Consider the following 72,089-nt stretch of genomic DNA (forward strand, 5'->3'; position numbering starts at 1 on the left):
TATATGAACTATGAAAATCCATTAAACAAAAATTATGGCAAAGGAGGTAACTGAAAAAAAATGTACCAAAAATGCACCCACTAATATTCAGCAACTAATACTTACTCTTTCTCTGATAAAGAAGCAATAATCATCATGTAACTTGGACCCTCAACTTGCACTGGCTCACTAGGTCCCCAGAATTTTATTGCTATAATTCCTTCAGAGATCTGTAGCTAACCTACAGGAGAGTAGAGTGCCTTTCTAATAAGCCCTAGTGCTAAAAATTAAATGAGAATTAGTTTTTAGGAAGGGGTATTTGCAAGTAAGAACAATAAAACATCCCATCCCAGTCTATGATACTCTGTCCCACAAGGACATGCAGAATTAGGGAAATGTTAAGCATGTACGATCAGGAAAAACTGAACTCACATCTAGGATACATGTAGTATGAAGGTAGTCACAGTCTCTGCATTTGGAAATTAGTTTTTCCTCTTCATGGGATACTTTTGAAATACTCTGAATGCACCAAGCAGGAATTAGGCTTATCTTCTTGTAGGATCTTGAAATTTCCTTTCCTCAATATGCTTGCAATGCAAATACTGCCTCTGGTTAGTGCTGATCTGGGGACATAGTTAGGACACTGATTAAAAAAATTCTAATCAAAGAAAGAGGAGAAGATGGAGGCCTAGGCCAAGGCTGAGGCTGAAAGTCGAGTTCTCTTTCCCATTCCTAAAGTGATTCCTTGATTTTCAGTTGTTCAGACTGATTGTTTCTGCTTTTGTTTTTTGCAAGGCAATGGGATTAAGTGGCTTGCTCAATGTCACAAAGCTATAAAATACCTTAGTCTGTATTTGAACTCAGATCCCCTTGACTCAAGGGCTAGTCTCTATCCACCACACCATCAAGCTTCCCCAGAGTGATTATTTTTAATACTACATTTGCTCTTTAACTAGGTTCACTCCCTTGTGTTTTATTTCTTCATAATCCACCAAGGCATCTAAATTGATGAAGTCTTCTTCTTCATTCAGTCTTTGCATAACTCCTCAGCTCAAATACCTTCCTCACCACCAGCAGATTTAAATTCATATCCTTAAGTCTGATCTTTTAGACTTATCAGGGCAGCCATACATATGTCCTATCAGTTGGAAAGGATGATGGAATGAGAGTACTGCTTTCTGTAAGTATAAATAGCTAAAAAGATTGGGTGATTCAATGATGATATAGGAGTATAGAATATTGGAGGAAGAATATAATGCTGACCTATATCATTGGGACAAAACACCCCAATATGAGAAATTCACATGCTAAAATCCTAGCACATGTCATCTTAGTTGCCGCTCATGTTTAGTTTTATACTGCCTCTTTATTAGACCTCTCTCCCACTAATATCTTCTGCATCCACATTACCCAAGAGACTATACTCCTTTTGTTGTCTTCCTCGTCCACATTTTTTATGATATTGCTTGTTTCAAAAATCGTCACTGGCTCCTCTCCTTTGTTGTTGTCCATTTGTTTTTTAATTTTATCTGACTCCACAATATCATTGTGATTTTATTGGCAAAGATACTGGAGTGTTTTGCTATGTCCTTCTCCAGGTCATTTTGCAGATGAGAAAACTGAGGCAAACAGGATTAAGTGATATGGCCAGGGTCACATAACTAGTAAGGGTCTGAGGTCAGATTTGAACTCAGTTTTCCTGACTCTAGGTGCTCCGTGCACTTTGCTACCTAGCTACTTCTGACTCCTCCAAATCTAGACATTAAGTTCAAACACTTTTATCTTACAATAATTTTATTTCCTGAGCTAAACCTTCCTCTTTTCAATCTAATTCTTACTTTCCTCTGCTTTCTAACACAAACTACACTCCGAAACAAGAATGCATTCTTCATTCCCCAAATAAACTTGTGACCCCCCCCTTTTACTTACTTTCCCCTTTATATCTTCACAAAATCTGATCCATCAAAGGCCCTGCAAAATGCCATTACCCATATTACAATTTTAAAAGAATTTTATTTTTGCAATCCTTTTCATCTCTCTTGTCCATTGCTCCCATTGAACAATAAAAGTAAATCTGTGCAATTATGAGCCATTGTCTAGCAAAACAAATTCTTTCATTGTCCATGTCCAAAAGTTATTCACTTGAAATCCATCATCTCTGTCACAGAAGTTAATAGTTTGTTTCATCTTTAATCCTTTGGACTTGCAGTTGATCATTGTCTTCATTGGAATTGTAAAGTCATTGTTTGTTTTTTTCGATTATACATAAAGACAATTTTCAACATTGATTTTTGTAGTATTCTTCCTCCATTCCTTTCCTCCCCTCACCGAAACAAGTTATGGCCAATGGATGTGGAATGAGAAAGCTTTGATCTGCTTTTCAGATTCCATAGTCCTTTCTCTAGATGAAGATGGCATTTTCCATTGAATGTCTGATGATTGTATTGATGAGAAGTCAATTACATCCCACAATGTGCCTGTTAAGGTGGACAATATTCTGGTTCTGCTTACTTCACTTTGCATCAGTTCATGTTTTTCTTTTTCTAAAATCATCTTTTCTTATAACAATAATATTTTATTATCAAATTTCACAAATTGATCAATCCCCAAATGATGAGCTAGGAATGTTTTTGTACACATGGATGTTTTTCCTTTTTTGTGTCTTCTTTGGGATACAGACCACTTAAGAGTAGCACTGCCAGATCAAAGAGTATGCACAGTTTTATACCTCTTTAGGCATAGTTCCAAATGACTCCCTAGAATGGTTGGATCAGTTCACAACTCTACCAACAGTAAATTGATGTGCCAAATACTGCAACTGTATGGTAGCTAGGTGACACAATAGATAGAGTACAGGACCTGGAATCAAGTAGACTCATCTTTGTGAGTTCAAAGCTGAACTCAGACATTTACTAGTTGTGGGACCCAGGGCAAGCCATTTAATTTTATTTCCCTCAGCTTCTTCATCTTTTAAATGAGCTGGTGAAGGAAATGGTAAACCACTCTTTGCTAAGAAAACTTCAAATGGTATCATGAAGAGTCAGAAATCACTGGACACCAATTAAAAACATTTGTGATTTTCCTCTTTTTGTTATCTTTATTCAAATATTTATTGACTGTTCACCATATGAAGCAATTACTCAAGTGTATCTGAGCCTTGTTTGAAGAATAACATTCTTTCTGTGCTACCCATCTACTTCTGTGCTATTACCCTACATCACTTGTGTGTGGACATATCAAGGAGATGCTACTACTGGTAATGAAGAAACTAAAGCTTCCTCCCCATGTTTAGTCTTTTCCTTCATTCCATACAACACAGATTGTAGTTGGAATCTGTGTTGATTGAATGCAAATTACACTGAAGAAAAGCAGGCAAACCATGGTCACAGAATTTGTTCCTCTTTTGCATCTTCTAGCTGAAATGCTTTGAATTGTGAGCCTCCAGTGTCTACCCTTGTGTAATTAGTGACCCTGGAACTTGTGGATGTTAGTACATCCCCCAAAGAATGAGTAGAAGCATTCCAGGATCAGATTAACTCCCTTAATACCACAAAAGTTCATAGATGGAGGGATTTCAAGGTTTTCATTTAATCCATATACCATGCTCCCCCAAAGAATTCCATTTCAACCTACCTAACAGATAGGTTGTCTTTCCAATATCTACGGGGAGACAGCCAAGCAGTCAGCACTCACCTCCTCTCCAAGTAGCCCCTGTCATATTCTTAGGGCTCTTTCCCCAACATTAATTCAGTATTGGTTTCCTTTGCATCCTCCCACCATGGCCCTCACTAATTTTGTCTTTTCCCTGTTGTTTGCTCCCTTTGATAGTCACCTCACTGAAAAAGAAAAGTCTCATGCCTTCTTTGATCCTCCTTTTCCTGTCAATATAGATTAAAAAAAATTGGGGCAACTAGGTGGCACAGTGAATAGAGCACTGGCTCTGGAATCAGGAGGACCTGAGTTCAAATCCATCCTCAGACAATAATCACCTAGCTGTATGAACTTAGCAAGTCACTTAACCCCTTTGCCTTGCAAAAAAACCTAATATATATATATATATATATATATATATATATATATATATATAGAGAGAGAGAGAGAGAGAGAGAGAGAGAGAGAGAGAGAGAGAGATTACAAAAAATGAACAAACAAACAAACCTTGTTGCTATCCTAAACTTTAGTTAGCAACCTCTGCTTATTCCACAGAGGGTTTTTGAAAGAACTGGATCATAATCATATTGTCTCTGCTATCTGGACTTGTTTCTGTATCCTCAGCATTTATCTTAAAATTTTCAATAAATAAGCAAATATTTATTAAATATCTTTAGGGATCCAGGGACTGTGATAAGTATTGGGGATGGCAAAAGATAGTCCCTGCCTTCAAACAGCTTACAATCTAATGGGGGAGACAATAGGCAAATCAAAATAGATGAAATAATTCAGAATAAAAAGAAAATTATTAAGAGGAGGAAGGTACTGAAAGTTACAAGACTTGGGAAGGCTTCCTGTAGAAAAATGAGATTTTAGATGATGGGATTAAAGAAATCAAGGGAGGTTAGTCATAAGAGTGGAGGAATGAAAGTGTTCAAAACTTAGGGGACAAGCAGAGAAAATTCCCAAAGGAGAGGGATGGACAAGTCTGATTCATGATAAAACCAGTTGGCCAGTATCACTGGACTGAAAATTATTTTTTGAAGAATAAATTGTAAGACTACTAAAGTAGGAGGGGACTGGGTTGTGAAAGGACTTTGAAACAGTAGAATATTCCATGCATCTACATCATTCTTTTCAAATAAATGCCATCTTTCTCCTTTCTGAAACTATTTCCCTTTTTTTCTTCACAATTTCATTCCTGGGCATTACCCAACCCTGCAGGACTAACTTCCCCTGAAGTATTTTAGTTCATGGGACCTATTTATCTTTCCAATGAACCCTTTGAAATCTCCCCTCCAAATATCTAGAGACCAAATAAAAAGTCTTAAGTCTTCTGTATCATACATTCTGTGATGATTATTTCTCCACTCAGTTCTCATCATTTCTACTCCAGAAGCCAATTCCTCTTTTTTAAGGGAGAATTTGATCCAGGATAGAACATCATTTTAAAGATTGAAATGAGCAGAAAGAGACCTCCAGACAATGTTTGAATAATTGAAATTGCTGTTCTTTCAAACTTATGATTTCTATCCCAATTGTTTCTCTATCTTTTCCAACCTGTCCGTTTCTTTCTAATGCATTTAGCAGGGCTTTTTTTGGGGGGGGGGGGTGTTGGCAAGAATATTAGAGCTTTTTTTTCTTTGCCTTCTCCAATCCATTTTATAGATGAGGAAATTGAGACAAACAGGACTAAGTAACCTGACCAGGGTCACATAGATAGTAAGTATCTGAGATCATATCTGTACTCAGGTTTTCCTGACTTCAGGTCTAGTATTCTAATTGCTGCACCACCTAGATGTCTCCCAAACTGGTGGATCCCAAACCCTTCATGGATTTAATATTTCTATCTCTTCTCTTTAACCTGTAGCTGATTATTGTCTGACTCCCTCTAGGGATTCTGGATTTCTGAATTTAACTCACGATTCCTTTTGAGTTCCTGAATATTAGATTATGGCCCTCTCTGGAATCTCAGGACAGAATCCCAGGAACTTTTGTGTCTTTGTCTGAGTGTTACCCAAGGTCAAGGTCATACTGGTGTCTCAAACACTGGAAGAGAAAGAGAGAATGTTTCAAGAGATGATGTATCTTTTATCTTCCATGGCTCTTTTTTTTTAGCTTTTTTTGTAAGGCAATGGAGTTAAGTGGCTCGCCCAAGGCCACATAGCTAGGTCATTATTAAGTGTCTGAGGTCAGATTTGAACTGAGGTACTCCTGATTCCAGGGCTGGTGCTCTAACTACTGCACCACCTAGTCTCTCCATCTTCCATGGTTCTTAAATATACAAGAGAACAGTGGAAAAAATATCTCTTGTTCTTTGTGTGGTCCACATAGTAAAATAATAGTGACTTGTAGGTTGAATACACTTTAAGACCTGAAAAATGATTGACATCTTGAAGTATTACAATATGCTTGACAAGTTTACATAATTGGGATCTTTAGAATCATCTGAGGAGAAACTCCTGCATTAAATTTATGTAGGACCACTGGTGCCTTACTGATTCCACCCAAGGAACTAAAGATGATAGACTGAGATTTGAGGGGATAAACTTCCATTAGGGAGCTCTACCATTACTGTTTCCATATTATAAAAAAAAGTGAATTTTGATAATTACTCATGTTTTTATTTCTCTCTACCGCTTCAGAATTTCTACTTCCTCAACTCTTTTCTCCAGTGTCACAAGGATGTGAAGAAGAAACAATACACATTATCCCCCCCAAAAAACTTGATGGTGTCTTGCATCAGAAGCCCATATTAAAGGCAGGCATGACTTCCCAAGTTTTCAGAGCCAAGATCATGGGTCATGTTCATGAACCCAAATTCTTGAAATGAGCAGTGGAGATTTAGAATTTGATTTCACTGGAATCCAACCTTCTTAGGGAAATTTCCTGAATAGCATCAACTTCAAAGATGTCTTGAATGTATTAATGAATGGAAAAATGAATGTCAAAGAATTTATTAAGAAAATTATGTAAAAAAACAGTAATATACAGATATATAGCTCTGAAATATTTGGGATTCTGAGCAACAAAATTCCAACCACAGTCCCTAAAGATGTAATGAATATGCTGCCTACTATTTAATAAAGAGGTGAAGGGTTTTGGACTTATAATAGTAATGTTATTTTTCTTCCTTTCTTAATTGAGTATATGGTGAGGTGGGAGGAAGACAAAGTCAATCTAAAAATAAATTAAATTTTAAAATGGAAAAAGTACTACACATCAGGAACTCTGCAAAACATCAGTTAAACCAACATTGAAATCAACACTCCAAGAGGACTGTAATGGAGGAGAAAATGTTATAGAGGAGTGCCATCAGGGAAGTTTTTTTTTTTCAGGAAGTCATAGGTATGTCCATTGGCATCATAGCATAATTAATTGTTATTTCTTTCCAGGAATGCCAGAGTGGCAATGTTGATTAGATCACTGTTTCCCAAGTAAAGGAGGAGAGTGGGCAAGAAGGAGAGAGGAGCATGGACATAAGTATACCATGATGATGACTAGGGAACATCAGCAGTGAGTCTGCTAGGATTGATTTGAGTTAGACCTGATCTTCACTCATTCACCCATCAGCATCCCAGAGTCTGGAACAATTATCTTAGATTTCCATTGAGATGATTGCTATTGTTATATTTATTATTGTATTATTGTCACTATTCCTTGTAGGAGAATTCTAAGGTTCCCAGAGATCAAGAAAGCTGTTCTGTAGTCATACAGCTAGTAAGTGAAAAAATTGGGTATTGTACCAAGGTTTTTCTTCTCTCTAAATTCATGTATTTGATCAGAGGTCAGGGGTCTTGATTCTATAAAGAGTGAAAGAATTTGATAAAGTTTGTTAAGGACTCCGTGCTGACCTCTTTCCTCCTAAAAATGCCAGACTATCTTGAGAGGCACCCAAACAACTTATAAATATCTTTCTCTCTGGCAGCACCTCATCAGCCATGACATCCTCAGGGCTACCTTTCTCAACTTGCTGTTCCACAGAATCAGGACCAGTGAATGGCCAAAGGGGTAGAGAAGCATGGTTGACATACTCAACATGGAAGGTAGCTTATTCTTTATAACTGAGTAACTCCAGTAATTGAAAAATAAACTTGTATAGTACAATAAAAAGAGGATGAGGAAGGAAGACACAGCTTTCATGGCTCGAACATGGGCTTCTGTGCTAGGGTCTCTGGACCCTGTGACCTTGATTTGCATCTGTTGCTTATGCCTCCACAGGGAGAGAATAAATAGGGAGAGTGAGACTGTAGACAAAATGAAAGGAATAAGACCCAGAAAACTAATAATAATCTCTATCATGATGAAGAAACTTTTAGACACTTGGTCCTCCTGGGACACATTTCTCTCCTTTCCTCTATTAAATAAGATGCTATAGTAATGTTGAATTTTCTCCATTAATGGAAATAAAATGGAAACGGTGATAATCAAGGGGCCCCCAAGAAGCAAGAAAACCATCCTGTCAATTCTCCATTTCATCCAGAGGAAGAGGGGATGAGAGAAGTTGGTGATCTTCAGTAAGTAGAAGATGCTGAGGGTAGTAGCAGACCAAATATTTGTATTGTGAGTCAGTAGGAAGAGGATATCAATTAATCCTAGTTTTGCTGTAAAGCGCACATCAATATGGATCACAACTAAATTACTATTCCATATTATTGCACAAGCCAGTCCAATTCTGGAGATGGCCAAGCTGACCAGGATGACATCACTTGAAGACAATTTCTTGCTCTTGATCCAGTCAATGAAATTCACCAATGCTATGAATCCATTTATCAGAATGGTCAATAAAAATTCACCAGTTACCAGAACCATAAAGATTGTGTCCCCACCACTTAGCATGTCAGCAGAATGGAGATCACTAAGGACGTTACTGATATTACAATACTTTGATGGTATTGCTACTGAATTAATTTTCAGGCAAAATGAGTATAAAATGATATGAACTTCTGATACTTTTCTTCTCTATCCTTAATAAAGTTTCTACCTTAGGCAAGAAGATGTTTTTTCCCTGTTAGAACATCTTCATCAAGATGTCTGTGCCTTCCCAACAGCTCAGTTAAATATGCTCAGTCAAGATTCTCTCTCTCTCTCTCTCTCTCTTCCTCATTTGTATTTCCTCTTGAAAGGTGATCATGGAACAGACTAGAATTCTATGTTACAATGCAAATAGGGGAAGATCTTCTTTCAATATTTTCTTCTTAGTTTCTCAGTTTATGTGAACTGTCTATGATGGACCTCATTCAGTGATGGGGAATGGAGCAAAACCCTAAATGGAAAGATTATGCTTCATCTTCATCATTTTCCACTGTACTGAATATTGATGTTATCACCGGTTGTTTAGGAAATCAAACCCAGGCTGAGTATTTCTGGCAATTCACTTCTAGTTTTGAAAATTATAAATTATAAATGAATTTTACCTAACCTGGGTAGTTCACAGTCATAAGAAATCACTTTCAGTTTTCAGGATGACTCAAAAAAGCAGTATACATCAAGCTATTTCAAATATAAAGACACGACTTTCCCATTCCTCCATCCCTCAATTGTCCCAAGGAGTCTTAATTTTTAATTCTACCCTTTCAGTGTAAGATTCATTTCTCTTTACCCATTCTTTAGTGGAAGCCCCTCTAAAGTAAGACCTCCAACCCCCATGACCTCCCCACCAATTTTCAATTTTTTCCCTACTCCTCATTATTTCCTTGTAGCTTCTTCTTTTTCTGAGATGTCACATTTTATTCATTGCTAGATCATAATTATTTGTCTTTTTTGATTTTTCTACTTTTTATTTTATTTTTTCCAATTACATGCAAATTATCTTTCAGCATTCATATTTTTATAAGCTGTTGAGTTCTACAATTTTTCTATCACCATCCCTTTCCTCCCACCTCCATATGGTGGTGAGTAATCTTACATAGGTGATACATGTACAATTGTGTCTAACATATGTTCATATTGGGCAGAATATGTAAGAGAAATTATAACTTAGGAAGGGGGAATGTGGGAAAGAAAGAAAAAGCATAAAAGAAATTTTAAATATTAATATAGTATGTCTCATTCAGTTTTCAGACTCCATGATTTTTTCTTTGGATGTGAATGGTATTTTTTACTAAAAGTCTTTTAGGATAGCTCTTGATCACAGAACTACTGAAAGAAGCTGAATTCATCATGGTTGATCATCTCAATGTTGCTGTCAATGTGTATAGTGCTTTCTGGTTCTGCTCACTCCAATCTGCTTCAGTTCATGCAAGTCTTTCCAAACTTTGTAGAAGTCCAGTAACTCATGATTTCTTACAGTATAATAATCCTCCATTACACTCATATACCAATTTATTCAGACTTTTCTCAACTGATAGGCATTACCACAGTTTCCAAGTCTTTGCCACTACAAAATTAACTGCTGTAAATATTTTTCTATATTTGGATGTTTTCTCCTTTTTTAATGATCTCTTTGGGATACAAACCTAGTAATGGTATTATCACTGGATCAAATGCACAGTTTTATTGTCCTTTGGGTATACTTCCAAATTGCTCTCCAGAATGGTTGGATCAGTTCACAACTCCCATCAATAATGCATTAGTATGCCAGGTTTCCCATATCCTCTTCAACAATGATCCTTTTCTTTTATTGTCATTTCAATCAGTTAGAAAGGTGTATAGTGATATCTGAGTTGTTTCAATTGAATTTCTCTAAACAATAATGATTTAGAACATTTTTCATATGAACATAGATATTGTTAATTTCTTAATCTGAAAAATGCCTGTTCATATTCTTTTATTTATCAATTAGAGAATGACTTGTATTCTAATCATTTTGAATCAGCTTTCCATATATGTGAAAATTGTTTCAGAGCTTTCTGCATTCCTTCTAATCTTGTTTCATTGATTTTGTTTGTGCAAAACCTTTTTTTAATTTAATGTAATCAAAATTATACATTTAATCAAAATTATACATTTAACAATTTATAATGTTCTTTCTCTCCTGTTTGGTCAAGAACTTCTCCCCCTCCCCTCCCAGATCTGACATATAAATTATTAATTCCTTGTTCTCCTGTGTATCATGGTATTGCACTTTATGTCTAAACCCTATAACCATTTTGACCTTATCTTGGGATAGGCTATGAGATGTTGGTCTAGGCCTAGCTTTTGTCATACTATTTCCAGATTTCCCAGCAGGTTTGTCAAACAGTGAGTTCTTATCGCAGAAGTTAATGTCATTGGTTTATCAAACAAAACCGTCATTTACTACTGTTTCTTTTCTAATCTATGCCACTTATCCACGGCCATATTTCTTAGCCTGTACCAGATTATTTTCATGACTGCCACTTGATAATATAGTTTTAAATATGGTATGGCTGTTCCCCCTTCCCTTTTTTCCCATTAATTCCCTTGATATTCTTAATTTTTTGATCCTTCAGATAAATTTTGTTATTTTTTAACTTTGCATAATATTTTTTGCTAGTTTGATTAATGTGACACTGAATAAGTAATAGGGGAAATTGTCATTTTTATGAGATTAACTCAGACTGTCCATATTCAATTGACATTTTTCCAATTGTTTAGAGCTGACATTCTTTGTTTGAAAAGTGTTTTGTATTTATGTTCATATACTTCTGGGGTTGTCTTGGAAGGTAGATTACCAAGTATTTTCTATTGTCCACAAATACACCAAAAGGAATTCCTTTCTCTCTCTCTCTCTCTCTTGTTGTTAGCTTTTAGAATCATGTCTCATCATTGTCATTATCTCATAAAATTGTTGATTATTTCTAAGATTTGTCGTTTGATCCATCCATTCTTTAAAATTAAGGAATTAAGTTTCCAATTAACTTTTAGTTTACCTTTCCACGGCTCCTATTATATGTAATTTTTATTACCTCATGATCCGGAAAGGGTGCATTTAATATTTGTGCCTTTCTGCATTTGAGTGCAAGGTTTTTATGTACTAATGCATGGTCAATTTTTGTGCCAGAGATGAATGTAGATTCCTTTCTAAGCTCATTCAATTTTCTCCAAGGGTCCATCATCTCTAATTTCAAAGATTCAATTCATCTTCTTAAACTTTCTTGTTTATTTTGTCTTAAGATATATCTGATTCTTAGAGTGGTAGGTTGAGGTACTCCACTAACATAGTTTCACTGTCTCTCTTCCCATAACTTATTTAGTTTCTCCTCTAAGAATACATATGCTTTATTACTGTGTGTATATATGTTTAATATTGATATTATTTCATTACAACCTTTGACAAAGATGTGATTTCCTTCCTTATCCCTTTTAATGAGATCCATTTTTTGTTTGGCACTTCACCAGTTTGAAGCCATAATAGTTCTGGGTTTCAGCCCCCAGCAGTCAAGTTAACTGTTGAGACCTCAAAAATTTTCTTCAGCCTGGAGCCAGTATCTAACAGGGCACTATGAAGGGGAAAAGACTAATGTGCCAGGGTTATTCTGATTTAAGTCTCTGTCTTGTCTTTAGTCTGCTAGCATCTTTGCTGCCGGTAGCATTGGAGGTAGGGCAGAAATGCATGAATCCAAATTAGTCTGAGGAAGAAAAGGCAAACTATGGAAAGATAAGCTGCTTCTTATATGCACCTCCTGGTTCTAGTGTCTTCAACTGTGAGACTCTGGTCTCTAGTTTTGTTAGAGTAGAGGCCCTTGGAATATGGGCACCTGTGGGGCAATTAAATGTCACAGTGGATAGAACACTGGCCCTGGAGTCAGGAGGACCTGAGTTTAAGTCCGACCTCAGATATTTAATAATTCCCTAGCTGTGTGACCTTGGGCAAGTCATTTAACTCAATTGCCTTAAATAAAATTATATATATGGGCATCTGTGAATTCTGTAAAAGGCAGAAAGCCTCTCAATCCAATTGAACTTTCTCATTGATTAAAGTTCTATGGAATTTCAAAGATGGAAGCAGTTAGCTTATCACCTCCTTTGAAAAGGAGAAAAAAAATTAGTATTCCATACCTATAAGCAAACTGTGTGACCCTGGACAAGACTCTGTTAGAGTTTTCTCAGATGTAACAATGAGAATAATAAGAGTTTCCCAGTGTGGTTGTGCTGTTCTTTCTTTTCCTGTTCTGTTCTTTTCTTAGAAAAAGCAATTTGATGGGGAAGCAATTTTGGACAAAAGCAATCTTGTATGGGAGAAATTATTCTCGTTCATGTCTCTTATTAAATGTGCCAATCCTATGAGTTTCCCTTCCAAATAGAATTCTGTCATATCTCTGGCTCTATGGCTCCTATGGCATCACAATTCTGGTTTCCTCATTCCTCCAGGAACTGACACATTTGCTTTTGTCCTGAGATAGAACATTGCTCTTGGAGGCACAGAACTTTCCCAGAGAAAGTGACTTGCCAATTTGCAGATTCCCTTCATCCCAGACTCAACCTATCATAAGAGTTCAATCTCTGATTGGAGGTTCTTACCTCTTCCTTCATTTGAGAGACCTTCAGTAGAATTTCATTCAGCAGCTGTTTTTCCTATGATAAGACCAGTGATGTTCTGGTAACTCTTTTAACAATCTGCTTTCCATGAAATGCACACACACACATTATAAAGTTTAATTTGCAATAACACTTTCTCCAACACCTTAAGTCTAGACAAACAAAATAACAAAGCCATGCTTTGTAAAGTTTGCCAATTTGAAAAAAATAAAGGCTCATATTGACAATTTAACAATTAGCTCTCCCAAACTGGTAAGAGTTGATGCCAGCAATTCCTTCATGAGTCCTCCAATTTTTTAGTGCTCCCATAGACTTCCTATCCACCAGGTCCTAAACTTAGAAATTTTATGAATAAGCATCCCTTAGCTATTCCAATAGGAAATTGCTTGGAGGGCATTATCCATTCCACTTTATACCCCACTAACCCTCTCCCCAGTTATGCTATATCTGTTCTACAACACCATCCCACAAAAGATGTTAATTTACTTATAGATGAATCGGGGAGTTTCATTTATGATCTGTCGATTAAGATCTTCAAACTTTGCTTCTCTTGATTTTTAAAGTTGAGATGAAATTCAAGTTTCTTTGTATTCTTTTCTTATTACATAATTCTCTCTCTCTCTCTTCATTCCTCCTTCTCTCCCTCAGTTTCTTCCTTCCTCTTTCCCACCCTTCTTTCCTTCCTTCCTTTCCTCATTCCTTTTCTGTTTTATTCTTTTTGCCTTACATCTTTTCTTCCTTCCTTATATCTCTCTCTTTCTCAATTTTTAAAGTAAATTTATTGTCCTTTAAATCATAAAATTTCATTATCTTTTTAGTGATAAGAATTTCCTTAAGTATTCATCTTCCAATGCAGAACAATCCTAAATAATAAAGGATGCTTTTTTAAAAGAAAAAAATAAAGAGGAAAAGGGGGGGGAAGTAGCAAACTCAATTAAATACATCAAAAAGTGAAAATATGGCAATATACCACATTCATGAACTTTCCACCTGTGCAAATGAATGGATTGAGCCATCTTCTTGTTTCAGCATGTTTGTTCTTTTTAATCTTGCACCATTCACCTTTGATTATTTTGTGCTTATCTTTGCATTAATTTGTTGAAGTCATTGTGTGGGACTGCTTGCTACTACAGTGACTAGAAGTCAAGATGATTTGAGTTTAAATCCAGACTCAGACATTTAGAAGCTTATGTGACCATGGGCAAGTCTCGTGGAAATGGGAATCCAATATTTTGCCAATAGAACCCCAAGGACAAGTTCATTGAGTCACAAAGTGTTGGACACATCAAAGTCATTATGTAGATTGTTTCACTGACTCAGCTTTTCTCATTTTTTTATCAGATCATAGAAATCTGTTTTCATCATATTTATCACTATTTCATCATATTTCTCACTGTTAATCAGATCATAGAAAGTCTAGACAAACAAATCATATTTGTTACTTATTTTAGCATAGTAATTCTAACTTACATTCATGTACCATAATTTATTTTTCCCTTATCCAATTAATTCCCAATTAATGAGAATCTACTTTGTTTCCAGTTCTTTGCTACCACAAAAGAAGCCACTAAAAATGATGTGGTATATATGGGGACTTTTTTCTTATTAAATATCTTAGTGTAATAGTAATAGTGGTAGTAGTAGGAGTAGTAGTAGTAGTAGTAGTAGTAGTAGTAGTAGTAGTAGTAGTAGTAGTTGTAGCAGAATCTCTAGGTAGAAGTATAGATATTTGGGTCACTTGATTTTTAAAAACCCAAAATTGTTTTCCAAATTTAACATTGATTCACAATGCACCGTCCGTGTTCTAGCGTGCCTGTCGATGCACAAACATTGTCGATATCCTTTGCTATCTTTTGCAGTTTGCTAGGTATGAAATGAATCATCAGAGTTGTTTTTAGTTAAATTTGTCAGGTTATTAGTTATTTGGAGCATTCTGTCTTATAGTTAATAGCTGTTTCCAACTCTTTGAGTATGGTTTGTTCTAACCCATTGACTGATTTTGTATTAGTGATTAATGAGGAAAAATCTTTCTATCATATATCTTAGATAAGGGAATGATAGCCAATGTAATATAGAAATTAACTGAATTATATTACATTGGCTATCATTCCCTTATCTAAGATATCTAAGATACTAAAATCTATTTCCCAATAGATAAGTAATCAAAAGATATGCACAGTTGTCCAAACATTTTTACCCTATTGAAAATATTGGAAAAATGCTTCAAATCATTAACAATAAAATAAAGACGCATCAAAATATCTCTGATTTTTCTCTCATTTTATCGTCCTATAAGTTATGATGTCTGTAATGAATACAGAGAAGTATTGAAAGATTTATATGAATCAATGCAAAGTGAACCAAATAGAAGGAAGCAAACTTTATACAAAAGAATGACAGCAGTAGATATGGTGTGTTATTAAAGCCAAGTATCACAAAATTAGAATGATTAAACTTGAATCCAAAGAAGACAGTTTCCCTTCACTTAGAAGATTAGGGAGAACAATGGTTCTGAAATGCATCATGTATCATCAGACTTCTCTCACATGTTAATTTTGCTGAAATTTTCTCCCTATTTTCTTTTATTATAAGATATGGTTCTCTGAGAGGAGAAGGAGATGTAGATGATAAAATAATGAAGATAATTAAAATCAGGCATTTTGAGAATAATTTTTTCCTCTTTGTTGGTTCTATTGTTCCTGATTTTATTTTCTAGGGACAATTCAAACAGATCCTATCCCTGTTCCATCTAATAATCCTTCACTTTTTTTTTGAGGGAAGTTAGTAAGTCCCATCCTCAGTCTTTACCTCTCCAGAACAAATGTCTACACCGTTTCCATTACACAATATTCATAAAGCATGAACTTGAATCCTTTCATCATCTTGACTGTCCTCCTTTGGCCACCCTCTGGCTTACTGATACTCTCAAAAGGTAATGCCCAGAACTGAACACACTATTCCAAATGTAGTCTCCTCAAGATCAGGTACCCCAGGTCTAACACTTCCCTATTCATGTTGACATGTTTTAACCTAATGTCTTTTCTTTAACAATCAAGAAATGCAGGTGAAGATGATTTCTAATTTAAAAGGCAACTTTGGAAAGATGGCAACTTGTCATGATGAGATGATGACCCATATAGCAATTGGGAGGATTCAAGCTCCATTTGGGATTGGCCATAGACATTTCTTGTATAAAGGAACCAGTCATGTCTCCTTGTTCTCCTAGAAACATGAACCCAGAGAACAGGTGATAACTTCCAATGGCATCCACATCATTCTGGAAGATTCTTTTCTAAAGCCTTGCCATCTGATGAATTTCCCATCTTTTTTTTTAGGTTTTTTTTCAAGGCAAATGGGGTTAAGTGGCTTGCCCAAGGCCACACAGCTAGATAATTATTAAGTGTCTGAGACCAGATTTGAACCCAGGTACTCCTGACTCCAAGGCCAATGCTTTATCCACTATGCCACCTTAGGTGCCCCTATTTCCCATCTTTCTAATAGGAATATAACATTCATTCTGCTTTATGTTATTTGTACTACCATGTATTCCTTCTTCCTACTAGAATGGAAATTTTCTGAGAGTAAGAACTCTTTACATTTTGCAGGATTGACTGCCACCACCCACTCAGAACAACTGACTTTTGTTTGCTCTTCTCCACACCAAACTAAAAGTGCCAACTGAGGAACAGGATTTGTCTAAGCTGATACTCAGCATTAACATGAACTTCATCTTTTTTTTATTTTTTGTAAGTCAGTGGGGTTAAGTGGCTTGCCCAAGGCCACACAGCTAGGTAATTATTAAGTATCTGAGGCCAGATTTGAACTCAGGTCCTCCTGACTCCAGGGCAGGTGCCCTATCCACTGTGCCACCTAGCCACCCCTATGAGCTTCATCTTTAGCAAAATAACTTTTTATTTATATTTTATTTTTCAAATTATATGTTATAAAAGATTTTCAACAATCATCCACATGCATATTTTCTTCCACCCTCCATTCCCACCACCTTCCCTTCCCACTCCCCTCCCTTCAGTATTGAATAGTCTAGTGAAATTGTATGTGTACATTTTGGTTTAAAATATTTACATTATTAGTCATTTTTATGAAGAATTAGAACTAAAGGGAAAAGAGGAAACCATGGAATAAGGAAGGAAAAAATAAGAAAAATTTTAAAAAGTGAACATAGTGTTCATTCAGATTCTGAACTTTGTTGTTGCTTTGGTTTTTTATTTTTTAGCAAAATAACTTGTCCTAAACCCTCAGCTAAATCTAAAAACATTAGGTTGGCAAAATTTGTTATTAGATCAGTGGACCAGAGTCCCATGGGCTACTAAAGAGTCTAAAAAGAGAGACAAGATCTGGGGATTTAAAAGGGAGGTGGAAGAGCACTGAGCAGGATGGGCAATGAAAAGTGCACAAGATTTGGACTCGGGGTGGCTAGGTAGTATAGTGGATGGAGCACCGGCCTTGGAGTCAGGAGTACCTGGGTTCAAATCCAGTCTCAGACACTTAATAATTACCTAGCTGTGTGGCCTTGGGCAAGCCACTTAAACCCATTTGCCTTGCAAAAGCCTAAAAAAAAATATTTGGACTCAAAAACCTTGAGGTCAAATCCTATCACCAACACTAATGTATGGACAAGACTCCCAACCTTTCTTATCCTTCAGTTTCTTTTTTGTAATGTGAGAGTTAGGAACTAGATAGCCATTTCAGCTCCATATATCTGATCCTATGACCTCTCAGGGTCCTCAGTTTCCTCATCTTTAAACTGAGGGTGTTGGACTAATGACCTCTGATATCCCTTATGACTGCTCTTAGGATGCTCTGCCCCACAATGTCATCCTGTAAAAATGAGCAATTTAAACTTTGTCCAAAGCGTCCCAGGGCTGCTCAATATGTCCAGAATAAACATTAAATTCCTGTAATTTTCCAATAAATGGAGAAAAAGTTTCCATGTTGACTTGTTTGTTCATAGAAAGTACCAAGCTTCCTAAAGTTGATCAAACTAAGGTTTTCCTCCTCGGAGGAAGAACAGGGCTTGATGCCACACCCAAAGAGATGCCTGCTTCAGCTTGCTGTTTCCCAGAATCAGGATGACAGAGTGGCCTGAGGGATAGGAACCTGCTATGGCAAATCCCAGCAACCCTGTCAGCCTTTGCTCTAGAATAGAGGAGGTCGACTCAGTTATGAAAATGCCCACATAGTAGAGAATGATGAGGAAAAGGCAGGAGACCAGCCATCCCATGACTCTTATATGGGCCTCCGTTCTAGGATCTCTGAAGCCCATGGCATTGAACTGCATCTGTCGGGCATGTTTCCATAGGAACAAGATCAAGAGGAAACAGGTGATTGGAGATATAACCAAGATGATGAGACGCCCAACAGAAAGGAGAATTTGTGCAACTATGACTTGAAGGCTCCCTGTTTGGAAAGATTTAGTGTGGTTTTGCTCTATCTTTCTTTCCATGCTCCCAATGTTGTCATCCATGAATTTCACCATCATAGGAGGAGTCAGGAACAGAAATATTATCAAGAATCCCAGCAAGATCATGAGGACCACCCTGTTAATTCTCCACTTAAACCAGAGAAAGAGAGGATGGGAGAAGTGGGCAATCTTCAGGAAGTAGAATACATTGAGGCAGGTGACAAGGGAGTCACTGGAATCATTGGCCATAATGTACAAGCACAAAAGAATCAGCGTGGTTTCTTTGTTAACAAGAGTGTCACTGTAAAAAGCCCTCATAACTCCAGTGATTAGCATGATCCAAAGTAGAAATATTCTGGAGAAGGCCAGACTCATGAGGATGGAATTCACCAAAGAGAATTTCCTGCTCTTCACCCAGTCTATGCAGTTCACCAGGAAAATGAATATATTGATCCAAATCCCCATTATGGTTTCCCCAACTCCTATGATCAGACATATATTCTCTGCTACACTAAGCATTCTTGCAGAGTCAGCTGGGCACAGTGTCCAAACAATGAACCCTAGAATTGGAGAACCTGTGTTCAAATTCCTCCGTTAAAAGTTAATAACTCTAGGGGTGGCTAGGTGGCGCAGTGGATAAAGCACTGGCCCTGGAGTTGGGAGTACCTGGGTTCAAATCCAGTCTCAGACACTTAATAATGACCTAGCTGTGTGGCCTTGGCCAAGCCACTTAACCCCGTTTGCCTTGCAAAAACCTAAAAAAAAAAGTTAATAACTCTGAGACTTTAAGCAAGTCATTTCTGTCTCTTAAGTTTTAGTTCTCATTTGTAAAATGGTACTCTGTATATATGGCTTTTGATGAATAGTTTCATTTTAGAAAGCCTAGGGGGTTAACTTTTCTAATTTAGGTTTGGTTCTAACTGGTCCACGAGTTCATTTTTTCTTGCCCCTGATGTGGACTGGGGCTTCTGCATGCTACTTACCCTAACTTCTTCCAAACTTTTTGGTTTCTAGTTTTCAGCTTAGGGACTCTCCACTTTAGTCTGAGATGATGGGCAAATGGTGTGATTTCCCTACTGTTAAGATGGCGAAGAGTCTGAGCTACTGTTTGCAGAGATGCAAATTGGGTAGATTGTCTTTCAGTGTTTGGCATTATTTTCTTCAGCCTAAGGATCCTATTCTAGTCTGTTGTGACATTTTGGGAATACACAAACAAACTTTCTAAGGGCCTTAGTTTCCTCACCTATAAAGTCCCTGATGTACCTACTTCATAGGATTTTAGGAAGGAGCCACACCTTCATTTAAGGACAATGATTTGAAAAATCAATAAATATCAATAGCTAATGTTGTTCCACCATATAGCATTTTGTCTTTCTTTTGTAGCTTTCTATCATTTGTAACAAGGCAAATCTTGGCCTCCATCTAAGTCACTGACAGAAATATAGACCAAAGCAGACCAGAGAGCAAATCTCATGCCAAAGTTTACTGACAATAATTTATTAATAAAATTCTTTGAGTTGAGTTGTTTCACTATGACTTCTCTCCCCACTTCACTCTATCCTCCACTTAGCTGCCAAAGTGATGATGTCACTTTTGTACTCAGTAAACCCTGATGACTCCCTTGATGGGGGGGGGGGGGCAATTAATGAACTACTTCCCAAATTTCAGATCTGCTCTGAGTGTCTTTTCTAGGTCCTTGCAAAATTAGGAATTCTAGCTATGACTTAATAATTGACTCTGAAGTCCCAACCTCTGCTTTTGCACAAGCCTTTTTTGTCTTCTGGCTGAGTGTTATAAGTGCGCAATGCATGAGGTCATCCCTGCCCTTTTACCTCACTTTTGGCATGCCATCACAATGCCCAATAAAATGACTACTTGCCTGGGAGAGAGCCCACATCTCGTGAATTCTTTCTCAGACATCCTCCACTGAACCCCAGTACTTTCAGGTGCAAACCCCAATATCCCTATTACCGCTAGGATTAAATCCGAAGTGCTAGGTTTGTCCTTTATGGCCCTTCATTCCTGGCTCCTTCCTACTTTTCACTCTTTTACTTCACTCCTTTCCACTTTTCTACAATCCAGCAACTTAGATCTCCTTGACGTTCTTTGCGCAGAGTCCTTGGTCTGGGCTACAAATATTGTACATTGACCTCTGCTCTGTTCCTGGAATTTTTTCTGGAGTTGTTGGATGTCAAACACTACATAGACTGCTCCTCTACCCTTTCTGAAATCACAATGGCTCTCAGGGAAGTGACCATCTTCTAAGGAAGATTACCCTATTGAGGACTCTGGCAAGAATCCTACCAGCAATGACTAAAAGAGAAATACATCTGTGATTGTTACAGGATAATCTATTCCCTTTACCTTAACCTTAACCTACAGTTAGTTTCCGACAATTTCTCATAAGGTTAAAAAGCACAATTATAAATCTTTCTCTTTATATAACAGATCTTTCTTTTTATATTTAGATGTTTGGAATATGCCATTTTTGGTAAGATTTCTGGATCAATAGAGTTAATTTAAGCATTTTCTCTCATATCAAATTGAATTCCAGAATTACTGGAGCATTCATATTTCTACCAACAATATGTTTTGCATCTTTTTTTCCTGTATATTCTTCCACACTGACTATTTCCAGTTTGTTATTTTAATCAGATTGCTGAGAATAAGGCAATATTTATTTAGAGAGGTTTAATTTGCATCCAACTTCCATAAAGACAGGTTAAGATATATTAGGTTGTCATATCCTGTCAGCAAATATCATTTCCTGGTGCTTGTCCAAGTTTGGTAGTGAATCATAGTGCCTTGCTGATATGGGCATATGGACGACTAGTTCAAAGATGGAAGGTCTGAGAGGAAAGACTGGACTAATGATTAGTCCTCAAAGACACAGGTTAGGACTATTGGGTGCCACATTCTGTCACCAGATAGCACATGCTGCTGTTTGCCTTGCCGGCCTCAGAAGCCAGATCACCTCGAATTTCTTATCAATTAGATCATAGGGTGGAATGATTGTAAAGGCATGTGAGAAGGATGCCTTGCACAGCATACCCCTCACTATAATAAAAATAATTGTGCAACGTACACCACCAGTCACTTGGTTTGCCGGTGTGATTCTCTTCAACACCAAACAACTAGTAACTGTAGTGGATTGAGTCAAATTTTCACAGGATTTTAATTTTATCATTGTTTTTGAGAACTTGCCTTCCCCTTTTGGACCTTCTTTTTCAGAGAATGACTCATAGACATATATTTATGATAATTCCCTCCATATTTAGGCTTTTTGCTTTTATTAGAGATGTCAGATGAAGAATTTTTCCCAAGCAATAATATCTTATGATTTTATCTAATCCATATTTGGGCACGAATTCTCTTGCTAGTCGTATTTAGGAAAGGTACTTCCCCTCACTTTATTTCATTTTGAAAGTGACCTTATCTATTTAAGTTGATGCTGCATTTGGAACATTTTTCAATGTGTGATATAAGATACTGATCTTTGGTTTTGCTAGTCATTGTTTTAATGAGATCTATTATTTTTTAATTTTGCTCATCTAGTCATTGCTGCTTCTCTGCCTCACTTTAGAGACAAGTGGATTAAGGCATAGAGAAGCAAAATGGCTTGTGGATTTTACTTCTCACTGATATTAATCAATGTCTATATTTTCTATCCAGAATTCACTTCTGTAATTTCTATCCAATACTAAGTAAAAAAGGGGCAGCTAGGTGGTCAGCTGGATATATTGATTCTAGAATCAATAAGATTCATCCTCATAAATTCAAATATAGCCTCAGATGGATGACCCTGGGCAAATTATTTCACCATGTTTTCCTCAGTTTTCCTCTTCTGTAAGATGAGCTGAAGAAAGAAATGGCAAACCACTCCAGTATTTTGTCAAAAAAACAAAAACAAAGCAGAAAAACAAAGCAAAGCCCAAATGGGGTCACAAAGAGTTGGATTAACTGAACAACCAAATGGACAGTAAAATGGAAAAGGAAGAAAACAAGTATCTATTTCCTTTGCTGATGGTCCTTTTACTGTTAGGAGAAAATGAGGAGGGTCTTCAGAACTTTGGACAGATCTCCTGAGGTGAACTAATGAAAAGACATACACAGGAATACTAGTACAAATAGCAATGGTTGGGTTAAGATCAATATTATGAGAGTTCTTATATCAGTATGATCATAGTTCCATTTTAGTTTTAATGTGAATATTATCTTTTGTCAAAAGCATTTTATTCATTTGATAACATAATTCTATGATTTGTTTTTTCACATGAAATCTCTAGCCTTTGTGCTTTGTCATTGAAAAGCAAATGAACCAGTTGATGAGTAAGCAGATCATTGGGCTCTTGAAGGGACTCCTGTTAATTCTCTACCTCAACCAGAAAGTTGGCAATATTCAGAAAAACAAAAGAAGATGTTGAGGCAAGCAGCAAACCAAGTGCTTGAAAGACTGGGCAGTGCCCAGTCTGCTTTGAGATACAGCAGTTAGCCATAAGTGCATAGACAATAAAAAAAATTGCTATCTATATAACAATCTATATATAATAATTGTTATCTATAAGAAACCAATTCTGAAGATGACCAATTAGGATGAAGTCCACTGAGGACTTTTTTCTGGTCTTGACCCTGTCCATGCAGCTTACCAGTCCAATGAAACTATTTACCTAGTCCACCACTTTTCCCAAGAAACTTTAATTTGTCAACAACCAAACAGATGTTCTACCATGTTCTTGGCATGTCTACTGGGAGAAAATTCACCATTCACATTGCTGTTAGTGAATGTCTCTACAACTAAAATCAGCAAAACTGCTTTTCTGCCGCTTGATTTCATTTTTGTGAGGCATTGGGGTTAAGTGACTTGCCCGAAGTCATACAAATGGTAAGTATAAACACTTGAGGCCAGATTTGAACTCAGGAACTCCTGACCCCAGGACCAGCACTGTATATACCACTTGGCTGTGCCCACCTTGATATAATCTCAATTGACATTATTGTTTTTTATCTTGATTCATACCTCAAGATCAAAGGCACCCTACTATGAGAAGGGACTGCCCAAGTTTTCTTAGAAATCCATTGTTTCTAGAGAAAAGCTCAGTCAGGGGTTTCATGTATATATTTTATGAATGTGTATATTTTGTGTTTATTATATTATTTATTATGTTATTGTGTTTATTTATATGTATGCCCCTATTATGCAAGAGCACATGCAATTTCTATTCATAATTGTCCATATGGATTCATGGCTGAGAGGTTGAGCTGCTGCTTTTAAAAATGCAAATGACAGATGGGATCTATTTCAGTTTTTGCCTTTTCTTCCTCCAGGATATTTGTATATTAATATAAGTAAGCAATGATGTACAGAATACAGAATGATAAAAGTGTTAAATCAGTGATAGAGGGCTATATGCTTTTGGACCATTGTCTTTACTGAGAAGTGACAGAACATGGCTAAAGTAGTGTTGGCTAGGGAGACATGAGACTTGGGTTTGAGTCCCATCTCTAAAAGATATAGTTCTGACAGATCTGTGACTATCCACAAACCATTTTGCTTCTCTATGCCTTAATCCCCTTGTCTCTAAAGTGAGGCAGAGAAACAGCAAGCCACAGTGAATAGAGAGTTGCCATAGGATCATAGGAATTTAACATCACAATTTGGTGTTAAGTTCCATCTCTGATATATAGATATATATTGAAGTTGGCACTGTCAGCAAATCATTTTACTTCTCACTGATCCAGGTGACCATCCAATAGTAAATCAAGAGAACATGCTAATTTTCACTTAAAAAGAAAAATTCTTTCCAAAATTCTTTCCATTCTTTCTTCCAATGAAATTCCAAGTACTATCCAAAACAATGGTAATCCAATCCCAAGGAAGGAGGGTGTATATGATGTAAAGCTTATTCAACTCTTGGGTGGTACTTCTGAACAATACATGCTTTTATTCAGTAATTAAGATCAAGGTCTTTCAGACAAGTGCTCAGCCCCAGCTGGTGTCAACTCTACTGGAGGAAAATGCCAGTTCTCCCTGGCTTTCAAAGAGTTGACTGACTCTCTTATCTTTACTCAAGTTTAGCACCATACTTAAATAGTTAGTGCAAGGATTTCCTCCAGATTTATATGATTTGGCTTTTGATTCGATTCCCCATTTAATAAAATTCCATTCCATATCTCATCTCTGCTGCTTTTCAATTAAGGTCATTCATGAAAGTAAGGCTTCACTTGATGAAGTTATTTGATCCTACTATTGGAAAAGAAGAAAATAAAGACCCTAGTCCATCCAAGGAAATCTAGAAAAGCCTATCAGAAGAAGGACCCACACGTTGTCTAAAGCTAACTAAACTCATGAGCACAGTATACCCATTTGTTCTCATGAGAAGTCATCAGGTATCTACTCAAAAGAACATGTTCTGAAAGATTTCTGTCTTAGGAGAGGAGGCGACTCAAGGACTAATGAACCCTAAAGTTAGTCTCTATTAAGGTGAGCCAGGATCTGATCTCCATCAAATATCCAGTCACACGTGGACTCTTCTTCAACTCTACTTAGCTTTGTCTTTATTTTGTATCTTTCAGCTTTCACCCTGGTGAATTTGAGTGAAGGAGAGTTTTTTTCCAATCCTATATAAACATATCCTACCTGTGAGTCATACCTAATTACCAGGCTGGGGACAAAACCCTCCCAGTCCCTTATCCAGGTTTTCTTCTTCATTTAAGTCCTCAGTCTTGTTTTAAAATATTTAGCTTTTGGTCCTAGCATTACCACATGTCAAGCTGTAGAAGAAAGCAAAGATCGTCAAATCAATTGGGTAATACTTACAAAACAGGGCAATCAGTAAGACAAATTAGGAATAGGAAATGCAGAAGCAAATGTGTTCACTCCATGGAATGATTCCAGCAGTTGGAAACTATGACCAAAACAATTCTGTACATCATACCCTTTGTCCTTTAATACTACTACTAGATCTGTCTTCCGATGAGAAAAAAGAAAGGGGAACCGAACACATATTTTGAAAAAATGCAGCTACGTTTTTGTGATGACAGAGGCCCAGAAACCCAGAGAGTGGCCAGAAATGGTGGCACGGCTGAAGAAATTATACATTCTATCCTAAAAGTCCTAATTCCTACAATTTGTCTTTCTGCTATCCTATTATTCACACTTCAAGCTCCATTTCAGCAAACGATGCTCAACACAATCTATTTTCTGGTTTTCATCAGTGTGATATTCTACACTGGTTTGATTGATTTGATTCTTCCAACAAATTGTAAGTATACCTCTTCCTTTCTAGAGGAATAGTTAGTCAAGAAATGCTTCTTAAATTCTTATCATATACTAGGCACAATGCTAAGTGTTGGGAATGCAAAGAAAGGTAAAAATATAAGTTACTGCTTTTATGAAATACTTCAAAGTCTATCTATGAACACACCCAGAGAAACTAAACAGACACAGTTACAAACTGTGTGTAATACAGTTAAAGACAGATTTAAATAATTAGAGAAACATTAATTGCTTGGGGGTAGAGCACACCAAAATAATAAAAATGACAATACTACCTGGATTAATGTACTTAGTGCTATACAAAACTACCAAAACTTCTTTATAGAGTTAGAAAATACAATAACAAATAAAATTTATCTGGAGAAATAAAAGATCAAATAATCAAGTGTATTAATGAGGGAGAAAAGGGAAAGGAAGGGATATGAGCATCTTGAACTATACTACAGTGTCATAATCATCACAACAATTTGATAATCAGGGACTTGTGGTGAGGGGGCAACAGATACAGCAAAAGTTGAGTCTCACCTCGGAATGGGAATAAATCCAGCACAGACTGTACTAGGTAAGAAAAAGAAAGTGTTATCAGTAGAACAGATAAGGGACAGAATATAAATTTCATATATAAATATGTATATATGCATAAATATTTATAAATATATATATATATATATATACATGCAAATAAACACAATACCATAGGTTTAACAAATCAAAGGTCCCAGGAATTGGGGAAAGGAGACATTGCTGATAAAAAAAAATAGAAAAAATTGTAAAGTAGTCCAACAGAAACTAGCCATAGATCAACATCTCACCCTGTAAACCAAGATAAAGACTGTGTATCAAGTCTTTTACTATATTTTTTTGCTAGGTTTTTGCAAAGCAAATGGGGTTAAGTGGTTTGCCCAAGGCCACACAGCTAGGTCATTATTAAGTGTCTGAGGTCAGATTTGAACCCAGGTCCTCCTGACTCCAGGGCCGGTGCTCTATCCACTGTGCCACCTAGCCGCCCCTACTGTGTGATCTTAATTGATCTTCACAACAGCTTGATAGATAGCTGTTGTTATCTCCATTTTATGGATAAAGAGACTGAAACAAGCAAAAGTTAAGTGACTTGCCCAAGGTCACGCAATTACTAAGTGTCTGAGACCACATTTTAATTTCCTGACTTGACTCTATACACACTGAATCTCCTAAATGCCTCTATATATCAACCATAATCATGTTAGAAAAGTGAAGGAGGACAGCTGGATGGCATAGTGGATAAAGCACCGGCCCTGGAGTCAGGAGGACCTGGGTTCAAATCTGACCTCAGACACTTAATAATGACCTAGCTGTGTGGCCTTGGGCAAGCCACTTAACACCATTTGCCTTGCAAAAACCTAGCAAAAAAAAAAGTGAATGAGAAGGAATGAAGAAAGAATTCATCTGGGGATTACAAGAGAGTCACTGAAGTAGGGTAGGACACTTTGTTAAATAATTTAAATGTCAATGGATAGATGTTTGTATTGATTCTCAATATGAAGCTTTGAACAAGGCATTTAAAATAACAGGCACACTGAGCCCTTGATTTTAGAACTGAAGACTTGTAATTTCCTTTTGAAGAACCATCTGACTGCTCAGCATAAACATAAAGAAACAAATCTTAATTCTGATTCCATAATTCCATTTTGGAGACCATACCCTGACAATACTCTCAGAAATAAAACAGAAAGGATGATGTGCTGAAAAAAAATTATTCCTAATTGTATTAGATTATTTAAAAAAAACCTGGAAGGAAATTAAATAATCAGAAAGTAATATTTAAATATGTTGTGTTTTTGTTAATATAATGCCAACCGTTATGCAATTAAAATGAATAAATATGAAGAATACAAAGAAATATGGGAGACTTTATGAAATGAGAAGGGAGGGAACCAAGACCTAAGGCATGAAAGCGCCAAAATGAATAATATCCATTTGATAAAAAAAAGTCTAATGAAGATTAAAGGGGTTTTATATATTATAATTAATTAGTTTAAATGTAAATTGCACCTTTTTAATCTTATCGTTTGAATTGATATTAAAGGTTAAACTTGTATTAAAACATGAAATTTACAAAATAAGAAAATAAATCAAATTGGGTGGCTCTCCAGAGAATTTTTGAGAGAGATGGCAGGCAAATTATGTCAGCCACTAATGTGCTGATTCCTACAAATGACTGGGTCATGTTTTATGTGTGAAGTCACTATTTCCCCCATTCAAGGAAATCAGTTTTACCAAGTGTCTGCTTTGGGCAAGGCCCTTCATTAACGATGTGAAGAAAAAGCTAAAAGTGTTAAAGGCCATTCCTAAGAAAATGCCATTGAATTTACCAGTTAAGAGGTTGATAAAATTTTGGAGGCTTGGACAGATAGAGCTGTGACTTCAGATGATGTTAGATTGCAAGAGAGTGACAAGGGAATAGGACTTTAGAAATTTGAATCAAGTTGTCTTTTCAAGAGACCAACTCTCAAAAGTAAATATACTTTCCTCAAGTCTAGAATTTGGCTTTTACTCAGACTGTGACTTTCATCTCTTTTGCACTTGCTCCCTGAATTAAACTCTTTGTATTTGAAAGTACTAGAATGACCATAAATTGTAAGATGTATGCTTTTCTCTTACACACACATACACATACACATACACACTCTAAATTGATATCTTTGTGAGATGAAAAATTATTTTAAAAAATTCCAAAGATTAAGCATTCTGAAAAAGACAGAAATATTAGTTTCCATCTTCCATGACTTACTCATTTAAGACTTCTATCTCTTTATCTGTCTCTGTTGCCATCTTGGCTTTTTTATTAGTGGCTTGTTGGTCTAAGGTAGAGGTGGGAAATGTCCATTCTGTGGGCTGTATTGGTCTGGCATTGCCAAGGCAACTTCAGGCAGGGATTCAAAATTTTAAAGGAGCTTTTTAGGGGTGATTAATTATTTGACCAAATAGAGTCCACAGATCATGTTATAAATATCCAAGTGGCCCTTGGAAAAAAAAAGTTTTCCTACCCTTGGTCTAGTGATTTAAGGGCCTAAGTAAATATTAGGGGAAGTAGAATAGGGGGGTCCGTGAATAATTTTCCCTCATCCCCATTTACAATTCTTTTCTTATCCAGTCTGAGGGTGAATATTTTTGGTGGAGAAAGACCTGAAATAATTCATGGACACATAGTACTCATGATTCTTACAGATATAGTCAGGAAAATGATTTTGGATTTCAGAGATAACCAGTGATCTGCCACAAAAAACAAAACAAAACGAAGAGAAGACTTGGAGAAATTATTCAAGGACTCCAGGATGACTATCTTCACCATAAAGGATATAAGGTTCTTTAGAGTGTCTCCAGTGTTCCATCTAGGCTGCCATGAGGGTACCGGAGTTTTAGAGGCAACCTTTAAACCACTTTCCCTCAAGACGGCCAATCTCAGCTTTCTGTTTCCCAAGAACAGGATGAAGGAATGGAACAAAGGGAATGTATCTGCCATGATGATGAATGCAAACATCATGGTAGGCTTCATTTTCACCATGATTGACTGGAAGATAGGACAGAATCCCTTCAACAACCCAAAGACTATCCAATCAATTCTCCACTTTAAGCAGAGGAAGACGAGGAGAGAGGCTGGCAATCTTCAAGAAGTAGAAAATGCTGAAGCAGGTGGAAAACCAGGCACCTGAATTGTGAGCAAATCCAACATAACTTTCAATATTTCCTGTTATCTGAGGCATATCTGTCTAGTTAAAATATAAGGACGATGTTAATCCATGGCATTGTTATTGTCCATAACAGACCAGTTCGAGTGGAAAACACATCATTGTAACATGAAGATGCCTAAACAATCCAAATAAGGAGCTGACCTTGGACTTAAGGTGCATGAAAAAAATCTAAAACTGTACATAACAGATCAGGAAATCATCAAAAGAACCTGATCTTAGAAAGAGAAATTAAACCAATCATAAAGAGAATCAAGAAGGTGGGTTCAGGTGAAAGTGGGAATGAATGAAGCTACAAACAATTCTACTTTAAGTAGAATTAGATTTATATTACACAAACTCTTAAAAAATTGGAGGTTCTGTATGAGACTACATCTATAGAATTCATATGTTGTCATATCAAAAAAAAAGCATCAATGCCAGAAAAAGCTATAATAATGTGCCTATAAATAAATATTAACAAAGAGGCTAAAAGAATATATTAAAAATATTTCCTGAAATTAGCATAACAAAGACCCAGAATTACATTTAAGATTTCTCATTATTAGAAAAATTTTAAATATAATCGATTATTTTCATAATCTTTCCCCTGAAGAAAATCTTTTGAAAAAAACCTAGATCTCATGTATGTCAAAAGCATAAAAGCAAATGAATAAAAGACCATGCCTTAGTATGATCAAAAGCAGGTTTATAAAACCAAGGGCAAGCATATTTTTAGGAAGAAACAGAGACTTTTCTAGTAAAATCAAAGATAAAACAAATGAAATGAACACAACAAAGAAAATATTGCATATGCAACAGTAATATTTTTAAAGAACAACAGCTAATTTTTTACAGCTAATCCATTCAACTATTTTAAATACCCAAATTAACCACAAAGGACTTGTGAAGGAAGACACTATCTGCATCCAGAAAAGGAAATGATAAATTGAAGTATATATAGGAGGGTTATACACACACAAACACACATGAGGTGGAGTTGGGGGAAGTATAAAAAGAAATGTTTGTGATAATTTTATTATATCTGTAAAAGGGATAGCAAGTTCTATATAATAGATTTGTAGTTTCATGTGCAAACTTTTTTAATTCTTATTCCATAAATGAAAAATAAAATGAGTAAAAATTTAAAATAGCATTTGAAAGGATGTTATAGCAATATGAAAAAGAAAAAAGGAATTGAGAGAATATCTTCAAAAAAAAATAAAAAAGTCTATGTAGTCCCAGAGATTTGGGGGAAAAAACTTCATTATATTGACAAGATACAAGATAAATCAACATTTTTTTCTATATTTTATTGAGATGAAAACTAATCAAAAGGGGCAAAAGACCACCTCCCAAAAAAACCCCACAAAAATCAAGACTTTATCAGAGAAAGACAAATAAAATTCACTATAAACAATATTCACTAAATTACACATTTGAATTATTAGAAAATATGCATCATTTATTGCTGTAAATTTCACATTTTGACAAAAAATTATGTTATCTAAATTAATTTACAAATTTATCACTATTCCTATTAAACTACCATGATTACTTTATGGAACTATTAAAGATAAAGTTATTTTCAGGAATAACTTTGAGCGATTATAACAAACTTTCAAAAGAAATAAAGAAAAAAGGAATGAAAGAAACTTGAGTACCAGATCTCACTGCATTATAAAGTAATAGTCATTGAAAATATTTGATAGTGGTTAAAAAATATAGAAAAACAGACTACGTAAGATAGAATCAAAAATTCTCAAACCCAATAATGCCTTATGAACTCAAGGACACAAAAAAAATTAGGACTTTTAAAGGTTCTAAGAGAATAGGAAGACATTTATCAGAAATTAGATTTGACTTTCCTCTTCTTCCATTTACAAAATCTTGTCCATATAAATATATGACCTAATATTTTAATTAATCCTATTTCTTTAATATAAAGAGGACAATAAAAGAAAGATCCTCTCAAATCTATAATTGGAGAAACATTTGTAATTGAATACAAGTTAGAAATAATAATGAACAATTTTGACAAAATCATGATTCAACATTTTCCCATAAAATTCAATACAAAACGGGGGTGGCTAGGTGGCACAGTGGATAAAGCACCAGCCCTGGAGTCAGGAGTACCTGGGTTCAAATCTGGTCTCAGACACTTGATAATTACCTAGCTGTGTGGCCTTTGGCAAGCCACTTAACCCCACTTGCCTTGAAAAAAAAACCCTAAAAAAAATTCAATACAAAAAAGATAAGGAGGAAATTTCTCTATTGGGGAAGAATCTTTGTATCTAATGTCTCATAAAAATCTAATATCAAAGATACATAGCAAATTGAAATAAAAATATGTGGTCAAAGAAATTAACAATTTTTAGAAAATATTCAAGTACATGAATCTTTAAAATCACTGTAATAACAAAAATACCAAATTATAACATTTCTGCACTTTACCTTAATACATAGCAAATCAACAAAGCTGATAAAAATTGGAAGCAGTTCATGTGCTAGTGTATTAATAATGAATTTCTGAAACCATTCTGGAAATCAATCTGGAACTATAGGGGAAAAAAATCACTAAATTATTTATACCCTTTGACTCCCATGATCCCATTTTTGGAACTATGAGCCCAAGAAGGTAATGACTAAAAGAAAATTCTCTTATATACTAAGCTATTCCTAGTAGTGAGTTTTGTGGGAGGAACAACAACAAAAAAGAATAAACAGAAAAATGTCTTCAATTAGGAAAGGCTAGGCAAACTGTGAAAGAATGTATATAAACATTATATAAAGTAAAATTCTACTGTATATAAGAAATGACAAATATAAGGGAATTAATGAATACATGGAAGATTTGTATGCATTGATGTGGAATATAAAGATAACTAAAAATGATAGAACTCAGATCTCAGGGAAAAATCTTGACTTCAAAGGTATGATGGACAACAATACTTCTTACCCCCCAGTAGAGATATGATAAACAGAATGAAGCACAAGCTGCCAATGCATCAATTTGTTTTGATTAACTTTTTTTTTAACAGGACAGATTCAATTTTGAAGGGTACAAATGGAAAATGAGAGAATAAAAAAAGCATCAAGTTCTTAAGAGATTATATTTTATCATCTTTAGATATTATTTAATAAAGTATAATCTTGAAAATAGCATTGAGTTTCCATGATCCATATTCATCTGCAATGATGAAGAAAATAAACTTATAAAAGTTGTTTAAACTGTGTTAGTTTCCTATTACCCTTACAAATGTAACATTTTTTTAAAAATTTGTTTATTTATTTTGAATTTTGCAATTTTCCCCCAATCATATCCTTAAGAAAAAAATAAAAAATAAGCGATAGCAAGATTACTTAATAAGATGTGTTTTTTTTTTAAATTAAAGGTAAAAGTCTTTGGTCTTTGTTCAAACTTCACAGTTCTTTCTCTGAATACAGATGGCATTCTCCATCAAATATAGCCCCAAATTGTCCCTGATTGTTGCACTAATGGAATGAGCAAATCCATTAAGATTAATCATCAAACCCAGGTTGCTGTTAGGGTGTACAATGTTCTTCTGGTTCTGCTCATCTCGCTCAGCATCAGATCTTGCAGATCCTTCCAGGCTTTTCTAAATTCCCATCCCTCTTGGTTTCTAATAGAACAATAGTGTTCCATAATGTATATCTACCACAATTTGTTCAGCCATTCCCCAGTTGATGGACATTCACTCAGTTTCTAAATCCTTATAACCACAAACAGGGCTTGTATGAATATTTTTGTACAAGTTTTTATCCTTTTGCATGATCTCTTCAGGGTATAGACCTGAAGTTTCATTGCCGGATCAAAGGGGATGCATTTTTATTGCCCTTTGGGCATAATTCCAAATTGCCCTCCAGGAAGGTTGGCTGAATTCATAGGTCCACCAGCAATTAGTTTCCCAAATTTCCCACATCCCTTCTAACTTTGATTATTGTCCTTTCTGATCATATTGGCCAGTCTGAGAGCTATGAAGTGGTACCTCAGAGATGCTTAAATTTGGAAAATGCAACATTTTATGTAAATCAGCATTTCTCTTAGCCCTTGAAACAGACCCTGAGCTTCCATAATACACTTATGGCAGCCAATCTTAGTTTGTTGTGTCCCACAATGAGGATAATGGAGTTGGTGAAGGGGTAGATAGTTATAACTATTGAAGTAAATAGTACAGCCAGTGTTCTTTTTATCACTGGCTCTTTGGAAAATATTGAGAATGTTCCTGAATTATACAAAAGAAAAACGAAGCAGAAAAAGACCATGTTTTTATGATCCCCACATGAGCTTCCATGTTGGGATCCCTGAAACTCATGGCATTGAACTGCATCTGCCAATTGCACCTCCATAGTGACAAGACTATCAAGAAATCATGGACAGAACAAAGGGGATATCATCTCCCCTCCCCCCCCATATTGAAGAATATCAGGATGGGAAAGACATGGGCTTTATATTCTAGGATCTTCTAAGTAAAGGGTTTTTTTTTGTTTTCTAGATCACAAGAAGTTTGGAAGGTATCAACACCAATGTTACTGTAAGGGAAATGAGAAAGGAGGAAAAACGAGCACCCTGGGAGTACCAAGAGGACTCCCTTGTCAATTCTACACTTCAGCCAGAGGAAGATGGGATGGGATGGGAGAAACTGGTAATTTTCAGGAAATAGAAGTCACAGAGGCAGGCAGAGAACCAGGGACCAGAACTGTTGGCCAAAATCCATATGACAATAAAGTCTCTCAATTTGCTCAAAATATACAAAGAAGGATGCAATGAGAGGAAAAAGACATGAGTTGTTATGATACCTAACAGACTCATTCTGAAGATGACTAAGTCAATGAGGAAAAAATTCAAGTAGGAAAGTTTTCTGGTCTTAACCCAGGTCAAAGCCATTGGTCAAAACACCAACTAGAAACTCACTCTCCAAATGCAAGTCGCACAGATTTTCTCCACTTTTTGAAAACTCTTAAGAGAGAAAACCTACCTTTATTAGTCTTGTTCTTGAATGAATTACCATCAAAGTTAGCAGGATGATTTTTTCTTCCTCATATTATAGCAACAATTTATCCCTCTGTCTTGATCCCAATCTTAGGTCTGACTATAAAGTGTTTAAGCCTGTTATGGCCTAAGGTTGTAACAACTACTGCTCTCTCTTATAAACCTCTCTTCTAGGAAATTTGTGCCCAGATTCTGCTTGAACCCCTTCAGCACTGTAAGACGATAATTTTCCATGTGTCCAGCTGACTGAGCAGCAAAGCTATTGTTTTCTTTCCAAGATGTAAATGTAGAACAGATTCTGTTTCACTGTTTTGCACTTTCTTGTACTAACTTGTCTTCAACATACACACATAAGGGAAGGTGTACAGACTCAGGAGTCAGAGGGCTGTGTCTTAGAGTAACTAAAATCTTTTGACCGCTACTGTGCTAGAAAGGCAATACCCATAAAAAAAGATGAATCGATTAGAGCAGAAACGCCTCAAATTTGCTAATGGCCAGAAATACCCTTAAAACATAGAGATTAATAATAGTCAAATGATGGATGGAGTAGATCTAATAACTCCTCATCAGAATATTTAAAAAGTAGTAATAAATTTTAGATTAGCCAGAATATAAGGAAAATAGAAAGGAAATCTCGGGTCCTGCTTGTTTTATTTTCTCTTTCCTTGTCAATTCTCTGTATTTAATTGTTTTTTTCTATCATTGAATCAAACAAACAAGGAGATAAGCAAGCAGTATAATAGCGTCCAGAGAGTCTCCATTTCAACCAGAGGAAAAGGGGATAGGAGAAACTGGCAATCTTCAACAAGTAAATGTCACAGGTGGCAAACCAGGCACAAAAATGATTATTTGAGGTCCACATTCTTCTCTCCTTCTCTCTCTCTCTCTCTCTCTCTCTCTCTCTCTCTCTCTCTCTCTCTGTCTCTCTGTCTCTGTCATCTGTCTCTGTGTCTCATATCTCTGTCTCTGTCTGCCTATCTCTATACCTTTCTGTCTCTATTCTTGCAGAATCTATCTCTGACTCTACCTCTCTATATATGGTTGCATACACACACACACACACACACACACACACACACACACACACACACACATATACACACTACATGAAATCAGTTTGCCAGTGGTATATAACCTAGAAAGGAATACCAAGGAAAAGACCAGTGTTGTTACTAACCATTGATAGTAATGACAGTTTCTATGTCATGATTTTGAACTTTCTTCCTCAGGTTAATTTGCCTACAGTATAATGTAGAGACAATGTAAGAGAAAGGGATTTTTACAAGGAATGAATATGGATTTGCAGTCTTATCACATTCTTGATTAGCAAATTCATTAAGATATATTTTAGTTAGTTGAACAAATTGGATCCATGGCAAACTTGTAGAAGCCTGACTTAAATGCTACGCAATCCTCTTGGGTTTGATTGTAGTTCTGACATATACTACCTGAATTATCATAAATGGTCTTTCAAGCTCTCTAAACCTTACTATTCTTTTTTTAAGTTTTTGCAAGGCAATAGGGTTAAGTGGCTTGCCCAAGGTCACACAGCTAGGGAATTAATAAGTGTCTAAGGTCAGATTTGAACTCAGGACCTCCTGACTTCAGAGCCACTGCTCTATTTACTGTGCCACTGAGCTGCCCCAAACTTTTCCATTCCTAAGTGAAATGGAGAAGTATAGTTCTCTCTGCTATTAAAACTTGTGAAGAATCTTTGTTCAATTTTGACTTCATACCTTGTTTGGAGAGCTTTTTAAGACATTTTTCCAATTTCATATAAAACTGACTTTAACATTCATTTTTAAGATTTAATTTCCAAATTCTATTATGATATCCTAGAACCAGAGGGAAAAATAGAATTTGAAAACACTGACCATGATGAAAGAGATCCCAAAATGAAAACTTCCAAGAATATTGTATTCAAATCCCAGAATTCCCAGGTCAAGGAGCAAATATTATTAATATCCATAAAGAAATAATTCAAATATCATGAATCTTCAGTTAGGATAACAAGACATTTGGTAGCATCCACATTAAAGGATTGAAGGACTTGGAATATTATATTCCAAAAGACAAAAGAGCCAGCATTATCTACCCAGAAAAGCTGAGTATAATCTTTGAGAAGGGAAAAAAGGCACAATAAAACTGAAGACTTTAGGGATTTCCTAATGAAAAGGCCAGAGCTGAACAATATGTGTGTGTGTGTATACATATATATATATATATATATATATGTATGTATATGTATATGTATATATAAAACAAAGCATAAAAAGGAAAGCAAAATCTAAAGAGATCCAATAAATTTAAATAATTCACATTCCGACATGAAAAAGCTATGTGTAACTGCTAAGAATTTTATCATTTTTAGAGAAATTAGAAGATATTTATTTTACACACATAGAGATGCTAAGAGTGAAATTGACTATGATAGGATGATAAAAAAATTAAGGAGTGAGGAAAAGGGATTCACTGGGAGAAGGGAAATGGTAGACATAGAATAGGACAAATTAGCCCACATAAAAGAGTTAGGAAAATACTTTTCAGGAGAGGGGAATTTGGGGAGTGGACAATATTTGAACAAAATCAGAATTGTCTGAAGAAGGGAATAACACATACCCTCAGTTGGGTATAGAAATCAATCTTAACCTATAAGGAAAAGGAGGGAATGGGGATAAAAGAAGGAGGAAAGATGCAGGGAAAGTTATTTGGGGGGGGAGACAGTGGTCAAAAACAAAACACTTGAGGAGAGACAGAATGAAAGGATAGACAGAAAGAAAAAGGGAAAAGATTGAAGGCAGAATAAACAGTAATCATAACTGTGAGTGTAAAAGGGATGAACTCAATAATAAAATAAAAGTGGAATTTCATTTAAAACTAGAAAGTAGAAAAACAAATTACCAATATCATAAATGGGAAAATGTGATTAAAAATTAAAATGAAAAAAAGGTTAGAATGAAAACAAATCTAGGAGAGAAATTTTTCAGCAACTTTCTCTGATAGGCTTCATTTCTCAAATATATTGGAAGCAGAGTCAAGTGAATGAGAATATATTTCATTTCCCAAATATTTTATGGTCAAAAATATGAACAAGCAGTTTTCAAATGAAGAAATCAAAGGTCTCTATACTCATGTTAAAAAAAATTCTAAATCTTTATTGATTAGACAATTACAAATTAAAACAACTCTAAGGTACTACTTCACATCTACCGAGTTGGTTAATATGATAGAAAAGGAAAATAGCAGATGTTGGAAGGGATGTGGGAAAATTGGGACACTATCTCTTGTTACTGAAATTTGGTGGTAATATATAGAACTACTGATGTCTCATGAAGGTTTCTTTTCTATTTGGCAGCATTGCTAAAGTTGGTAACTATTTCAAGCAATTTTTCAATTGATTCTTTAGGATTCTCCAAGCATACCATCAGATTATCTGTAAAGAGCGATATCTTTGTATAAGAGTGATATTTTTGTTTATCTTGCCTATCTATTCTTTCAGATTCTTTTTCTTCTCTTATTTGTATAGCAAGCATTCCTAGCATGATTATAAAGTGATAGTTTTGATAACAGGCGTTCTTCCTTCAACCTCCATCAGACTGGAAAGGTTTCTACCTCATCCCTATTACACATAGTGCTTGCTGATGGGTTTAGATATCCTGCTTATCATTTTAAAGAAAACGCCATTTATACCTAGGCACTATGGAGTTTTTAATAGGAAAGATGTTGAATTTTGTCAAAAGTTTTTTCCTACATCATTTTAGGTAATCACATAATTTCTATCAATTTTATTACTGATATGGTCAATTATGCTAATATTTCTCCTAATCTTGAGTCAGCTTAATTCCAGATATAAATCCCATGAAGTCATAGTGCATTCTATTTATGATATATTACTGTAATCACCTTGATAGAGTTTTAATTTTAAAATTTTCAGCCAATTTTCATTAGGGAAATTAATCTGTAGTTTTCCTTGTTTCAGCTCTTTTGGTTTACATATCAGCACCATATTTGTGTCATAAAAGAAATTTGGAAGGACTCTTTTATTTATTTCCCCAAATAGTTTATATAGTGTTGGAATGAATTGTCCCTTAAATGTTTTCTAGAATTCACTTGTGAATCATCTGGTCCTGGGGATGTTAAAGATCCCTTTCAAATAGGAAATCCTGAAAATCAAGGGAGAAATAACTGAAATTGAAAATAAGAAAATTATTTAGACTATTTAAAACTAAATGAATGTTTCATGAAAAAAACAATAAAATAGATAATTTATTCATTTTAATTAAAAAGAGATAAACCAGATTGTCATATCAAAAATTATGTGAGATAGATAATTTAGTACATTTTACCTTTTTCCTCTTCTCTGAATGCATTTATATTTCTCATACCTTTTTTATTATTATTTTTTAGAACTCCTCCCATCTTAGTCAACTCACATCCATGTGATCTATCATTTTAATTACCCTAATAATGAAGAATTTCTTAAGAGTCATAAGTATCATTATCCTATGCTTCCCTTGAGTTTTGCATTTGAATATCAAGTTTTCTATTCAACTCTGATTTTTTATCAAGAATGCTTGAAAGTCATCAATTTCATTAAATATTCATTTTTCCCTAAAAAGATTATACTCAGTTTTGCTGAGTGAGTAATTCTTGGTTATAATTCTAGCTCCTTTACCCTCTGGAATATCATATTTCAAACTCTTCTATTCCTTAATGTGAAAGCTACCAAATTACTGTGACCCAACAATATTTGAATTATTTCTTTCTTGATGCCTGCAATGTTTTCTCCTTGACCTGGAAGCTCTGGATTTTGGCTATAACATCCTTGGGAGTTTTCATTTTGAAATTTCTTTCAGGAGGTGATCAATGGAGTCTTTCAATTTCTATTTACCCACTGGTTCTAGAATATCAGGGAAATTTTCCTTGATAATTTCTTGAAAAATGATGACTGTACTCTTTTTTATTATGACTTTCAGGAAGTCCAATAATTCCTAAATTATCTCTTTTCCATCTTTTTTCCAGATCATTTGTGTTACCTATGAATGAAACAGTTCACATTTTCGTTTTTTTCATTTTTTTGATTCTGTCTGATTACTTTTTAATGCCTTATGAAGTCATTAGTTTGTATTTGGTCAATTTTAACTTTTAAGCAATTTTCTTCAGTGATTTTTTTCCTTTCTATTTGGCCAATTTTACTTTTCTTCTTTTTAGATTTTTCAAGGCAATAGGGTTAAGTGGCTTGCCCAAGGCCACATGGTTAGGTCCCATTTGAACTCAGGTACTCCTGACTCCAAGGCTGGTGCTCTACCCACTGCGCCACCTAGCTGCCCCCGAATTTTACCTTTTAAAGAGTTCTTTTCAGTGAATTTTTGCATATCCTTTTGTATTTGATCAATTCTGTTTTCTAAGGCACTTTTCTCTTCATTGTATTTTTGTACCTCTTTTATTATTTGGCATATTCCGTTTTAAAGCATGTTATTTTTTTCACCTTTTTTGGTTCTTTCTTTACCAAACTATTCATTCTTTTTTCATTATTTTATTGTGTCACTCTTCACAATTTTTCCTTCACTCCTCTAACTTGACTTTGAAAATTCTTTTTGAGCTCTTTTTTTTTTGAGCTTTTTGAGCTCTTTGAGCTCTTCTGTGGCCCAATATCATTTTATATTTTTCTTTAAGACTTTGGATATAGGAATTTTGACTTTGTTGTCTTCTGAGTAAGTGTTTTGATCTTCCTTATCATTATAGTAACTGTCTATAGTCAGAATTATTTTTTCTGTGTTTTACTCATTCTTCAATCCATTTTTTGACTTTTAGCTCTATACTTGAGGGACTGTTTCCCAAGTGGAGAGGTGCTATCCTAAGTTTCAGAGGTAGTTCTCTAAGTTTTGTTTTTGTTCTTCCAGAGTAGTATGATTTGGGGAGAGGTGTGTTTACTATTCTTACTATAAATTGGTTTGTGAGTGAATAGGGACACTTTTCAACCCTGAAATTGTGATCGAGGATCCTTGCTCCCCTGCAACTGCAAGTTCTGTTGGGCTAGTGCTCCTCCTCACTCTGGTACTAAGAACTAGGACTGTGATTTAGATCCAAGTATAGGCAATGCACCAGAGTCCTGCTCCTGGTGCCCACGATGGGATCCCTGCAAATCTCCTTGAGTCATCATCCAATCTCCTTACCATCTATGGGCTGAGTTGTCTGGAGACCACCCAGTGCCACTAATTCAGTTATCCCAAGGTCTGTTTCTGGTTTTCTGGAACCCAGTCTGTGCTGATACATCCATTAATCTGACAAGATGGGCAATAACTTAAACACTAGGGCAATGTCTTCTTGATTCTTATAAGTCTGTGCTTCTCTGCTCAGTGAACTCCCCAAAGCTCAAGTTCACTGAACTCCACTGGAACCATCATACTTTCCAAGAATCAGGTCTCTTCTTTGGGACAAATCCATTCCAGAGTGGCCCAAAAGGTAACTCTCCCTGGGACTTCCACCAGTTTTTCTGGGATCAGCCATATTACCATACTAAACACCTCAAGGTGCCCATCTCTGCCACTCCAGATATGGGGACCTTAATCCAACTTCCAGTTGATTGAGGAAGGGCACTGGAAGTCATCTCCTAACCCTTTGGAATGGCATTTTCCTATCTCTCAGAACCAATGGACCCATTCTCAACTTGTGGAATCCTTCCTTTAGGCCTTTGAAATTCTCAGGTTGTTTCAGATTGTTGCATTCTGTTGTGTCATACTGATGAGAAGCTCTAAGGGGGAAGATCTGAGAGGAAAGGACATGCTGATGATTACTCCATCAAGAGATGAGTTAAGATATAGCAGTTGAATTCTGTTGCCAGATATCACAAGTTGGTGCTGTCTTGCATCAATGCTGCACCATGGAGGAAACAAAACCAATTTAAGGCCAAGACACTCCTGCAACAATCAGACCAAGTCCCTTAGTCCTGTTTCCTATGAATCAAACCACAGGGTGGAATGATTCTGGTAAAGGCAAATGAGAAGGATGGCCTTACACAGCATGCCTTTAATTATAATAATAAATATAATTGTGAAACTCATGCCACCAATCACTTGGTTTATCGGTGTGGACAAGAGTAGTAGTAGCAGCAGTACAGCCAAAATTGAACTGCTGCACCCTGGTGTAACAAAACTTTTCTGTTGACCTTAGATGTCTTGATCTAGGAAATTATTTCATTCCATCTTTTGGGGGGGAGTACTACCCTTCTAGAATATAGAGTCTTTAAAAGTATTTAGGAGGGTTTTGGGGGGAGAGCTCAGGTGAGTTCCTATTTTTACTCTGCCATCTTGGCTTTGCCCCACTGGGCTCCCCACTATTAAGTCTTATACATGAAACATTTACTATACAATAAAGAAGCAAGAATAAACATAATATTTTCCTACTAGAATGCAAGTATAGAAATAATTACAGCTTATGTTCAATAGAAATTAAAAGAAGAAATAATCAAAAGATCACAGTTATCCAGTTATCCATAGCCTGGGTCACCCTTACCCATACATTCATAATAGTGTGGGTAGACACTTAGACATATCTAGAATAAAGTCCAAGAAAGGGGAAACTTATGTTCCCACAATAACTCATAATTCTGGCCTTGATGCCTTGGTTCCCTTTTGGAACAATGTACACTTCATAAATCCACTCTTCTTCTACTTTCCCCCCCTTCTCTTTCATATTGTGGTTTAATTCTTTCCTGATTTTAAATGGATAAAGTAGTGGTGAGTCCATTTCATTCACTGAGAAGGGATTTAACTATTGCAATTAGTGACAAGCAATTTCCTTAGGCCAGAGATCTGTCAAGTACTGCAGATCAGTGAATTCTACTTTGTATAATCACTTCTAAGCTGCTTCTCACAGAAAAGTGAAGCTCATAGCTGAAATTTCATCTTTCCCATGTTTTCCCCTTTCAAACCAGAAAGGTCCAAAGAGAAAAATACTGGCCCTTCCAGGTTTCCCCCTCTCTCAAACTGTTAAGAATACAATAAACCCAACAAACAGCAGCATTCAGTTCCCAGTGAAGTGGCTGATAGCAACTGCTCCAACCTTTCAGCAATCACCAAACCAAGGCTCCTCTTTCAATCAACAATGTCTTAGCAGAAGGTGGAGAGTCAGCTGGGTCAGATGCACCTCATCTATGTCTTCGAACCTGGTTCCTTGTCATCCTCGTTAAGATCAATTCACCCTCTTCGTTCTTCTTCCATCTTCAGTAACTTCTTTTCATAAATTCTCTGGCTTTTTTACATTTTCCAGATCCCTGATTCAGGGTCTCTTTATTTTATATCATAAAATTCAAGAAATCTCTGTCAATTATGAATCCTGTTTTTTACATAATCTTTCTATAGTCTCCAAACAGCTATAATTTTGTCAGTTATAATCTTCTCTACCTCCAAAGAAAATCACAAAACAAATAAAGTGATGGACCACACAGCCAAGAAACCATAATTATTTTAGTCATTCTCCTTCCTACACTTTTCTGCAGAGCAGTTCTCTCTGTTTCTCAGAACACTATGTTTCTCCTCAATATTTTCTCTGAAAGTCTTTGGGTTTTTTCACAAATTTATTGTTTCAGTTTTTCTTCCATATTTTTTCTGCTGCTTTATAACAATGAAATTGTTTGCATATGAAGGGTGAAGTATTTTAGATGTGAGTAGCCCAAATTTTGGAATCCACAATAATGATCAAAAAGAAAAAAACTAGATAAATTTCTTAAATTTTCAAATATTCCATGATGGTTTTCTCTGCCCTCAAAAAGCCACTTTTATTTAGCATTCAGTTTATGTTCCGAAGAGTTTTCCAGGATTTCTGAGGTAGAGTTTGAGTTTCTGCAGTAACCTCAGTGAGGCCTGCCTCAGTTTGTTGTTTCCCAGAATCAGAATGATGGAGTGAGCCAAAGGGTATATGGCTATGATTATCATCACAAACATTGTACCCAGCTTGTTGCTAAATACAGAAAAGCTTAAAATTGCTATGAAGATAGACACATGATATAACACAAAGAGGAACAGGAAGACAACCATAAATTTCATGGCCTTCACATAGGCCTCTGTTCTGGGGTCTTTGGAGCTTGTAACACGGAATTGTAGATTCTGGGTGTGCCTCCATAATGATAGGACTAACAGGAAACAAACGATCAGACATAGAGTGAAAGGAGGAAAACACCCTAGACAGAAGTATATTAGAGGGAAAATGTAGCTGATACTACTTAATTGAATTTTTCCAGTCATATTCACTTTATTTCTTTGATCAAAATAAATTGAAGTCATTACCTCTGTCATTGGAAGGCAAATAAGCAAAGAAATGATCAAGCATCCCATCAATACCTTGAGGACCACTTTGTCAACCCTCCACTTCAGCCAGAGGAACACAGGATGGGAGAAATTGGCGATCTTCAGGAATAAGAAGACATTGAAACAGGTATCAAACCAAACATTTGACAGGCTACATACATACCAAAAGGTATTAGTAAATCTTAACTTATTATCAATGTTTTTATGGAAATAGAAACCTATTAAAAAAAGTTGTAGGTATTAATGTCCAAAGAAGAATGATCCTGGATATGGCCAAACCTGTGATGATGAAATCCAATGTGGACAGTCTCCTAGTCTTGACCCAATCAATGGAATTCACTAGTCCAATGAAGACATTGACCAAGACCCCAGTGAATAATTCTGCAGATGATATAATGGCACAGATGCTTTCCATGACAATTGGCCTGTCTACAGAGAGAAAATACTACCCCTTTACTATTGCTCTTGGTGATTGAATTTCTAACCAAGAGGAAGCATATATCTACTGAAACAACAATTTTGTTTTTCCTCTTAATCACAGTTTTCCCTTGTTGGTCAAAAGGTATCCAATACTGCTCTGGAATGAGACTACAGCTACCTTCAAGAAAACCATAGCCCTTCTTTTGATAAGAACTCAGCTTAATAGTTTAATTCAGACTCTGAGCATGTCCTCTCAGTATAACTAGAAAGTAAATTTCCATGGTACTCCTAAGTGACGGATGGCATTACTATTTATTTAGATGCAAATGAAACCTAGCTCCCATCTCATTGCTTTGCAACTTTGTTCCTCAGTCTAATTTGCCTTGAAATCAAAGAGTTCACAAATATTTCTGAAATGCTTCCTTAAATCCATGGAACTGTATTAGGGCAGCTAGGTAGTACAATGATAGAGTGTTGCTCTGAAGCCAGAGGGTACCCTGAGGGGAAGTCTTGATGAAGTCCTATAGTTGGTTGGAAAATTTTGAAATAGTCACCCTAGACTCCCTCATTAAATAAGTGAACTGAAAGGAACTTTCTGAAATCTGTCTTCCATATTCTTCCTTCAGAGGGGAGGTAAGAACACCAGAGACAGGAAATATTAAGAAGCTTTGAGTTTCAGAGTTTATATGATCTTGTAGGAACATGAGTTTTTAGGAACAATGCTGAAGTTCAGGATAGCATACAAATGGGAAAGTATAAGGTAGTTGCCCTAACACCCTTCCTTAAATGGAGGGTCTACAAGAATCTCTCCAATGTCCACCCTCTACCCTCCAATCAAGAGTCATCTTATCTCTATCTGCTTCTAGCCTGATATCATTTATTCCTTAAAAATTATGTCTCATATGTATCTTTGTCTTATTATGTGATCATCAAATTTCTGAATCTATATATAGATATATAACATATCTATATATGATAAATTGTTTTATCATCTGAAATGTGTTTTTCTATCTTTTCCACAAAGAAAAGATCAGATGTATAATTAAATGCTTTGCTAAAAACAAGGCCTACTATTTCAGTAGCACAATTTAATTGATTTGTAGCTGGCTGAATTGCTGGACTCAAGAACAAACCATTAATAACTCAAATTCAATTTGGAAGGTGAGTTCAGCAAAGTGCCCCCAGGTTAGGTACCTGGACATACAGCACTTCTTTCAACCTCATCAAAATGTTTCTTAATTCTCTTCTATACATTGATAAAATACTTCAGCACTCCTATTTTATTAATTTTTTCTTTATTAGGTAGACTAATAGGTCATCATAATTTTCAAATCCCCCTCCCAAATTGATTAAAAAGAAAAGAAAAAAGAAAATTGCCAATGAAGTTAAAGAATCTCTATGTGGGTTCTCTGTAAACAAAATCAAAAAACAAAAAAGCTATCTCAGTCTTCACCCTGAGTCCATCACCTCTCAATCAGTAGATGCCTAGTAGACTTCATCTCTAGAGTTCTCTAGATGGTCATTGCATTGATTAGAGTTCTCAAACTTTGAAGACTGCCTTGCTTACAATGTCATGGCCACTGTATAAATTGTCCTCTGGGTTCTGATTATTTCACCTAGCATCATCTCTTATAAGCCTTCCCAAATTTTGGCATCAGGAAGACCTAGGTTCAAATCCTACCCAAATGACCTAATCTTTTTCCACCTCAATTGCCTCATTTGTTAATTGGGAACAATAATATCACTTAGCTTGCAGGGTTGTTCTTGATCAAATGAAATGCACATGAAAAGCTCTGTATAAATTCTAGTTATATGCCACAATTTGTGTTGTTATTCCTTAATCGATGGGCATCTCTTTAATCTCTAGGTTTTGCTATTACAACGTATCTGTTCATTAATTTTAAAAAATGAAAATTACAGAAGAAAATAGTTATTCAGTACTAACAGAAAAGAAAATGAAAAAATCAGAAAATCAGAGCGATTAAGAGGATTAAAAATAAGGAAAAAAAGAAATTAGGAGGGAAGTCAATAGTTCAGATGGGTGCTAGTCATCTTTACGTAGTAGTGTACACTCTGAGAAAGAGAATGGGAAAGACATAAACCAAAGAGTCAGTGGTAAAAGAAGAACAAGGTGAAAACCAAATGAAAAAATACATGAGATATCTATTATTATTGATCCCCAAACACCAAATTTAGCCATTATACCATTATCAGAAAAAAGTTGGCAGGTGCCAGCATGGATGAGAAAGGCAATCCCAGGAATTTGCCAAAGAAATATTTTTAAGAGACCCATGTATTCCTAGAGACTTAAAAGAGAAAGTGGAATAGAATTTATATTGTATTCCTTCCAAATATAAAAAAAAATAAGAGTAATAGTCTTGGTATTTAATAAAGTGATAATTAAAGTTGATACAATCAAGAGAAATGATCAAAGAAACCTCATTGTAATTAAATATACTATGGGTAATTTTAAAAGTATGCATGTTTTGCATAACATGCTGTCTAAAAGTTTAAAAACAAAATAAATTAGTTTCAATGAAAACAGCTTAGTAAGGATGACATTTTTCAGAATATCAGCATATTATTTTTAGACTTATATAAATCTGACAAAAAGGTAAACAGGAAAAAAACCTAAGTAACTAAACTGAACATTAGAAAAACAAGATTGGATAAACCTTTGGATTACTATATAGCAATAATTTTTGTAGGTTTTTGGGGTTAAGTGGCTTGCCCAAGGCCACACAGCTAGATAATTATTAAGTGTCTGAGACCGGATTTGAACCCAGGTACTCCTGACCCTAAGGCCAGTGCTTTATCCACTACACCACCTAGCCACCCCACTAAATAGCAATCTTAAGGAGCATATTTGTTTTTCAGTATTGTTCATAAGCTTTTAAAGATTGATGACATTCTAAGTCATAAAAATTAACAAATAAAAGCAAAAAGGCACAAAATAAATTAGTCATATTTTTTATACAGATACTTAGTATATCTTTTCTCTCACCAATATAGATGTTCCCTCCAACAATGCATATCACAATATAACCAGGCCCACACATCCACTGTAAATCTGGTTCATTTTTTCCCCCAAAATGTTACAAATTCCACTGAACTGATAGCCTTTGTAATTTCCTCCTGATACTAGAATATCAAAGGCATACATGTGAAATCTAATGTTTGTTCTTATACTTGCCAGGTAAATAGTCTATTGCCCTTTTGTTTAAAATCTCATTCTTTGTAATTTTGTGGTTGTGTTAAAATCTACATAGAATTAGCAAGTGTCTTTATATTCTTTGGAGACCACTATTCCAGTACTCCAGCTATTCAGCAAACTTGGAAGGCTATTAAAATAATGATTGTGTCAGAGAGAATTTTGGAGTTATTAAAGGACTTTTGTAATTTTCAAAGACAATTTTGCCCACATTTCTCTTTCAGCTTCATTCCAAACACTGATTGTTTATTTCCTAGTTTCTCCCTAATGAGAGACTGAGCAAAACTTTGTAAAGTTGTAAATAAAGGTCAGCTTCTATTTCAATCATTTTCAACTTTCTTGTTCAGATTTACTTCTCTACAGAAGAGACCTACATGCGGTTTAAGGTAGAGATTATAGAAGAAGAAATATAGCTGCAAATTATCACCTTTCTGACCATGGTATTCATTTAGATGTAATTTAACCTATGTGATAGCATATTGGAATAATGGATTTGAATCTACCTCTCTATGATTAATCGCTTATGGTCTTTGAACTCTGTTTTGCTAAGTGAAAATAATAAATATTTCTATCTCTGCTGTTATAACTTTTAAGAATCTTGACTAATTTTGACATAGGAATCAGACACCTTATTTGAGGAGAACTTTTAGAGGCACTTAGACTTTGAAACACAAAACTTAAAAAAAATATGAAAAAATTAAAAATTAAAAAAACAAATGTTGAAAATTGTTTAAACATATAATTGGGAGGAATGAAAACTAATGAACTTTTCAAAAGAATTTCCCAGGACTTTTGAAGAAAGCTCTTAACTGCTTCCTCAGGGATTCAAAGAATGAAGTGGGTCAAGTGATGGAAAGCCATGATCATCTCTGTAAACATGGCAGCCACCTTGTTTTCCACTACAGAGTAGATTGACATCATTTTGATGATTCTTAGATGGTATAGTAGAAAGAAGGATGTCATTGATTTTTGTGGGCCTCTTTGTTGTGATTTCTAAAACTTGTGACATCAATCTGCAGCTCCTGGCTGTGTCTCTATAAGGAAAGGACTGGCAGGAAACAGGACAGTAGAGACAATCCTAAGGACCATATTTTTAGCTTTCTATTTTAGCCAAGTAAGATGGATTGGCAAAACTTGATAATTTTAAGGAGGTAGAACAGGATGCAAACCAGGCACTGGAAAGAAACACTGGTCAGGTACCAAATGAATCCTTGTATCTCAGTTTACCAAGCTAGGTAATTTAGGATAGAGTATGAAAAAATTACTATATGTAATAGACCAATACAAGAGATTGCCATACTGATAAAGCTGAAGTTCAAAGTGATCCAATGAAGTCAAAATTGACCAAATCACTCACTAGGAACGTTCCATCTGTCACAATCCAGATGCTCTCCAATGTGTTTGACATGACAGAAGGAAAACTCATCTTCGCTCTTACTATTTGTAAATTTAATAGCATGTCTACTTGAAATGACAATAATTTTCTTCTCCTCCTGAATTACATCTACCATCTATGGACAGAAAACTAAGTCTTATACTGGATAAAGTTACAACTATCTTGAGGGCAATTACCACTCTTCATTTGAAAATAATCACTTTGAGATTATAGTCCAAACACTGATTGTCCTTTCAAGTATGGAAGGTGGTTCATTTCTATGTGTATTTCTGCTATGAAGGCTGAAATGATGTTTGAATGTAAATAGAGAACAGTTTCTATTTCATTTATTTGCCTTTCCTTCCTCACTCTAATTTTACTAGGAAAAACTGTCAGCAAAAATATGGAAAAATGGAGACTGTCCAAAAAAGAAAAGCAGAGATGCCATGGCCCTCTTTTCTAACCATCCTCTTAACTGAGAAAAAGAAAACAGGCTTGAATCTTAGGTCTGACATTTATTAATTATGTGATCATGGAAAAAAAATAAATTCATCTTTCTCAATCTTGGATTCCTTAACTGATATTAGTGATCAGAGCTCAATGAACATGTTTTTTGTCTTTTGGCATTTTTCAAGGAGTTTTAGCTAATTTTAACAAATCTCATGATTAGAATGTCAGAAATGGTGTTTTGGCTCCTTTGATTGAAAGACTTTTTAATAACCATACAAATAGTTAGAAATGATCCATTTGAATTGAATTTCATGAAAAGTCATTACTTTGGAAGTTGTTCTGCTATCGTTTATTGTTGTTGATACTAATAATAATGTTGAAATGCTAATATTACTATTATTTTGTGTTTGAAAAACATCAGCAAATGGGAATATTTTCATAATCAAAGAAGAATAGAAAAATAGAATTGCATCTGACATTTTGAATCTTCATTATTGACATATTTATTATGTATCTGGTAACTGCAATATGATAGTTCTAACACTACCTTGCTCATTTTTTTTATGATACATCTATCATCACACCCTGAGCTCCACCCCACTTCTCCAACAAAAGTATCCTTTGTAACATCTGAAGGAATTGTGACTCAATTCTGAATTTAACTCCATACCCTTTATGTTCAGTTATGGGTCCTCACTAACTTCTGTCTTTTGGGAAAATTTTATTCAGTTATGGAAATTCTGAGAAAACTTGACCACATTGTTTGGACCAAATTCTTCATGCCTGGAAGCTGGACCATCTTTATCTTAAGTAAGTGTCCCTTAACTAAGAACCTATGTTATGCTTGCCAGAAAGCCAGTTAGATCAAAAGATTAATGCAAGGGGCAGCTGGTTGGCATAGTGGACACAGTGCTGGCCCTGGAGTCAGGAGGACCTGAGTTCACATGCCGCCTCAGGCACTTACCTAGCTGTGTGGCCTTAGACAAGTCACTTAACCCCATTGCCTTGTAAAAACCCAAAAAATAAAAACAGCAAAAAAAAAAAAATTAATGCAAGTAGTTTTCTCACAATTAGATATCTCAATCAGCCTTTACGTCTTATCTGGAAAATGACCCCAAACTAATCAATCAGCTTGATTGAATATTGGGAAAGTGGGACATCTTTTTTCTAATTTTAAGGAATTATACATATATGCTCCCCCCCCCCCCCCCCCCCCCCCCCCCCCGCTCCCAGATTGGAAAGCCTTTACTTTTTCCTCCAATTACAAATCAGAATATCTAATCTTTTATCTGGCTTACATAATGCTAATCGTTTGTTTTTAATGTATACAAATCTGTCCTCTTTATTCAGGATCTAGTGCCAAGCAGAGGAAGACCTGGTCTCAATTTGTTATGCAGTTGGCATACATTGTTTAATAAACATATATGTTTGGAAGCTCAAATCTTTGTTTCTTCTTTGATTTCAGATTTTACTTGTGCCATATATAAGCATAATTGAAGAAATTAAATGCACCCACTAGGTATGTCAGAAAAAACACAGATTTGCACATGAAGTCTACAATTTCTCTACTGAGAATAGAGAGGAATATTTATCATAGTTCTTCAGGAATTGTGGTTGAATATTAATTTTTTCCACCTTTTTTTTCCCCTTTCCAATATTGTAATCATCAGATAAATTGCTCTCCTACCTCTGTTCATTTCACTGTACACTAGTTCAGACATGTCTACTGAGATTTCTCTGAATACATACATACATACATACATATATACATATTTAGATATAGATATATATGCCATAATTTTTTCATCATAATAAATTCCTCTAAATTTCATATATCACTATATTTTCAGTTGTTCCCAATTGATCAGCACACACACACCCTTTGTTTCTAGTTCATTTGTACAATAAGAAGGACTGATACAAATGTTAATCCATTTGGGATTTTTCCCTCTTTCTCTTATCTCTTTAATTTATAAAATCTATTAATGGTATCATTTGGTCAAGGATTATCAACTTTTCAGGTATAATTCCAAATTCCTTTTCAGAAGTGAGTAAATTCTGGAGCAGCTAGGGGGCACAGTGGATAGAGCACCAGCCCTAGAGTCGGGAGGACCTGAGTTCAAATCTGACCTCAGACACTTAATAATTACCTAGCTGTGTGGCCTTGGGCAAGTCACTTAACCCCACTGCCTTGCAAAAAAAAAAGTGAGCAAATTCATAGTTCTACTAGCAGCGAATAAGAGTCCCTGTCCTCCAAAATTGCTATTATGATTTGCCTTGTTTTCAATGTTGTCAATAGCATAGTATAAGCTAGAAACTCAACTGCATTTTCTCATTTTGATTTTTATTGTTTATTAAAACAAAGTTTAATTAAAAAGAAATAACAGCAATGTAGAAAAAGAACACTATGAAAGATACTTATTTTACTGGAAATGCATGAGAAAAATTAACCATTAATTTAAATGTGAATAACTCACAATATAAAATATTGGAACTTAGCAGAATGGATAAAAAGCAGATCTCAACTATTTGTTGCTTACAAAAAAATCACACTTAAAATAAAGATTCATACAGGTGTAACAGAAGGGGAAAGAAGAAGTGATTCACCAACAATATTTTTTGAAATTAAAAATGATAATCTTGATATCAATCTTGGTGTCAGACAGATATGATTAAATGAAATATGGGGAAAGGAATTTTGATAAAAATTATAGGTAAAATTTGCATCATTTATATGTTCATTGATTGCCATAGTGTCTAAAATCATATATTTATTTTATATATATTTGACAAATTACAGTGATATAGAGAATTTACTAATTGTCAAAGAATTCAACATGTCTCTTTATAAGAAAATTAACAGGTAAACAAATTGTGAAAGACATGAAAAACTGAAGAAATCATTAGAATAACTAGACAAAATAAACATTGGTGCATTAATAATTATATCTATTAGTATTATATAGGAAATTTGAAAAGTCTTTAAGGTTAGAATTAAATCATAATTAAATCAAAAGGGCATGGATATATTCATAAAAATCATTTTTAAGAAACGTTCTCATTTACTCCGAGAATCTTTGTTTTCATCAACTCAACAATGTATATGATCTCTCTAACCATGAAAATGGCAATGTATTCACATCTGTCTTCCACCCTGTGTGACTCTTGACTATGCTCTCTTTGTCACAGAAAGTCTACACAACATTCTGGAGGAACGTCTTCTTTCTCTTGATACCCCAAAGATATTACTAGAGCAAATGAAGCATTCATTGTCAATCTTGCTCTTCTTTCTTGTCTGAATATCCTCTTTTCTTTGCAATCACAATATACCTATGTTTCCTTTTTGTAATCCTCATTTCATATGTATTATACCTCACTCAGACTGATTTTATGTCTCTTGTTATCACTCTAAGTGATATTTATTATAATTCTTGAGAGTGTAGCACTGTGATTCAAAGTCATGGAATAGTACCAGACAGTATTGCTTTTTTAAAAATTCATTATTTATTTACATTTAATATTCTTTTTTTAATTTTAAGTTCTGATTTCCTTTCCTCTCTCAATCCCTCTTTTACCCACTTAGAAGACAAATACTATCTCAATTTTACAAATGAAACCATACAAAAATATTTTGAGATCATAAAAAAGCAAGAAAAAAGAAAACCAAAAAATATATATTTCAATTTCCATTCAAAGTTCATCATTTCTGGAGATGGGCAGTGCTTTTCATCATGGGTCCTTTGGAATTATCCTGACTGATCAGAGTAACTATGTCTTTCACAGTGGAGCATCATTACAGTGTTACTATAATTATATTCAATAATCTCCTGGGTCTGATTACTACACTTTACAACAATCAGTCCATATAGGTTTTCCAAGGTTTTTCTGAAACCAATCCCCCTTCAAAATTTCTTATACCACAAAAGTTGTCCATCACAATCATATGCCATAACATTCAATCATTCCCCAATTAATGGGCATCCCCTCAATTGTTTGCCACAACTAAAAGAGCTTCTGAAAATATTTTTGTCCTTGTAGGTTCTTTTTCCTTTTTGTTTGATTTCTTTAGAATACAAGCTTAATAGTGGTATTGCTGGATCAAAGAATAGGCACAGTTGTATAACCTAATTTTTTTTCTCCAGAATGATTGGGGGTGGCTAAGTGTCACAGTGGATAGAGCACCAGTCCTGGAGTTAGGAGTACCTGAGTTCAAATCCAGCCTCAGACACTTAATAATTACCTAGCTGTGTGGCCTTGGGCAAGCTACTTAACCCCATTGCCTTGCAAAAACTTTTTTAAAAATGCAGAATTATTGGACATATTTTCCCTCACTTTTAAGAATTATCATTTCTGATAGGTATGAATAAGATGGCACCTCAGATTTTTTTATTTTGCATTCTCTAATAACAGTGATTTAGAGTATTTTTTCATATAATTATAGGTAGTTTTGATTTCTCAAAATTCTGACTGTTCATATTCTTCAATCATTTATCAATTGGGGAAGGACTTTTATTTTTATAAATTTGACTCAATTCTCTATATATTTGAGAAAGTAGACTTTTATCAGAAAAATTGACTATAAGAAATTTTGATACTACTTCATTATCCATAGTTTTATTTATCCTTCTCTCTCTCTCTTTTTTGATTCTGTCCCTTCTCTAACATATGTTTAACTTCTGGTCATTGCTGCCTTAACATCCTCCTTTTTATTATCCTCTTCCTTTGTCTCATCTCTTTTTATATCCCTTCATTTGTATGTGTGTATAAATATACATACATTCACATGCATGCCTCTTTAAACTGTTTCCAATGAGAGTGAAGTTCAAGTGTAGCTCAGTCCCTTTAAGCACACCATTTTCTCCACCACTAAAAAATCTTTTCTTTGAATATCTTTCTTGTGATGTAAATTTCATCATTCTTTCTTATCCTTCCTCTTTCACCCAGTACATTCCTCTTTTACATCCCTTAATTTTTTTAGATAATCCCAATTTAATTGGCTCGCACCCATGCCTCTGTCTATGTGGTGTCGGTTCTTGTCCTTCGTCATCAAAGATCAAAATGACATCACTATGTGACATCACTCTGTGACAAATTACAATGTGTCCTACTGTGGCTGATCAGATCCATATGAGCTTGGAATGTTCTACCACAAGTTGGGTACAAATAGTCTACCTGTGGTAGAGACTCTAAACTTAAGGATAGTATGTTTCCTTTGAGCCACTTCCATTTTGCCTTTTTCATAGAGTGCAGCCACCTCACTACTGAGGGCTCACCATATTGAGTGATCCTGTGCCAATAACTCTCATGCTATACAATCAATTCTAAAGTTCTTCAATGAGACCTTCAGGGCATCTTGGTATTGCTTCTTCTGTCCCCCCTTGTGAGCACTTGCCCTATGTGAGTTCTCCATAAAATATTTTTTTTGACAAGCATACATCTGGCATTCTAACTTGTCCAGCCCATAGTAGTTGCACTCTCTGTGGTAATGTTGGAATGCTAGGCAGTTTAAATCAAGAAAGGCCCTCAGTGTATGGTGTCTCTTCCTGTCAGGTGATCTTAGAAATCTTCCTAAGACAATTCAAACAGAAGTGATTCTGTTTTCTGACATGGCGCTGGTAGACCATCCAAGTTTCATAGGCATATAGCGATGAGGTCAGCACAACTGTTATGTGGACCTTCAGTTTGGTGGGCAGTGTAATAACTCTTCTCTCCCATACTTTCTTATGTATCCTCCCAAATACTGAACTAGCTCTGGTAATGTGTGTGTGTGTGTGTGTGTGTGTGTGTGTGTGTGTGTGTGTGTATCTCTGGAATATCAAATTAAAAACCCTATACTTCTTTAACATGGAAGCTGCTAAAGTTTGGTGTGATCCTGTATATCAACAACATTTGAAATGTTTCTTTCTGGCTGCTTACAGTATTTTCTCTTTGACCTTGGAGTTTTGAAATTTGGTTATAATATTCTTGGGATTATTCATTTTTTGAATCTCTTTCAAGAGTTGATTTGCAGATTCTTTCAATTTCTATTTTTTCTATTTCTGAATCTAATATTTCAAGACAGTTTTTCCTTTATAATATCTTGAACTATGATGTCTGGGTTCTTTCTCTAATCATGACTCACAGATAGTTCTATGATTCTTTAATTATCTCTTCTTGATCTGTTTTCCAGATAGTTGCTTTTTCAATAAGATATTTCAAATTGTCTTCTTTTTTTAATTCTTTTTACTTTGTTTTATTGTTTCTTGATGTCTCATGGGATTATTAGTCTCCATTTGCCTGATTCTTATTTCAAAAGAATTTTTTCAATGAACTTTTGTCTGTCATTTTTGTTGGTTTGTTTCATCCATTTGTGTCTTCAAGGGTTGCTTTTCTTCAGTTGGTTTTTGTGTCTCTTTTACCATTTGGCCAATTCCATTTTTGAGGTGTTATTTTATTCAGTGTTTTTTGTTTCTCTTTTCATAAATAATATTGCCTCAATCTCACTTTCCCAATTTTTCTTCAATGTTTTTACTCTACAAGGAATTCTTGTTGAGTTTCAATCTAATATGCATTTTGGGGATGGTATGCTTGACATTGCTATTTTCATGTCATTGTCTTCTTCCTCCTTTGCTTCTTAGCCTTCCTTGTTATTGGAGGAACTTTTTATGGTCAAGTTTTTTATTGTTATTTGTTCATTTTTCCAATCTATTTCTCAGCCTTGAACTTTAGGTTAAAATTCAGCTCTGCTCACCTTGAGGTGGCAAATTCTGTCACAAATTTCAGACTTTTTTGTGCTAATATTTTCAGAACTATTTTGGGGATCTGTAAGTTTTTGACATTTCCAAATTTTTCATTTCCAAAGAACATTCTAGTCTTTACCCAGGAAGGACTTGTGCTTCAGTACATCTACAAGAGCTACTGCTCCTCTCCACCTTGGATCTCTGCTCCCTTACAACCAATCACAAGAGTTCAATGTGGGACCACATATCATCACCAAACAGGACCAAGTCCTGCATAGTACCAGTTCAGATCCCTGCAATCTTTTCCTGACCAGTTTCTAATCCATCTACCATCTCTGCTGCCACTGTCAGAGTCATCTCCAAAGTCCATCACTGGTGAACACTCTGAGCCACCTCAGTGTCACAAACCTTTTCAGCTGACTTCCAAAGATGTTTTAAGCTGGAAAAATATCTGACCCTTACCATTTTTGACTCTGCCACCCCAGAATTGGATTTGTGTGTTATTGGTCGGAAATTATTGTCTAGGCTGTTGCTACTACAGTGCCATCTTGGCCAATTAGTGTTATTTAAAAAGACCATATTTTGTTTCTGAAAAAAAAAGCTTAGGATCACTAAAGGAAAATATCTAAGAAAATGCTCCTGTTCAATATTTTGTTATTTACACACATATATGTATTAGATTTATATGCATTTATATACATATATACATTATTAAAGAGTCTACTCTGCAAGGTGTTTGTCTGAACTGTGTTTATAACTGAATTGAATGATGTTCCATCAGTTATATCTGATCCACAGTCTATTTTTGTATTCTCTGAATTAAGAATATTTTTGTTTTAAATGTTTAAATATAAAACTTTATTGTACATAAAATGTCAAAAACATTCTTATCTTATGGCCTAAATATTTCCAAGAGATAATTAGCTGAATTTGACCCTCAGACCTCTTTTTCCTGGTCTTTATTCATCCATTTGTTTTTTCCTGTATAAATGGCTAGCCAAAAAAGATTAAAGTAAAATTCAATAATCCATAAATCCTTTGAAAAATTCTTTGAGTTATCTGAAATAGATTCTTTTCCTCCAGACAAAGGATGATTTTCCAGAGTTTAACCTATGTCACAAAAACTTTTCCAGATCCCTTGGGGATAGTGCTTGAACTGCTGGAAAATTCTCAGGGACACCTGCCTTAGCTTGTTATTTGTCTTGATTAAGATGATAGAGTGGGCCAAGGGGTAAATGGAAGTTATTATCATTGAAAACTTGACAAGTAGATGACTTTCAAATAAAATGTAACTCAAAGTTCCCATGAAGATACTCACATGATATAGTATAAAGAGGACAAGGAATGAGACCATAGATTTCATGGTCTTCTTGTGGACTTCTGTACTGGAGTTTCTGGACATTGTAGCATTTCTCTGCATCTCTTGAATATGTCTCCACAGGGAGAAAACTAATAAAAAGCAGGAGAAGAGGGAGACAATGAAGGGAACAAAACCCCCCGTGTAGTAGAAAATCAAATTGAAAAACTCATGGCTTTTATTTGTTTGTTTCTTGTGAGTCCCCTTTGTTTCATTTCTATGTATAGCAAAGCTTTTATAAATCTGATGCATTTTCTCTGTCAATAGAATATTGACAATCAAGGCAATGAGAAAGCAGATGAAAATCATTCCGAGGACCACTTTGTTAATCCTCCACTTCAACCACAGGAAGGCAGGATGGGAAAAGTTGGCAATCTTTATGAAGTAGAAGAAGCTGAGGCAAGTGCCAATCCAGGCATTTAAGTGGTTGCTCAAATTCCAAATGGATTCTACAATATTTATCTCTCCAGAGGCAGAAAAATCGAGAAACAAATGAAAGACAATGCTTATAGACATGATTGATCCCAGTAGAAGAATCCTGGAAATGGCCAAGGCAGTGAGAATTAAGTCCATCGAATATACTTTTCCAGTTTTGATCCAGTCTATGAAATTGACCACCCCAATGAAGCCATTGGCTAGTCCCCCCACTAGAAATTCTCCAACTGCCACCATCACAAAGACACTCTCAATGACCTCTGGCATGTTTGAAGAAAAGAAAATAGCATCACCTCTCAAAGCATTGTAACTGAAATAAATGGTTTCCCAGTTGGTATGATATATCTACCTCTGAGATGATAATTTTCTTTGATTTCCTATGCACAGTATCTCTCTTTGCCTAGAAAGTACCCAACTCTATTACCAAATAAAGTGATTGCTGTCTTCAGGACACCTGCTACTCTTTCTTTGATAATAATCCAGGGAGAATCGTTAGCCCAAATCCTGAAGGAGTCTTTTGAACATGGTCAGAATGGAAATTTCCATGTTATTACTGATTGAAGGATAAGTTGCTGTTTGTTCAGATGTAAATGCAAGGCAGTTCCTATTTCATTGCTTTGATAATTCTCCCTCAACCTAATTTGCCTTCAAGAGTAGTGAGAAATAGGATAGAATCAAGAGAATATAGAAAATAAATCAATAAATGTGCTGCTAAGAGGCCTACTACCTTCTTGACCATCCTCTTCACTGAGACCCAGTCTGGTATGGCAGAAGACTGCAATCACAGGAATCCTAGAACGGGGAGCACTTATCACATTAGAGAGTCAAGGAAAGAGTGAGCTTAAAGTTATGTCTCCTTTCCAAAGGAAAGAGCACCTTGTCCCCTGGCACTCTGAGGATGGGAGACTGGGAAGAAGAGAAATAAAGATCACTCAGGCTTTCGTGTGCCACACCAAGACATCAAATCCTGTTGACCCTATGTCTCCTATGATCAGAAGCATCCAGGACTTTAAAATCCTCAGTGTTCCAATCCATTAGCACATAAGCATGGGGGGGGGGGGTCAGTTTTGCATTTTCTAGTCTTAATCATGCATATAACCAGAATCAATGACTTCTGGAATTTTGCACATGCTCAAGGATTAAAACACTGAATTGAGATTGTATGAAAAATAGTGATTTTTCTCTATGTAGCCCCTGGATTCTCTTGGTGACTCCATCTCAATTAATAACAGGTAGATCCTTGCCTGCTACATTTTCCTTTTTATGGTTCTAGAGATAACCTTGAGGGATTAAGGAGTCTTCTCTAATATTCCCATTTTGGGAACCCATTCTAGCCTGCTTTCCGATACACTGACAATAATGATTTAGTTTTTCAGTATCATCTAACTGGTGTCCCTGGATAGCTCCTCATTATCATCACCATTTAATAGCACCTCAGTATCATGAAATCAATTAATACTGATTAGACATTTAAATTTAAATATTTTCTTTTTCTACCACATGAAATGGTACTTCCTAAACAATCACTTTTTTCTTTTTTGCAAGGTTTTGAGTTTTACAATTTTTTTCTCTCTCCCTCCCTTTTCTCCCCCTCCTCTGACAGAACATAATCTGATATAAGATCTATATTTATAACATCGATATTGAACATGTTGTGAGAGAAAAATGACTCAAATGGAAAAAGGAAAACATTAGTACAAAAGCCAACTTTTTAAAAATTGAAGATTGTTCATCAGTTAAACTCCCCAGTCCCTTCTCTGGATGTGGATGGTAGTTCACAAGTCTTTTAAAATTGTCTTTGACTATTGTCCTGCTGAAATGAACAAGTCCATCAAGGTTGGTCATCACCTCACGTTGTCGTTGATGTGTAGAATGTTCTTCTGGTTCTGCTCCTTTCACTCAGCATCAATTCATACAAGTCTTTCCAGGTTTTTCTGAAATCCCATCCTCATGATTTCTTATAGAACAAAAGTGTTCCATCACACACACACACACACACACACACACACACACACACACATACACCACAGTGTTTAGCCATTTCCCAAATTATGGGTAACCCTTTAATTTCCAATTCGTTGCCACTACAGAAAGAGTTGCTATGACTATTTTGGTACTTAGGGAGTTTTTACCCCTTTTCATGAACTCATCAGGATACAAACTCAATAGTGGTGGATCAAAGGATAGTCACAGTTTTATTGCTCTATAGGCATAATTCCAAAATGTTCTCCAGAAAGGTTGGGTCAGCTCACAACTTCACCAGCAATCATTATTATCCTAGCTTTATCACATCCCCTCCAATATTTACCATTTTCCTTTCTAGTCATATTGGCCAATCTGAGAAGTATGAGTCATATGACTATAGATAGATTTAATTTGTCTGAGAATTGTTTTTCAATATACTTTGACCATTCATCAAATGAGACATTATTTGCTTTTTGTACATTTGACTCATATATTTTAGAAATGAGTCCTTTGTAAAAATTGTTTCCCAACTTACTAAATTCCTTTTAATCTTAGTTGCACTGATTTTCTTTTGTAAAAAACAATTTAATTTAACAAAATAAAATTATCTAGTTTGTTTTTTTTTTATAATGGTCTCTGTCACTTCTTTGGTCATAAACTGCTCCCTTTTCCAAAGATCTGACAAGTAAACAGTTCCATGTTCTCTTAATTGGCTTATAATATTAACTTTTATGTCTAAATCCTGCATCCATTTTGATTTTCTCTTGGTATAGGGTGTGAGATGTTGGTCTATGCCTAGTTTCTGCCATACTATCTTCCCGTTTGATTAGACGTTTTAAAGGAATATTTACTGAGAAGCTATCAAAAGAGATAGGTCAAATAGAGATAGGTCACTAGCATTGCCCTTGCTCTAAATTTTCCCTCCATCTAGAGAATTAGAGCATTAGAGCATCCCTTATCTTGTTCAACAAAATAAATTCAGGAAAGAGATACAGGGAGAGGCGAATCTCTTTAGTCTTTGAATATTTCATCCCCTCTTAAGAAGACAGGAAACAGTCATAGAATGTCTGTGGGAACATTACATCAATCTAAATGGGATTATATCAATCTTAATACAATGTGCATCCTCAATAAGCTTTCACTGGACAGGCCTCTGCTCCACTCTTCCCATGTTTAAATTGTTTTTCATCCTATGGAAATTTTTATGGGTTTATTTTGAAGGTTGTTCATGTATCAATCTATAGGGATCCTTGGGAGTTCCTGGAAAGTATAAGCATTGTCTGACTTTTGTCTTGAAAGTTCAACAGGTAAGAGTCTCACAGTAGTTAGCAAGGGAAGAGATGTGACCATTCCACAGTACAGGTGAAAAGCATAATTGTCCCCAAACAGAATGATGCAGATCTTTGAAAACAAGCATTTCTCCTTTCCCTCTTTTTTTTAGGGTTTTTTTTTTGGCAAGGCAAATGGGGTTAAGTGGCTTGCCCAAGGCCACACAGCTAGGTAATTATGAAGTGTCCGAGACCGGATTTGAACCCAGGTACTCCTGACTCCAAGGCCAGTGCTTTATCCACTACAACACCTAGCTGCCCCTCAATTCCCTCTTAATGGTAGTATCTTCCCACTATTTGTCATCCAGTTGACTCTGATTTATCACATAGTTATTTTCATATTGCCACTTCCATTGACTACACTTCCTGAGAACAGGGAATGGATATCTTTGTATTCCTAAGACTTAATATGTTTTCTAGTATGCAGTAAGTACTTTATATATGCTTGTTAAATTGATTTGAATACAGAAAATACAAAGAAAAAGAAAATATAGCTTTCTATCTCAGAAAGATATTTGATCCCTACAGGGCTTCCCATACCATATGGAACACTCCCTAAAGGGAATTGAGACCTGAGATTAACGACCAGTTACACCCCCCCCCCCCCAGACCCTCTGCTGAGCAATCAAAATCATCTAGATGAAAGCTCTCCCATCATTCCCTCAGTCCATCAGATCATCTGAATAGGGGCTGGACAAAATTTCTAGATATCCCTTTTTCTTCAGAAGACATCTCCCCAAAGATTCAACACTTAAGGATGATTATTCTGGGATTCTAGATCAATAAAGAAATTTTATTCTATGGACTTCTGGTACTTGAGGATCTCCTAATGAGGAAAGAAAAAGTTAAAGCAGAAGAAAAATATGAGCTTCAATCACAGCAATATTTCTTGGCCACAAAATCCATACTTTTAGAGGATTGAATTATATAGCAGGTATCAATGTCAACTATGCAAAAGTTGTCTCAAAGATAATTTTTCATTTGCAATTGTTTTATTTGTATATAATTATTTTATTTGTAAAGGAAACAAACAGGGAAAAAATGACTGTTAAATTATAGCCAGAAACTCAGAGAAGGGGGAGAAATGCCACTTTCTCAGTGGATCCACAAAATAAGTATACCCAGTAATGAAAATCCCACGGGGATAATTTCTCCAGCGAATTTCCACAAATGTGATTAGATCCCAGACAAGGCCCCAAGTCTAATGTAATTCTGTAGAGAGATAATCCTGTGCTGTATGCTGCATTTACTAAAGGAATAAGACTCTGAATTGGCTCAGAAAATACTGACTATGGCCCTATACTCCTTCTGTAAGGGATTTAGTTCAATAAACTTACTGGAGATAAAAGAAAGTAGCTCCAAGGGAAATTAGTTGAGAGAGAGTGAGACTTTAGAATGATGTTGCAGAGCTCTTGGAATTAGGAACTTGTGTGGGTTCATCATGTTTCTTGATTTCCAGGACTAGTTATTCAAAGAACTGCTAAAAAAAGATTTCCTCTGAATTTTCTCTCTGTGTCTCTGTCTCTATGTCTCTATCTCATTCTCTCTCTCTCTCTCTCTCTCTCTCTCTCTCTTTCTCTCTCTCTCTCAATAAAACCTAGGCTGACATAATCAAACAAGCTAGAGGGACCCCCAACATGACCAGAATCTGTAAGATTTTGTATCTAGAGACAACAAGAACAGAAAGTCCAAGAGAAAGATTGAGGGAAGTCAGAAAACCACAAGACTAGTCAGTTCATAAACTTTATTAGGTTTCATATTTTCTGCTTAATAGTAATAATACTTAATATTGATTAAGATTAATCATTTTAAATGAATTAAAATAAATCAAGTATCAATTTGTTAAAGTTTAATCACACTTTTATTAAGTAAAAGATATTCCCTGCCTTCAAGGAGCTCATATGGGAGGTCTTAGGAAGGAGATGGCATAGAAGTAACTCAGTACAAAGACACAGGCAGGATAAACTCGGGAGGCCCCAATGAGCACCAGCTTCCCTCCTTATGGGCAAATAAAGGGAAGTCTGAGTGGGAACATCCCTTTCCTGCACCAATCTTTCTTCGACTCCATGACAGCTTATGGCTTGTTGCTAATATTTGCCTCTGCGATCACTTGAGTATCTAACATCCTTAAACTTTGAAGGTCAAGACTTCACCCTTATATCCTCCCTAATATTCCTCCTATCTCTTGGCTGCTCCTGGGACAAATGGGTTGGGCTACTCAAAAATGACTTGGGGCTGGTTGCAGAAGGGAAAAGTAACAACACTACCTGAGGTGGGAACCGCAAGGAATATAGGGAACCTGTTCCCCTCAATTATGAGCATCTGGTAAGTATAAGGTTACATGCAAGACAATAAAGAGAATACCCACAAAAAGAAATCAAATGCTTAAGAAAGACTCTCCTTCCTGGGTTACTGAACCCTACGAGAGACATTTCCCTCATTGAAGGCAGCTGGACCTTTATGATCATAGTGGAAAGAGCCTGGGGCTGGAGTCAGGATGACTGAGGCTGAAATCCAACCTCAGACACTTATTGGCTCTAGGACCCTGTTTAAGTAATTTCATATCTATCTGCCTCAGTTTTCTCAGGTGTACAATGGGGAAATAATAGCATCCATTTCCTGTGATTGTTGGGAAGATCAAATGAGACAATATTTTTAAAATACCTAGCACCTAGTGGGTCCTTAATACATGTGTGGTCCCTTTTCTTCCCCCTTCTCTGATGTCTGAGCAGAATTCAGATTGAGTAAGTCTTCTGCTATCTCTCCCACTCAAACTAAATATTCACCTGTCCTAGAGGTAAGTAGGCAAGGAATCAAATTCTTTTGAAAATCAGTGAGTGAAATAAAAAAAGAAAATCAATGAGTGAAAGATGATAAATTACAAGATATATCTCCCTCCTGAGTAAAGCAGTGGATAGAATTGCAGTCCTGGAGTTAGGAGGACGTGCATTCAAATTCAGGCTCAGAATTTTGACACTAGCCATGTGACCTTGGATAAGTCACTTAAACCTGATTACCTTGCCAAGATAGATAGAGAGATAGATAAAAGTTGTTGTTTTTAAAAGTTATTCTCTCTCATCTTAAAAAATTTAAATTCTTTCCCATTCAGCTAATCTCAATAACTAAACCCACATGTCCCATGCATTTCACCATGAGTTCTAGGCTCAGAGGAGAGGTCATTCTCTTCACTGAGTCAAGAAAAGGTTGAAACTATTCTCAGATGGGGACTGGAGACCTTACACTTACCTAGGACCTTCTCCCAGCCCTCAGAGCAATGTTTCCCTTCAAAGGCAATTCACTGAGTCCTCTCTCCCTCTCTCAAAAAGGTTGGTGGGTAGAGTTCTAAGCTTGGAGTCAGCAATTGAAATTTGACCTCAAACGCTACCAAGATGTGTGACTGTGGATAAGTAATTTAACCAAAGTCTGCATCCATTTCCTCATTTGTAGGAAATAATGATAAGAAGATTACTTTATGGTGAGGTTCAAAATTAACTGTTTGTAAAAGCATTTCTCATAGTGGTTAGCACTTAGTTGGTGTATAATAATGCTTGATTCTTTCCTTTTTCTATGCCCCCAAATTAAATAAAATTAAATAAATATTAAAATTTAAAATTAAAATTTTATTTTATTTTATTTTATTAAATTTAATTTTAAATTAAATTAATTAATATTTAAAATTAAGCCTCCAAAGAAGAAGGTAAAAAGAAAGAAGAATGCCCGAAGAGTCGACCCACTCAAACATTTGGATATATCAAATAAGGATACAGAGGTAGACCTCAAAACATCAATGATCTAATAAGAATTGTCCAAACAAAGTAGGAAAAAGAACAATAAAAATAATTGAGGGGAATAAAAACAAAATGAAAAAGTTGGTGAAAAGGAAAAAACAAACTTTTCTCTTCTGACATTGCACCAACTCTGGTGCAGACCTCTTGTCATCTCATACCAGGATTATTTTAATAGTTTCCGGAAGTCCACCTGCCTCAAGGCAATCATGTCACTTCCTCATTTGACAAACCCCAGGGATGCCTCACTGCTTTCAGAACCAAATATAAAAATCCTCTGCCTTTCAAAATCTTCAATGACCTGTTTGGTTCCTAACTTGCCAGTTTTATTTTGGTTTTTTCTGCTACACTTTTGTATTCAATCCAGTGACACCAGAAGTTTTTGCTGTTCCTCCCATAAGACACTCCATCTCCCAACAATGGACATTTTCTTAGGCTGTTCCCCAAATCTGAATTCTCCCCATAACTATCTCTGTCTCCTGACTTGTTGACTTCCTTGAAATTCCAGTTAAAATTTTACCTACGGGGCAGCTAGGTGGCATAGTGGATAAAGCACCGGCCCTGGAGTCAGGAGGACCTGGGTTCAAATCCGGTCTCAGACACTTAATAATTCCCTAGCTGTGTGGCCTTGGGCGAGCCACTTAACCCCGTTTGCCTTGCAAAAAACCCTAAAATAAAAATTTTACCTACAAAAAGAAGCATCTCCCGGTCCTACTCGATGCCAGAGCTGCCACTCTCCTATCTCCAATTCATCCCATACCTAGTAGTTTGCATACTGTAGACTGAGCCACTTGAAGACTGGGAGTAGGATTTTGTTTGTTTGGGTTGTGGGTTTTCATTCCCCCCCCCTTCCTATGTATCCTCAGTAGTGCGTAAAACATACTAGATACATAATGAATACATGTTTGACTGATTTCAATATCATGACCATAAAAGTGAGTTTGAATCCTCTATTAAATGGTAAGATGGATCAGAAAGCAGTAGTGGACCTAGGAGTGGATCCCTGTTATTGACAATATCAACATAGTAATCAACTTCCTCTGGAATACAGAATGGTTTAACACTCCTATGATGATGCCTGGAGATACAGAACGGTTCAGGATAATTAGGAAGAAGAGACTTGGCATAAACTTCATGTCCCTCATGTGGGTCTCTATGCTGGCATTTCTAGATGCTGAAATACTGAGCAACCTCTACTAGATGTTTCCATAGGGAGAATACTAACAGGAAGCAGCATATCAAAGAAAGAATGTGAAGGGGGACCAGATACCCTGACCCCCCCCCCCCAAAAAAAGGGGGAAAAAGAGGGTGAACAAGTTAAAGGTTTTTAATATTCAGATATTCTGAATCATGTTTGTTTTCCAAAATAAGATGAATTCTATAGATCTCCGTCTAATATTGGAGAGGGAAATGAATAAATAGCCTGCTAGCATCTTGAGGAATAACTTGTTAATTCTCCTGATTTCACCCAGAAAAAAGACAAACTGGAAAAAGTTAGTGACCTTCAAAGACATTGACTCATGTGACAAACCAGCTACTTGATTCATTATTTCTCATTTTTACCAAATGATCTTCAAATATCTTCATTTGCCAGGGCTATATACCTTAGAACATAATGTTACCCCAAAAAAAGATATTCGTCATTGGTGACCACAACAGAACAGTCTGGGAGACAGCCAAAACAATGAGAATGCAGACCCAGGTGGACATTCTTTAGTTGTGACCTATTCAATCCAGCTCATCCACAAATGAAGCCATTGGTCAAAAGTCCAACATGTTACTCTTCAGTAGTTTCTGCATGTTCTCCACAGCTCTTGGCATTATCTGCCGCAAAGAAAGTCAAGGTTAGCAGCACTGCTGATTAATTTCCTAGACTGAGAGAGGTGGCATGACCCAGGTTGGAAAGAACTCAGTTTACTTTAGGATCCTAATGTGTGAAGAGATGCCAACATCACCCTTTATAATATGCTTTGGTTTTTGTCTCAAGAAGCTAGTGGCTTAAGAATATTGCTACACTGAGATGGAAAAGGGAAGTCACTAAGCAGAGTCTGTGGATCACATTATTCCTCGGTCCTTTCAGAACTGATGGATCCTTCTCCCTTGCTTTGAAGAGACAGAGTTAATTAGGAATTCATTAGAACATCCTGAAGATATTTGGAAGTGGCAACAAGTGGGAAATGGATGCCAATAGCACTTAACATCTTAGTTTCCCGTTATACTTTTCTATTGTGTTACAATAAAATGGCTTTGCTCAGAAATGTATAGATAGATGATAGATAGTCAGACAGATAGACGGACAGACAGATAGATATAGATATACATGTATATATGTATATATATATAATTTCTAGCCAAGATGAATAGCATGTTATGACTGTTGAATTAATATTTAATTTCTTCTCCTTAACTGTTGTTTTCCTCTTTGGTCAAAAATTCCTAAGTTCTTTTATGGAATTAGGCTGCCAATGTCTTCATAATAAGTTTATTGACCAAGACTGAGAAGGAAGAGAAGTGAAAATGGAAACCATTTCCTAGACTGAGAGAGGTGGCATGATCCTGATCAGGGGTGAACCCTCTCCGTATTGCCAGTACTCCTTCTGCTTATGGAAGATGTGGAAAGCCTGTTTCCATTTCATGACTTTGTACTTTCATCCTTCCTCAGATTTACCCTGAATATAGGTGTCTGCAATCTCTTAGAGTTTAGAAAACATGGAGAAAAATGGAGATGGAATGTTACCACATTCTTTCTTATTGAGATATAATCTGATCTATGAGAAAGTGACCAGTGTTTTCAGGTTTTAGCTGCATGATCATGGAGAAATCACAAGGTCTAGGAACTTTGGCTTCTGATGACACAAATATAAGATCTTTCATGAAGTCTTATAAATGCTGACATATATTTGGAGGCACCATGCTGGAAGAGACTTTTAAGGCAGTGTTTAGCAATCCTGAATCAAAATCGTTAACAAAGGGGGCAGCTAGGTGGCGTAGTGGATAAAGCACTGGCCCTGGAGTCAGTAGGACCTGAGTTCAAATCCGACCTCAGACACTTAATAATTACCTAGCTGTGTGGCCTTGGGCAGGCCACTTAACCCTATTTGCCTTGCAAAAACTAAAAAAAAAAAAAAAAAAAAAAAAAAAAAAAAAAAAAAAAAGCTTTAACAAAAGTAATTGTCTTACACATGGTCAGTGATTTAGAGGTTAGTTTGATTTGATCTGAATGGGGAAGAAATGACTTCATAAAGAGGATGTTTTATTAAATGCTGAAATTAGGTTGTCTGAGTTCTTTTTGCTTTCATTCACCAGATTCTCTTTGCCAATTTACTTAGAACTCTCAGAATAGAGCAGTCCCCTAAATGCACCCAGGTCTTTGTGGTTGGTGTAGAGTCTCCAATAGGAGGGTGACCTGTGAACCATGGACTTCTTCAGATCTTGTTGCCCAGGCATCTGTGACATTACACTATTACTCATTAGACATTTGAGAAACACCAGGGTCAGTGAAAGGGTCACTGATCTGCTCAACTTAAACTAATTCTCCATAAGTACCTCTGTGAGAAGCACTGTACCTTGCCATACATATTAAAAGTGACAGTTGGCATTTGGATGAAATCATTTTCAAGTCTGCTTTTCAAGTCTTTGTTTTAATTTATGTAGACATTTAAATTTTTATTAATATCATTTTTTATCAGCTGGATTTCCAATTTTTCTTTCTTTCTGATCCTCTGAACTTAAAACCAGGCCTAGCCCAACTTTTTGAATATTCTCCCCCTTTGACCTATACTTTAGAAGTTTCCTTTACGAAACATTTTTCCATATTAGAAAGTAAGTTTTTTGAGTGTAGGAACTGTCCTGATTGCTTGTATTTGCATCCCAAGAACAAATTAGTAAGTCACTATATCTCTCTCCTCTCCCAGCCTTTAGCTATCTCCCATGCCAAGACATACTCACCTCCCACCATTAGACCACTGATAACTTTGATAAGTGAAGAGTTATGGGGGACAAAGTACCAGCTGCTAAAATGGCATTTTGCAGAAAACAGAGTCATCTTTATTCTGAATTGTGGTGTGATGCATTGAGTAGAGGATTGTGAGAAGATAGAAGAGTAGTTCAGAAAATAATAAGCTCTCCAAATTGCCTCCACAAGCAAGTCAAAAGACACCTCAGAGTGAACTTAGAGTGGCAAAAATAAACAAGAATTATTGAGGAACAGTGATTTTTCCTGGGACAACTGAAGGAAGATCCCAGTCCAAATGAAGTGCAAACATCATCAGACTAGTTCAGTGCTGATGGATCCATATTGATTAACAGTAGGGACTTGGTCCTAAAGAGATGGGCATACATACTTATACACTCATACACATATGATGTAAGACCATACACATGTAAGACACACAAATGTAAGATCATATACTAAATGTAAGACATTTCTTCTGTCATCTGTTTCTCTGAGGGTGGATAGCATCTTCCTTCATAGATTCAAGAGATGGGCTGAACACTTCCATGATGTTCTTAACAGACCAGCATCAATCAAGGCAAAAACCAGTGAGCATTTACCTTAGGCTGAAGTCAGTCAGTCCCTAGCTGAGGTTCCAACTGAAGAAGAGGTTTTGTGCCATTAGTCTCCTTTCAAGTGGCAAGGCACTTGGTGCTGATTCTATTCCAGCTGAGATCTATAAGGTGGGAGTCCATTACTCATCCAAAAACTGACCGCAATTTTTCAGGTTATATGGCATGAAGAGTTTATCCCCCAAGAATTCAAGGATGCCCCCATCGTCCATCTTTATAAAGGTAAACGGGATAAATTGTCCTGTGACAATCACAGGAGTATTTCTCTTAGATAGAGTCACTCCTGGTAAGATTCCTGCCAGAGTCCTTCTCAATAGACTAATCCTTAACCTGGAATTTGATCACCTTCCTGAGAGCCAGTGTGGCTTCAGAAAGGGGTGAGGAGCAGTCAATATGGTGTTGGGTGCCCAACAACTCCAGGAAAAATGCCAGGAGCAGAAAAGAGGTCTGTATACAACATCTGTAGATCTGACTGAGGCCTTTGATACTATCAGTCATGAGGGTTTATGGAAAATTATGTCAAAATTTGGTTGCCCAAAGTTCATCAGTATTGTAATACCATTTCCATGATAGATGACTGCCTGGGTAATAGATAGTGGATGATGCTCATGAGATTTCCCAGTCACCAATGGAATGAAACAAGGTTGTATCTTGTTCCCATACTTTTAAGCATGATGATTTTAGCCACGTCATCAAATACCTTCACTGAGCATGAACATGGCCTCAAAGTCAGCTACTACACTGTTGATAAATGCTTTAACTTGAAAAGACTACAAGCCAAGACCAAAGTGGAGGGAGTGTTAGTGCACGATTTTCTGTTTGCCAATGATAGTGCCCTCATTGCAGTCTCTGAAGCTGAGGTGCAGCAAAGTATGGATCGATTCTCTGCTGCTTGTGCTCATTTTGGTCTAAAAACTAAAACCAAAAAAACCCAGGTACTCCATCAGCCAGCACCAAACTATCCATATGTGGAACCATCGATGACAGCAAATGGAGAAATTTTGAGCACTGTGGAAAAGTTCACTTACCTTGGCATATATTGACAAAGCTAGCACAGTAGTTAGGAGGCTCAAAAACAGTGTGTGAGAGAAGTGGTATTAAATTGACTACCAAACTGAAGGTCTACAGAGACATTGCACCAATTTCATTGCTATATGCCTGTGAAATCTGAGCAATCTACGAGCACAATGTCAAGAAACTGAATCACTGCCATTTACATTGTCTTAGGAAGACTCTGAAAATCATCTGGCAGGAGAAGATACCAGACCCTGAGATCCTTTCCAGAGCTAAATTGCCTAGAGTTTCACCATTACTACAGAGAGTGCAACCATGATGGGCTGGTCACATTGTTAGAATGCCAGGCATATGCTTATCCAAAAAACTATTTTATGGAGAACTCCCCCAGGGCGAGCCCTCACAAAAGGGTCAGAAGAAGCAATATGAAGACCTCACTGAAGAACTTTAGAATTGACTGTACAGCCTGGGAGACACAGGCATAGGACCACCCAGCATGGGGTGCCCTCATCAGTGAGGGGGCTGCACTCTTTGAGGAAGGCAAAATTGAAGCAGCTCAAAGGAAGCATGACATAAGTAGTTTAGAGTACCCACCCAAGGTGTTCATATGGACTATTTGTGCCCAACTTATGGTGGAGTATTCCAGGCTCATATTAGTCTGATCAGTAGGACACATTGTCATTTGTCTCAAACATAGTGATGTCATTTTGATTTTCTTGAATAACAAAGGACAAGAACCAGCTCCCTTAAAGAATAAGAGGTAAGCCCTGGGCATCTGGGGCAGGAGGCAGCCTCTGCCTCAACCACTGGGATTCTTATCTCCCAGATAATTGGGAGCTGACCTCTGCGCTCCGGCTTGTGTAAGAAGAAAACAAAACATGCCGGGCGAGTGCAAAAGCAGTAGTGGTTGGCGACTGCTAGCTGTGGACGATTACAGAACTGAGTACGTAGTCTTGGTTCAGGGCAGAGGGGATGACTTAAGGTTATAGCCACTAGAGGGTTCTCAAGCAGTAAGATCACTTCCAGTAGTGTGTGACAGAACCCTAGCTGTGGCTTCAAGGGGGAAGAAACCATTCAGAGTTGGGCTGGACAAAGCTCCTGAGGCCAGAGGCACCATCCCCTTCATCATAACATCAAGCTGCTAAAAATTTTAGAAAAAAAAATGAGTAGGTAAAGGAGAAAAATCCAATCATGGACAGCTACTATGGGAATAAAGAAGACCAAGATTTGTCTTCAGAGAAAGATATTGAAGCAAAAAAGTCTTTCTTACCCCAAAAAAAGAAATATCCAATGGTTATATGCTCAAAAGGAATTTATAGATCTCTAAAAGAATTTTAAAGACCAAGTAAGAGGGCGGCTAGGTGGCACAGTGGATAGAGCACCGGCCCTGGAGTCAAGAGAGACTGAGTTCAAATCCAACCTCAGACATTTAATAATTACCTAGCTGTGGGGCCTTGGGCAAGCCACTTAATCCCTATTTGCCTTAAAAAAAACAAAACAAAACAAAAAAACAAGTAAGAGGAATTGAGAAAACAATTACAAAAAGAACCAAAAAAAAAAAAAAAGATTATGAAAAGAGAGTTAACCAATTGGTAAAGGAGATTCCAAATCTTAAGGGAAAAAAAGACTTCTTGAAAATTAGAATTGGGAAGGGGAAGTCAGTGAA

The 72,089-nt window shown here is 36.0% G+C and overlaps 4 protein-coding genes and 1 pseudogene across 4 annotated transcripts; all 5 read right to left on the reverse strand.

Moving 5' to 3' along the window:
• Positions 1-7,533: 7,533 nt before the first annotated feature.
• On the reverse strand, positions 7,534-8,469 carry LOC141490211 (taste receptor type 2 member 7-like). Its single transcript, XM_074190444.1, has one exon. It carries the CDS (start codon positions 8,467-8,469, stop codon positions 7,534-7,536), a length of 936 nt encoding a protein of 311 aa, XP_074046545.1.
• A 9,604-nt stretch (positions 8,470-18,073) lies between these two features.
• LOC141489566 (taste receptor type 2 member 7-like) lies at positions 18,074-18,958 on the reverse strand. Its single transcript, XM_074190126.1, has one exon. The coding sequence runs from the start codon at positions 18,956-18,958 to the stop codon at positions 18,074-18,076; it is 885 nt and encodes a 294-aa protein (XP_074046227.1).
• A 14,583-nt stretch (positions 18,959-33,541) lies between these two features.
• Positions 33,542-34,385, reverse strand: LOC141489567 (taste receptor type 2 member 7-like; annotated as a pseudogene).
• An 8,900-nt stretch (positions 34,386-43,285) lies between these two features.
• On the reverse strand, positions 43,286-44,213 carry LOC141490212 (taste receptor type 2 member 7-like). Its single transcript, XM_074190445.1, is given in 2 exon segments — positions 43,286-44,032; positions 44,034-44,213. Coding segments are annotated over 2 exon segments (927 nt in total).
• Positions 44,214-57,078: 12,865 nt separating this feature from the next.
• Positions 57,079-58,032, reverse strand: LOC141489568 (taste receptor type 2 member 7-like). The gene has a single exon (XM_074190127.1). The coding sequence runs from the start codon at positions 58,030-58,032 to the stop codon at positions 57,079-57,081; it is 954 nt and encodes a 317-aa protein (XP_074046228.1).
• Between the last annotated feature and the right edge of the window lie 14,057 nt (positions 58,033-72,089).

Source organism: Macrotis lagotis, chromosome 5, assembly GCF_037893015.1.
Source record: "Macrotis lagotis isolate mMagLag1 chromosome 5, bilby.v1.9.chrom.fasta, whole genome shotgun sequence".
NCBI lineage: Eukaryota > Metazoa > Chordata > Mammalia > Peramelemorphia > Peramelidae > Macrotis > Macrotis lagotis.

Bases quoted from the DNA above. Each gene is read 5' to 3' on its own strand.
- LOC141490211 (XM_074190444.1), bottom strand. From the start codon at position 8,469: ATGCTAAGTGGTGGGGACACAATCTTTATGGTTCTGGTAACTGGTGAA.
- LOC141489566 (XM_074190126.1), bottom strand. From the start codon at position 18,958: ATGGGGATTTGGATCAATATATTCATTTTCCTGGTGAACTGCATAGAC.
- LOC141489568 (XM_074190127.1), bottom strand. From the start codon at position 58,032: ATGCCAGAGGTCATTGAGAGTGTCTTTGTGATGGTGGCAGTTGGAGAA.